The sequence below is a fragment of the Pongo pygmaeus genome, chromosome 15, assembly GCF_028885625.2.
Source record: "Pongo pygmaeus isolate AG05252 chromosome 15, NHGRI_mPonPyg2-v2.0_pri, whole genome shotgun sequence".
Classification (NCBI taxonomy): Eukaryota; Metazoa; Chordata; class Mammalia; order Primates; family Hominidae; genus Pongo; species Pongo pygmaeus.
The window spans coordinates 60,441,995-60,501,935 of NC_072388.2; the positions used below are offsets into that span (position 1 = coordinate 60,441,995).

The 59,941-nt window shown below is 37.6% G+C and overlaps 1 protein-coding gene across 2 annotated transcripts; it reads left to right on the forward strand.

Moving 5' to 3' along the window:
• Nucleotides 1-4,016: 4,016 nt before the first annotated feature.
• Nucleotides 4,017-55,753, forward strand: HIF1A (hypoxia inducible factor 1 subunit alpha). 2 transcript variants are annotated; one of them, XM_054449896.2, is made up of 15 exons: nt 4,017-4,641; nt 29,124-29,314; nt 30,245-30,390; nt 30,475-30,559; nt 35,469-35,581; nt 36,230-36,432; nt 39,935-40,041; nt 41,649-41,796; nt 44,406-44,626; nt 45,597-45,883; nt 48,019-48,141; nt 48,269-48,702; nt 52,231-52,339; nt 53,197-53,323; nt 54,429-55,753. In XM_054449896.2, exons 1-15 carry the CDS (start codon nt 4,607-4,609, stop codon nt 54,578-54,580), a joined length of 2,481 nt encoding a protein of 826 aa, XP_054305871.1. In that variant the 5' UTR covers nt 4,017-4,606; the 3' UTR covers nt 54,581-55,753. The 2 variants fall into 2 exon arrangements, with proteins under 2 accessions (XP_054305871.1, XP_054305870.1); XM_054449895.2 differs by having other exon boundaries at nt 4,156-4,641; nt 29,121-29,314.
• The last annotated feature ends 4,188 nt before the right edge of the window (nt 55,754-59,941 follow it).

Genomic DNA, 59,941 nt, shown 5'->3' on the forward strand with positions numbered 1-59,941 from the left:
GTTGAGTATTTCCCTTCTCCCATGTGGAAGGCTAGAGCTGACCAGAGTTGGTAATTTCCCTTCCTCCAGATTGGTTAGCCTTTGGTAGATTCATTTGGTTAGGCTCTGATAGAGAGTTTCCCTTGAGGCCAGGACTTGTTAAGAAGAACAGAGAGCCCTGAGAGTATTTCACGATGGTTACTTACCCCTTCTCCCTGGCAAAAGCAAAGCAGATTTTTCTCAGATCTTTACAGTGAGAATCTGACAGGATTCATAGAGGTAAAACTGAGGTAAGTATTGAGGCCCCTCTCAGACTGAGTTCCCTTGGAGTTTTTAACTCTCAAGCTAGTCTGCACTGAGCCTCCAGCAATTCCCCAATTACAGGTAAGTGTTCCTAATGATGTTGGCTCCAGCTGTGAAACTAGCTTCAGCTTATGGCTTCTGTGCCTGGGCTCTGCTCCTGGTAAACTGTGATTCTCTGAAAAGCTGTGATTCTCTGTATCTATCTGTCTGTCTCTCTAGTTTTTAGGGCAGTAGTTTTTCCTGTGACCTCAATTCTCTGGTGGATCTAAGAAGAGTTACTGATTTCAGTTTGCTTAGCTTTTTTTTCTTGTTGTGAGGATGAGAGTGACAACTTCCAGGCTCTTTACATGTTGAACAGAAAACTGAAAGCCCCTTGGTGTTCCTTTGTAAATTCAGCTTAAAAATATTTATCATAATTGAAAAGTGCTAATATCAAATTTTCAGTCTGTTTATATTCCCCCTAAACTCAGATAAATATACATTTTATTTTGTGTGTCTGTGTGTGTGGGTTTTGTTGTTGTTGTTTGTTTTTTGTGTTTTTTTTTAAGATACAGGGTCTTGCTCTGTCAAGGCTGGAGTGCAGTGGCACAATCATACCCCTCTGCAGCCTCAAACTCCTGGGAGAAAGTGATCCTCCCGCTTTAGCCTTCAGAGTAGCTACGACTACAGGCACTAACCACCAAGCCCAGCTAATTTTTAAAATTTTTTGTAGAGATGGGAGTTTCACTTTGTTGCCCAGGCTGGTCTCAAACTCTTGGCCTCAAGTGATCCTCCTGCCTCAGCCTCCCAAAATGTTGGAATTACAGATACTTTGTGTCTTGATTCTTGAAAGGAAAAAACAAAGATTTTTAATGCCTGTTATCTTGTAAGCACTTTCCTTCCAAACAATACCCTTTTGCTGCCATTGTTCTTGTTATGAATAGCTTAAAGAAAAAGAAACAACTAAGGGTAATAAATAGGCCAGGAATCACTTACTGAATACTAGGTCTTCTTGTATAGTTTGATACCCTATAAATTGTGTGCATCTGATGCATTTCACCTTCAAAAGGCTCAATGCTCTGTATTATTTAGTAGTAATCAAAATTTCAAGTTTTACCTAGCCTCCTGATTCACTGCCCAATTTCCTAATAAATATGGGCTAAGGGTCAATGGGGTCATTTGCAAGTAATCTTGTAGTCTACTCAGAAAGTTCTGCAAAGTTAGAAAGTGATTAAATGACTGTTTGTTAAGATATACTTACATAGTAATAACCTAAATGCATTTGTTAAGTGGTTGTAGAGAGGGGGATTTAAAATTTTATCCTATGTGAAATTTTCCTTTTTGGTGTCTGTTATTTAATAGGATTGTTTGAATTAGGGGATACTATTTGGTGCCTTTGTAACTATATGAAAATTAGTTGGCAGAATATTACTGCTTTCCATGTTCATATTTATATTTGTATATACACATATATACATACACATATACTACTTTCCTTTCCATTTTCATATTTATATTTGTGTATACACATATACATAAAAATATATTTTATACATTTTTGAAAAGGAAAATTAACTTTAGGGCAAATTTAATGAATATTCAAAAATTTTTTTGCTGATCAAATTATCATTCTGCTTTAAACTTTTGAAATGATCCAAAAAAATTTTAAATGACTTAGATTTACTGTTACAAAATGCTTGTCTTTTGATGTCACAAACATTATATACTATAATCACTGCCCAGAGAGAATTGCTATAAGTATAATGAAAAGGGAAATGATTGAAGATCTCTGCAGCTACCCTCATAAATGAGGATGGGAACACGATGGGCAGTTCCAAAGTTGAAAATAGAGAATATATGTGGATTTATATTAACATAATTGGTATTCTTGGATAGTAAAAAATGGCTAAACTGTAGGAGAAGCCCGAGTAATTACTGTTAACAGAGGAATAAATTTGAGGGCAATAATAATGATGATAGGCCAGGCACTGTGGCTCATGCCTGTAATCCCAGCACTTTGGGAACCCGAGGCGAGCGGACCACCTGAGGTCAGGAGTTTGAGAGCAGCCTGGCCAACATGGTGAAACCTCGTCTCTACTAAAAATAGAAAATTTATCCGAGTGTGGTGGTGGGTGCCTGTAATCCCAGCTACTTGGGAGGCTGAGGCAGGAGTTGCAGTGAGCCGAAATCGCACCACTGCGCTCCAGCCTGTGGGCCAGAGCGAGACTCCATCTCAAAATAATAATAATGATAATAATAATAATGCCACCAACAATACTAAGAGCTAACATTTACTGAGTGCTTACTATGCACCAGATATTGTTCTAAGTATACATGTATTATCTCATTTAACCATCCATAATACTGTGGTATAGACACTTTTATATCCATTTTATAAATAAGTAAACTGAGTTATGGAGAGATTAAACGACTTGCCATTAAGTTTCAAAGCCTGTGTACCAGCTCACGCTTGATTCTGGAGCCAGTGTTCTTAATACAGTATCTCCAGAATGTTAAACTAACAGGTTTTTAATTTACAGAATTATTCTTTCCACAATTAAAAAAGAAATTATGAGTATTTTTAGTTCTTTCTTCTCTTCAGGCATTTCCCATGGTTCTTTTCAAGACATAATACGTATCATTTAGTGTTGTAGATCTGAAAAAAACAAAAGTAGCGTGAAGATCAAAAATTTTTTAAAGAGATGGAGTCTTGCTATGTTCCCTAGGCTGGAACACCCAGGCTCAAGGGATCCTCCAGCCTCACCCCTCTGAGTAGCTGGAACCACCGCATCCGCTAAGGTCAATGTTTAATTGTATCTTTGTAGGTCTACTGACCAGTTAAAAAGAGGTGCTGTATACACTGGTTGTTGTCTTGTCAGAGTTTGATGCTTCTATATAGACCATTGTTATTACATGCTAATACAACTGAAAGCCACTACAGATATTTATATTTACAACCCAAAGCTAGGTTTTAACAAGAAACTCATAAGGCAAAGGTGAGAAGTAAAATAATTTAGCGCCAAGTGGAGATATATGTGCAATGCTCCTTTGTTGGGCTCAAAATATATTTTTCTTTTAGAAGACTGACAGGCTTGAAGTTTATCCCTCCAAAGACAAAAGTGATTACGTTTTATTTAGTAGCCTGCAAAGTTGCCAAAGGCCATTTTTTCTACTCTTTCCCTGAAATTGGTTTATATGCTTATTAAAGTCATTTATACCTATTTGTAAATGCTTAACATAGTTTCAGATTTTAAGATTTCCCTGCAACTTTATTTCCCTTGAAGTTTACAGCAACAGGAGTTAATTTTTATTTTTAATTGCATTTATTCAGTAATTAAACTCCGCCACAGAAAAACTTAGTAGACAAGGTGAGTTCCCCTGTGTTCCGTGGCAAAGAGTGCGGTGGGTGACATTGACCCATGGTTAGGTAACCTGGCAAGGAAAAGCCCCGTTGTAACACATCTAAGCAACGAGACCAAAGGAAGGGCTTGCTGCCACGAGGCGAAGTCTGCTTTTTTGAACAGAGAGCTCAGCAGAGTCGGGGCGGCAATCATGCCCAGCACTGCGGCCGAGGAGAAAGAGAGCGGGAGCATTACATTACTGCACCAAGAGTAGGAAAATATGATGCATGTTTGGGACCAGGCAACCGAAATCCCTTCGCAGCAGCGCCTCCCAAAGCCGGGCACCGCCTTCCTTAGGAGAAGGCGCAGAGTCCCCAGACTCGTGCTGAGCCGCAACCCCAGCGCCTTTCTCTTTCCTCCGCCGCTAAACACAGACGAGCACGTGAGCGCCGCAGCGCGTCCCAGCTGTGCCTCAGCTGACCGCCTTCTGATTGGCTGAGAGCGACGTGGGCTGGGGTGGGGACTTGCCGCCTGCGTCGCTCGCCATTGGCTCTCGAGGAAGCCGCCTCCACCTCAGGTGAGGCGGGCCTGCGGGAGCGCGCGCCGGCCTGGGCAGGCGAGCGGGCGCGCTCCCGCCCCCTCTCCCCTCCCCGCGCGCCCGAGCGCGCCTCCGCCCTTGCCCGCCCCCTGACGCTGCCTCAGCTCCTCAGTGCACAGTGCTGCCTCGTCTGAGGGGACAAGAGGATCACCCTCGTCGTCGCTTCGGCCAGTGCGTCGGGCTGGGCCCTGACAAGCCACCTGAGGAGAGGCTCGGAGCCGGGTCCGGACCCCGGCGATTGTCGCCCGCTTCTCCTGCTTCTGGTCTCACGAGGGGTTTCCCGCCTCGCACACCCACCTCTGGACTTGCCTTTCCTTCTCTCTCCGCGTGTGGAGGGAGCCAGCGCTTAGGCCGGAGCGAGCCTGGGAGCCGCCCGCCGTGAAGGCATCGCGGGGACCGATTCACCATGGAGGGCGCCGGCGGCGCGAACGACAAGAAAAAGTAAGCCCATTCCCTCGGCCCGCCGCCTTCTCCCCCCGCGACCCCGCCCGCCTGCCCGCCCTTGGCTCCCGGGCAGGCCTCGGCGTTAATGGGATTGGGGGGGGCAGCCTTTTTGTTTCTGCTGCTGCTCCCCTCCCCTCTCTTCCCCCAACCTCGCCGGCCGGGCTCCCCCGCTGTCCACGTCGCCATCTTGTCGTGGGGGGTGGGAGACGCCTCGAAAGTGCTTTCAGGGGCCGGGGTCTGAGCCCTGCTTGCCCTCCCCGCCGGCCGTGGGGGCCTCGCGCCGCCCACCTACCCGCCTCAAAAACCCAGCCTGCTCTGTGGCCCCATCCGGAGGGGACTTTACCCAGCCTGAAAACCCCGGGAAGAGAAATGAGCTGCAGCTCGGTAGCCACGGTTTGCACTCGGAGCTTCCGCTCCTTCCCGCCCCCATCCTCTCCGGTTCCATTGAAAACTCGGCCCTGGGGCGGACCTTGCACGCTGGTCCTGGCTTTCCAGTGGACTTGGGGCCCTGAGTTCCCGACCGAGGGACTCGCGTGGTCGGATGCGATCTTGTCCTGTAGTTGCCCAGCCGTCGCGGGTGTCTTTGCCTTTGTGCATTAGGGATTTGCCGCGATGGCCTTAAGATGCGAACTTTTTAGTTTGCACGTGCAGGTTTTGTTTCCTTTTAATCGCCTTGAAAAACTTGCCTAGAATGAGAGTCAGAGTAATGGGAATTTAGGGAAATGGCAACATTTTAAAGAGAACTTCAGATTTGGATACTTGGGTTCATATCACCTGTCACGAGAACGCAGATATTATAAATGAATATATGCCTCATTCATTCTTCAAATAATGAAAATGTAGGGGCTGGTTAAATGTAGGCAGACAGTTTTAATGATACTGAAAAAAGTATATGATGAGTGAATGAAATGCGGCACTAAAATGTTGCAAAAATTTTCGAACTCTGTCTCATTTTCCTGAAATTGAAGTATATTAAAGGAAAACCGTCAACATATATCCAAAGTAAGTAATCACTCGGTTAGAACTTAATGCAAGTTTTATAAATCACCTTGAAGTTTGAGTCTAAGGGGTACATTAGAGATTAAGAATCGTGAGTTGGACCAGTGGTATTAAGAGCGGACTCCCCCATCCCCCAACACACACAATTTTGCCCACTTTGGCATTTTAACTTTTAAGGAAATCATTTAAGGAATTGAAGATTTAGAGTAAGAGTTTTGGTTAGTAGACTGGCTTTGCTGTTAAATCCTTCCACTCTTCTGGCAGAGAGATTAATTTCCCTAATCAGTATCAGCAGAAGATAAACTTGTTTATATTCTTGCTGTTTTGTAGATCCCTTCTCCTGGCTCTTCTTCAATAGAATATTAAATTCTTAGTTTGTATACAGCAGAGAAGGCACTTATAAAATTCAAAAAGTGAGCAAACAGGTCTAGATTAATTCCAAGAGTTACCAGGAATTAATTGCAGTTTATTTTGCGGAGGTGATTACAGTGCTTTTGATAAAATGATAAAGCTGCTATATTGTAAACCTAAGGCAGATTACCTCTGTGTAGTGCCAGTTTTCTATCCTTATTATATATTGAATCATACTTAATACAATGCATTAAATTATGCACCAATCACTTTTTTTATATACAGTATAGAACTCATTTATTTGCCATTCATCCGTTCAGAATATCAGAAGCAGTTTTGAAATGAATGAATTAATAAATTAGCTACTGTTCATCAGCCCCAATTCTAAATAAGCTCTTAGATTTTCCTCAGCCCATCTGTTACTTTCAAAATTTTCTCATTTGAAAACTTGGCAACCTTGGATTGGATGGATTCATATTTCTTAGTATAGAAGTTCTTGATATAACTGAAAAATTAAGTTAAACACTTAATAAGTGGTGGTTACTCAGCACTTTTAGATGCTGTTTATAATAGATGACCTTTTCCAACTAATTTACAGTTTTTTGAAAGATAACAGAGGTTGAGGGATGGAGATTTTCTTCATGCAATTTTTTTTTCATTTTAAATGAGCTCCCAATGTCGGAGTTTGGGAAACAAATTTGTCTTTTTAAAAGAAGGTCTAGGAAACTCAAAACCTGAAGAATTGGAAGAAATCAGAATAGAAAATGGTTATGATATTGTAGATTTAACACAGGACATTTCATGTTGGTTCCTAGTTATAGGGGCTGAACTTATTTAATACCCCGTGCATTTTGATTTTTAGATTTTTAAGGGAATGTCAAGAGAGTAATGATTCTGTTTCAGGCTTCAGGCCAGACTCCTTCAGCGTTTCCAAAACAAATAATTACTGAATCATTAAAGTAAAATTTCTGAGAATAGATATTCCTTAATTTCCTTCATTAACTTTGGCCATTAAAAGTCAAGAAGCTCTCTCATTTATTAGCAAACTTTTCTCCTTATAATTCTATTTTGATTGTCCTTTTGTTGAGGAAGCAGCATATGGTGGTTAAGAGCATAGGATCTAGAGGCAGATACCCCTGAGTTAAGGGTCCCAGCCCTTCACTTGTGAGCTTGAGCAAGTTAATGAATGCCTCTGAGCCTCTTTCCTCCTTTTGAAGTGATGATAAGAATAGCAGCCATCTGAGCAGTTATTGTAAAGGTTAAATGAGATAATGCTTGTGAAGCACTTAGCCCATTGCAGGAGTCTTGGTGACACTGTGTACTTGAAAATAGATGTTACCTGTTAAAATTCTTGTTTAAACTTCCACAACTCTTAAAGCTCTTTTTTTGCTAGTCCTTCCAGCTATTTCCTTTAGTTTCTTTTCTGTGTCTTCATGCATCTTTTCTGTCTCCTGAAAGTGAAAAGACTAACATTGGATCCAGAGCTTGAAAAGCGTTTTTTTCCTGTTAAAATGGGCAAAAGAGTACATCCTTGGGTTATATTGGCACCTAGTATCAGTTATTTTTCTTGAGTGTCTGATCTACTCTCTACTCTAGTAGAGGCCTCCTCCTTCACAGTTGCTCACCCCTGTGTTTTCTCCCCAAATAGAATACTGAGTTTACTCTGGACTCTAGAGTCAAACATACACAGTATTCTAGTCTTACTGTTCATTTAAGCAAGATACGTGCAAGACACTGCCTTCTTAGTACTGGCAGTAAGTTAAAACATTTTTTGTCTTGATGCCAAAGTTTAGACAATTTTATAAAAATTAACCTTTGTGAAAGATAATGAGTTGATAAAATATTCTCAGTAAAGCAGCTACATGGTAGAAAAACTGTCCTTTGCTTATGAGTTTCTCCAGAGTTAAGACCATTGGGTTCCATCTGAAGGCAAGACTTCAAGCTTGTCTTACTGGTCTGTTTTGTGGCTCAATTTGTATGAAGTCTATGCACTCCTCCACACGTGTGTATTTACTGAACTATCAAGTTATTTTAGACTGAGAAAGTATTGGAGTTCATTCCTACGGTCCACTGCAGAGCACCTTGTGCAGTTTGGAGAATGTCAACTTTTCTACCTGTTAACTTCCATTGTCTTTACTTTTAACGCCATTGTCTGTGACTCTAATGGTGTCTGGGCTCAGGGTTTAGATTTTGTGGTTACATTCTATTCTTGTATGTGGAGAGTGGCGTATAGAAAGCTGAGGGGGATTATTTAGTCTCTTGACTGATTTTTTTTTTCTGAAGAACTCAAAATAGTTTATTATGTTTGGTGGTGAAATAAAAATTGATGTGCATGGATGTTAAAGATTTGGGTTAAATTGTGTGTTCATAGGTGCCTTCTCAATATATAATTTTTTTTAATTTAGATACTTAAAATAATGTATCCCTTTATCTAAGATTAACATAAGTCTGTTTCTTAACCAGGAGAAAAATAATCTAAATTTAAATGTGATGTTGGATGAGTTTCCGATCAAGAAATTCATTTTTTAAACTTTGTGACTAGTTATCCAGTGGGTGGATTTTATCCAGTGTGTGTATGTGTTTTCTGCTTAACTCTGGAAGGTTAGAAAGAGAATTTGAAACTAAGACAAGCCAAGCTTCTTGTTGCTCAGTATTTTTGGTAAAAATATGGTCAGAATGTTTAAATTAACTATAGGCTTTGGAATTTTAAAAATAATTATATCTCTTGGTCTCTTGACACATCAAGAATTAGCTGTTTTGTATATGCGTTGAGTATTAATGTTCATGTTTTCTGCAGTAGAAATTTATAAACCCTTATCTGTTTGCCAGACATGATCCCTTTAGAGAAATCTAGTATCTAAAACCCGAATTTTTAAAACAAAATTAAAAATTTTTGTTTCGTAAAAACAAAAATTGTGATTACCTCATGGCTTTTTCTTATAGCTTTTGATTGTTTTTAAAAATCGTAGTTCAAAAACATTAACATAAAATTTACCATCTTAGCCATTTCTAAGTACCGTTCAGTAGTGTTAAGTATATTCACATTGTGCAACTAACTTCCACAACTTTTTCATCTTGCAAAGCTGAAATCATACCCATTAAACAACTCCCAATTTCCCCCTCTCCTCAGCCTCTGGCAACCACCATTTTACTTTCTGTTTCTGCAAATTTAACTACTCCAGATGCCTCATATAAATAGAATTATAGGGTTTTAATATTTTTGTGATGGGCTTATTTCACTTAGTGTAATGACCTCAAGGTTCATCCATGTTGTAGCATGTGTCAGAATTTCCTTCCTTTTTGAGTCTGAGCAATATTCCATTATATGTACCATATTTTGTTTCGCCATTCATCCAGCAATGGACACTTGGGTTGCTTCCACATCTTGGTTATTGTGCTGCTGTGAACATGAGTCTGCAAATCTCTCTTTGAAGCTTTCACTTTTTTTGGATACATATCCAGAAGAGGGATGCTGGATCATATGGTAACCCTTTTTAATTTTCAAGGAACCACCATATTGTTTTCTATAGCAGTTGCACCAGTTTACATTCCCACCAACGGTGCACAAGGGTTCCTATTTCTCCACATCCTTCTAAACACTTGTTTTCTTTCTTTCCTTCCCTCTCTTCTCTTCTCTTTCTCTCTCTCAGCCATCTAATGTGGCGAAGCGGTAGCCATCTAATATGTTGAAGCGATTGTTTTTAAGGGCTTGTTTGTGGATAATTAACCAGCTGAAAACTAACTACAGTTTGCCAGTGGAAGCTTTAACAGAAAGGAGATTAAGTACCTCTAAAATGAGAATTCAATTTTTCTAGTGACTTAGATTTGTTATGCCAGTACTTTTTCACAGAAACACTTTTTGGGTAAAATAGTGTACACCTGTTCTATTGTTGATAAAGCCCAATTTAATTAGGAAATTTGTTCTGTAAGATTTAAAACAATAATTGAAATAATGTATTTTTATTAAAAACTGTTCCCAAGATGTTAGCTTTTAGCTGTTCTGGTGATCTCAACTGTTATTTATGAGTGTTTCTTTATCTTAAAATTTCACCTTAACCGGTTACAGTTTTAACCATAAAGATTATTTCAACATATGATTTTGAAAACGTATTATCTTGTAAATGGGAAAATGTAGTGATGGAACATAGCTTACTGTATGTAGTTCTTCACTTGTTTGAAAAGTCACGATATATTTAGGCAAATTAATTTAAAAGTGTCTAGTATTTAATATTGCAATTTTCACTCATTAAGGACAGGTCGCCTGTGTTTCCCCCTTTTTTTTTTTCCAAGTAGTTTGGGAGGATTTGTTTTTCCAGCTGAAAAATACTATGGTTAAAAATAAATATAAGGTTTAAAGGCGAAAATTGAAGTTTTTGAGGGTTGGGATATGTTTCTGTTCTTAAGAGTCTTGTAAATTCAGATGCTAAGCAAATTTCTTTAAAATGATTTCTACCCTCCCCCTTTCCATTATAAAACTGGATATGTTTCAGTGGACCAAATCCCAAGTAGACTGAATTTGAAATTTGTGGGCTGGGCGCAGTGGCTACTTTGGGATGCCGAGGCGGGTGGATCACCTGAGGTCAGGAGTTCGAGACCAGCCTGGCCAACATGGTGAAACCCCATCTCTACTAAAAATACCAAAAATTAGCCAGGCGTGGTGGCGGGTACCTGTAATCCCAGCTACTTAGGAGGCTGAGGCAGGAGAATTGCTTGAACCCGGGAGGCGGAGGTTGCAGTGAGCCAAGATCGCCCCATTGCACTCCAGCCTGGGTGACAGAGCAAGACTCTATTTCAAAAAAATTAAAAAAGAAATCTGTGGTGTGAATACTGGTATGTGGTGTACGCAGTGAGCTCTTAATAAGTATTTGAATTAACAAATGAGACAATGATTGAATAATTGGATAAACAAAGAGAATGCAGGTTTTTAAAAGGTTTCTTTAGAAATACTGTCGGCCCGGCACAGTGGCTCCTGCCTGTAATCCCAGCACTTTGGGAGGCTGGGGCAGGTGAATCACCTGAGGTCGGGAGTTCAAGACAAGCCCAACCAACTTGGAGAAACCCCATCTCTACTAAAAATACAAAAAAAAAAAAATAGCAGGATGTGGTGGCACATGCCTGTAATCCCAGCTACTCGGGAGGCTGAGGCAGGAGAATCGCTTGAACCTGGCAGGCAGAGGTTGCAGTGAGCCAAGATCGCGCCACTGCACTCCAGCCTGATGACAGTGTGAGATGCTGTCTCAAAAAAAAAAAAAAATTAAAAAGAATGTTTTAATTCTTTAGTTCCCTGTCTCTCTGAGATTCACTGATTGGTAAGAAGAAAGTTGAAGAGTCTCCTTTGACTTTTTTTGATACAGATGTTTAAATTCTATTACTTTATAGTAAGATTGGGGCTTGATTATTTTCTTTGCTTTATAATAGAAGAGCATTGATTATTCTCTTTGCTTTATAATAGAATACCATTTAAATAGGAGTTCCCTGAGTGTGTTTACAATCATTTGATTTGGCTAAACTATTTTAATGTTTAATGAAATTTAAAAATTTTGGAGGAAAAAATTTAAAAACTACACAGGTGCACAAAGAAATAAAAATCACCTGCTTTTTCACTATGTAGAGACCATTGTCTACTATTTCTCAACTCTGTGTTACATCTGTATGTTAATAACTGTAGGATTAGGGAATGAGTACTGTTTTTAACCTGCTTTTAAAAAATTTACATCTACATTTTTTCCCATCTAAATAGTGAGGAAGAGTATCAGAATTTTGTCGGATTGTGGTGATGGTTAATTTAGATAATATTAATGTTGGGTACTTAATATATGGCTCTTAATACTCTCTAGATTTCAGATATAGTCTATTTTACCATTATTGCCTTTTTATCAAACCTATTCCCAAAAAAGTGAGAAAAGTGCTGAGGTTACAGGCGTGAGCCACCATGCCCGGCCCCATGGTTCTTTCTTAATAATAAATTCAGAGAAGTAGAATTACAGGGTCAAAAAGTATCTATTTTAAAGCTTTCAATGTAATTGCCTGTGTATCTTCTAGAAAGTTTGACCTAGTTATATTTTAGAGTGTCATTTTCTTGAACTTTATCATCATTAAAGTTTTAAATTTGAAACACTGGCAATTTGATAAGTATATTAGGATTCTTCTTATTGCAAGTAGCAAAATACAACTCAATCTAGTTTAAGAGGGGAAAATGTAGTCATTGGCTAACACAATCTAGTTTTGGTTTAAGAGACAAAACTAGAGTCTCAAATGATCTCAGAGTGTAATAATCCCTGACTTTTGTCTTGATATTACTTGGCTTGTATACCTTTGCTCTATTTGCATGCTGGCCTTATTCTGCCACTGACAGGCTGTCTGTATGGTGTGGAAGAGGACGGCTAGCATCCCCATACCTGCATCCATACAGTTTGTAATATAAAACCAAAAAATGTAAAAAAAACTCCCCCTCTCTTCTAGTGTCTATATATCAGTTTCCTAGAAGAATGCCGTTTTGCCCTACTTGGCCATGTGAATGGAGTTCCCTGATTACATGAGTCAAATATGTCTTATTGTAGCATATTTGATGGTCTTCTTGTAGAATATTATCTTACTATACACAGAACTCTTGACCAGTGCTACCATTGTAATTAATGGGCCATGAGTTTTTGTTGCAGGTCATTTGAATTCATATTCTATAGTTTTCTACCAAGTGTAGTCATTCTGCAAGCTGTTCTTGTCATGACTTTTGGGAAGTTGAGTATTTCTTCTATGGGTTAGGGTTTTCATCTCAAGAAAAAGATGATCCTTTTCTCTACTAAATATGTGTTAAGATCACACATTTTTCTAGATCTCTTAGCTCTACTGTGTGATCTTACACAAATTGCTTCATTGGGATGATAAGAATAATTGCCTTAAAGGATTGTTATGAGAATGAAATGATACATCAACTCATATGAAACACTCAGAACAGCTCTTGGCACAAAGTTAGGGCTTAATTAAGTAGAAACTATCCCTATATTCATAATATTGTAATATTTGTTAAGTTGTTTTCAACATTGTTTAGAATAGCTCAAGCCTTCTTTGTGATAATCTGACAAAGCCTATTCACCACCAGTGAGTAAATAATAGTGGCAGGATAGTTACTGATGCTTTTCCTTTACTTTGTTTTTTTTCCATGAACATCTGGCCTTTGCAGACTAAATACTGGTTTATGTATAGACATGTTATTCTAAAATAATTTTCCATAGTGGTAATACTAAAGGAAGAAAAATGTTCTCAAAGCTATTTATTTGGGACGTTAAAGGAGGGGGAAATTAAGAAAGCCTACATTTCTATGTCCTTTGTGTCCAGAATCTCATTAAATGTCTTTTAACTTGTTAGCAGGGGAAAGTTGGATATTGCCTGCCTTTGTAGCTAACATAGTTAAAATATTTAAATGGTTATAGTGTCAAACCAGTAGTCAAAGCCTTCACTGTGAATGGATGAAGGGATGTTTTCTTGAATAATTTAAGTTGACTTATTTCAGTGGTTCAAAAAATTTCTTCAACGCTTAACCATGACTCAGGCACCTAACTATTATACTATGTCCTATTGTGCATTCATGTATTCAACAGGTAATTGTACAGCTAATTTATTGAGTACAGCATTGAATCGTTGATGGCTTAGGCCACAGTTGAACATTCCATTTTTTATGTTCATTCATTCATTCATAGCATATTCCATTTTTAAATTTTTAGTTCATTGCACTTTAAAGTTTGAGGTTCTTGCGAAGTACAGACTTTTGAGTTTAAGTTTTGTTATTTAATGTCAACCACCACAGGAGCATTGGCCAGTCTGCTTTTAGAATTTTCATAGACATACACAAAACATTCTCACAAGACAATCTACTCATTTTCTTTTTTATTCCTGTGTTTCTTAACACAGGATTAATGTTCAGATCTCTTTTGGAGCAAAATAATCCTCTGAATTTTTGAGATGTACCCAGTGACCTCAGTCGAGTATGTATACTGCATTAAAAAATGTAACCTTGTTCCTTTTAGTGGTCATTTGGTAACAGTTTGATCATAAACAAATGCAGCCTCAAACACAGAAGGCTTGAAGCAAGTATACAGAACTATGGAGAGATCATTTAGATGATGTAGAAATATGCCTTTTCTTTTTTTTACAATGCCACCAAAATGAAAACACGGTTTTAAAAATTCTCTAGAGTGTAACTTCAACATTGCTTTAACTCTATTAAACAAAGCACTGCCATGTTGTAATTCCTATTTATTACTCTCTGGAGTTGTATAAGTTACCAAATCCGCCTTTTGTGTGATATCCTTTTCAAATATCTGAGGGTAGCTATCATGTTTCTTCCTTCTATTCTTAAAAAATAGTCCCAAATTTCTTGAATCTTTTAATTTAAAAATTATATATTGAGCATCTGATTTGTGGAAAGGCATAGGCCATATTAAAAATGGGGCTTCATATTAAAATGGGGAAAAGGGTGGAGATTCTCAGGTGGAGTCTGAGATCTGTCACACACTAATAGTGTTACCTAACCCTTTTTAAAGACAAAGAAACAGGATCAGAAGGTCACTTGGAAAAATTTATTTGGTAATATTGGATAGGATGGATTAGTATAGTTGGAAAACAGAGACTTGCTTTAGGAGAGCTGCTCCTTTGTCATTTCCAGAATCTTCATCATGGTCAAGGTTTAGAGCTAAATATTTAATAGAAGAAGTCTTTAGGGTATGCTTTCTATTGTATACCCTTATTTCAATACATGTGTTTTTTCCTGTTATGTAAGTACTTTATTATTATTATTTATGCATCTTCTATTATATTTAAGCAAATAATTATTTCAAGGACACATTCTTCTACATACACACAAAGTTTAGGGTCACTGACCTTCTAGGTTCTAGTCTTAGATCTGTTACCATCTAAGAGCATATAAATAAGGGAAACAGAAAGAAAAGGATTTACAAGCTGAGAAGGAAGCAGTGCAAAGAGAGAAGAGTGATAGAGTAGGTAATTTGGGGAAAGTCAGTGATAACACAGCTCTTAACCATGAACAGTGATTCTTAACTCTTGAATGTTTGTGGCATTCATGAAGGTATTAAAAGCTGACTTTTAAAAAATTGTTTCAGAGAACTGGAAAAAAATTCAGTTGCCACATTCTTCATTAGGTCATCTTTGAACTCTACTCATGCACTTACGTGTTTAAGGCAGTTTTACTAAACGCACACTTGTTCTTGCTGGCTTATTGAGTTTTACTGCTAGCTTCTTATTCTTAGCAATTGTACCTCATATTACATAGTATTGTGAAACCCACTATATTCAGTGTTTTGCCTGACAAACATGGTATGTTATAGGATGTGTATTCAGTTATAGCTAAAAATAAATTCTTCTCGTTTTTCAAAATTTGCTGGCCTCCCTGTTAAGCTTTTGCTTTAAGACCTGCTAATGTTTCTCAAACTTCTGTGGTTTAATCACCTGAGTGTCTAGTTGCTCTATGGATTCCCAGGGACCCATTCCCCAGAGATTCTGATTTGGTAACTTTGGGATGGAACTCAGGGATCTGTAAATTTTACAAGCACTCAGAGATGAAACATAGACTTTAAACAGCTAAGAGTGCTCATCAGGATTATGTTGATATTATTTTTTAAACAGACGTGCCAAGCCTTTAATTTGAATTTCCAGGGTTGGGATTTGGCCTTCTATATTTGGGGGAAAAAAAGTTCTATTGATGACTGTGGATATATACCACAGGTCAACAATTGAATAGTCTAGTCAGTGTAGTGAGTGTATTTGATAATTACTAATTTCTAAGTATGTGGTAGTATTAATGTCTTAGGAGGTGAATATATTTCCTGTATTTGTAAAGCATTTGGATAGGTTTTTTAAAGAGAAAAGTATGTAACAAACTAGTTTTGAGTGTTGCTCTTTTATTTCTTTGGGCATTTTTGAAGAACATGTAACTATCTTCTTAGAGCAGAGGGGCTCAGAGTGGTCCCCAGATTATCATCATTGGTAACACCTACTTGGTGCATTACTAACTTGTTAGAAATGCACATTCTCAGGCGCCATTCAGACTTCGTAAATCAGAAACTCTGGAAGTAAGGCTCAGCATTCTGAGTTTTTTTTTTCTTTATTATACTTTAAGTTTTAGGGTACATGTGCACAACGTGCAGGTTAGTTACATATGTATACTTGTGCCATGTTGGTGTGCTGCACCCAGTAACTCGTCATTTAACATTAGGTATATCTCCTAATGCTATCCCTCCCCCCACCCCCCACCCCACAACAGGCCCCAGTGTGTGATGTTCCCCTTCCTGTGTCCATGTGTTCTCATTGTTCAATTCCTACCTATGAGTGAGAACACGCGGTGTTTGGTTTTTTGTCCTTGCAATAGTTTGCTGAGAATGATGGTTTCCAGCTTCATCCATGTCCCTACAAAGGACATGAACTCATCATTTTTTATGGCTGCATAGTATTCCATGGTGTATATGTGCCATTTGGGTTGGTTCCAAGTCTTTGCTATTGTGAATAGTGCCACAGTAAACATATGTGTGCATGTGTCTTTATGGCAGCATGATTTATAATCCTTTGGGTATATACCCCGTAATGGGATCGCTGGGTCAAATGGTATTTCTAGTTCTAGATCCCTGAGGAATCGCCACACTGACTTCCACAATGGTTGAACTACTTTACAGTCCCACTAACAGTGTAAAAGTGTTCCTATTTCTCCACATCCTCTCCAGCACCTGTTGTTTCCTGACTTTTTAATGATTGCCATTCTAACTGGTGTGAGATGGTATCTCATTGTGGTTTTGATTTGCATTTCTCTGATGGCCAGTGATGATGAGCATTTTTTCATGTGTCTTTTGGCTGCATAAATGTCTTCTTTTGAGAACTGTCTGTTCATATCCTTTGCCCACTTGTTGATGGGGTTGTTTTTCTCTTGTAAATTTGTTTGAGTTCATTATAGATTCTGGATACTAGCCCTTTGTCAGATGAGTAGATTGCAAAAATTTTCTCCCATTCTGTAGGTTGTCTGTTCACTCCGATGGTAGTTTCTTTTGCTGTGCAGAAGCTCTTTAGTTTAATTAGATCCTATTTGTCAATTTTGGCTTTTGTTACCATTGCTTTTGGTGTTTTAGACATGAAGTCCTTGCCCATGCCTATGTCCTGAATGGTATTGCCTAGGTTTTCTTCTAGGGTTTTTATGGTTTTAGGTCTAACATTTAAGTCTTGAATCCATCTTGAATTAATTTTAGCATAAGGTGTAAGGAAGGGATCCAGTTTCAGCTTTCTACATATGGCTAGCCAGTTTTCCCAGCACCATTTATTAAATAGGGCATCCTTTCCCCATTTCTTGTTTTTCTCAGGTTTGTCAAAGATCAGATGTTTGTAGATATGCGGCATTATTTCTGAGGGCTCCGTTCTGTTCCATTGGTCTCTATCTCTGTTTTGGTACCAGTACCATGCTGTTTTGGTTACTGTAGACTTGTAGTATAGTTTGAAGTCAGGTAGCGTGATGCCTCCAGCTTTGTTCTTTTGGCTTAGGATTGACTTGGCAAGCATTCTGTGTTTTGAGAATTCTTCCAGGGGACTGTGATGAAAACTGACATTTGAGAACCTTCATCTTAGAGTAAAAACTTTACATACACATTTTTGTTGTTTTATTTATCTAGCACAATACTTTTTTTGTTTTGAAATGGAGTTTCGCTCTTGTTGCCCAGGCTGGAATGCAATGGTGTAATCTCAGCTCACCACAACCTCCGTCTACCGGGTTCAGTTGATTCTCCTGCCTCAGCCTCCTGAGTAGCTGGGGTTACAGGCATGTGGCACCATGCCTGGCTAATTTTGTATTTTTAGTAGAGACGGGGTTTCTCCATGTTGGTCAGGCTGGTCTCGAACTCCCGACCTCAGGTGATCTGCCTGCCTCAGCCTCCCAAAGTGCTGGGATTACAGGCGTGAGCCACTGCACCCGGCACAATACCTTATATATAATCAGGGCTCAAAGATTTGTTGAGAGGCTAAACACCAATTCTGGACCAGGAAAGATTTTATTTATATCACTAGTCAGGAATAATCTAAAAACAAAAAGCACATTCTTCTTACAAATAATATTTCAATACACATTAATGTAAACACATGGAAAAGTATTAGCTACTTAATAAATTAACATGTAAATGAAAAATTTACACATTATGGCTATTTTAGATGTGATATAGATTTCATTTTCAGAATGAACCCTCCAATTTAAAAGTGATTCTTTTCCCCCTGTTTATTTTACTGCATTAGAAAATCACATTTAAAGTAAGCATTTTGGTGAGGTTTGGAAGGTGAATAAATCCATCTTTTCTTTAATTATGGATATTTAAGAGAGATGTTGTCGTGCCATTCAGATAATAATGATCTAAACCAAGAAATTTAGTTGCTTTCAAAAATAAAATAAGTATATGCATTCTGAACATTTTTCTTTAGAAACAAACCATTTCATCTGTTTTTTTGAATTTCAAATTAATTATACAGAATTTTGAAAATTTGAAAATTAGGTTAACATGAGAAACTGAAGATACTGAATTATATTGCCTGTTCAGTCTATACTTTTCTTTAGGATATACAGTAGGAAAGAAATATGATAGTTCAAGTTAGATTACTACTTCTTTCAGAGTTTTTTGACAAATGCAGGTATAGTGATAGTGTCAGTTCATGGTGAACTTTTGTTAAAATAAATTACAAAAAATTTGTGATCCTGATATCTTGAAACTAGTTAATACTTGTAAACTTTGCTAACACTGTATATCACTGTATTCTGGTTTTATCTGTGCATCTATGAGTTATATGTGTGTATAGCTACATATGTTTATATTTATACACATACATTACACACAGGAGTGGAATCATACTCAATTTTTTTTGTATAGCCTGCTCTGTTCATATAATACTATATTGTAGCATCTAGTATAAGCAAAGATTACTTTTTGTAGACTTTGCTTTTATCCTGAAATTTTGTGGTAGCTGGTTTAATGGAAAGACAATTTCTGTGACGTGTTTTGTCAGTTAGGGATTGACCCTGGTAAAATATTGCTGGATAACAACAAGCAATGTAAAAATACATTTGTTCCATAAGATAACCTCTGTGAAGGTAGGGACTTGGTCTGTTTTGTTTATTGCACCATGTCCTGTTCTGGGAACAGTGTTAGACTCATAGAAGGTGATCAAGAAATATTTGTTGAATACATCAATAACATTCTCTAACATGTGGGTATCCTAAAGGTTTATTTTTAAAGTTTATTGATTAGAATTCAGAAGATATTTTCCCAGATAAAATAATAGATTGCTAGCTGTCTTGAAAATGTAATTTATATTTAATTTGAAATGTCAAGTTTTTGCAATTTTTTCCATTAAGTAGAGATAGGGTTTTTAAAAATTACATGTGATGTTTTAAGTATTCTGGTTTTGCAACAATTACTAGATAGAAAATGTAACCAACAGATCCTATTAATAATACTCCCAATAATACATATAAAATACTTGTCTAAAAGTAACCCTCCTTAAAAAAACAAAGCTGGCCAGGCGCGGTGGCTCACGCCTGTAATCCCAGCACTTTGGGAGGCCAAGGCAGGCGGATCACGAGGTCAGGAATTCAAGACCAGCCTGGCCAACATAGTGAAACCCCATCTCTAGTAAAAATACAGAAAATTAGCCGGGTGTGGTGGCAGGCGCCTGTAATCCCAGCTACTCAGGAAAATCGCTTGAACCTGGTAGGTGGAGGTTGCTGTGAGCGGAGATCGCGCCACTGCACTTCAGCCTTGGGCAACAGTGCGAGACTCTGTCTCAGAAAAAAAAAAAGGCAATAGGATTAGGTAGCAACTTAAGGAAAACTTCATGCCAGCACTTTCTTGAAAAAGACTGTGGAAACCAAAGTTAGTAAATTCCTGTTTCTGCCTGGGTTCAGAAAACATAAAGATGATAAAGATGTTTAAGTATTCCTGTTTTTTTTTTTTTGAGACAGTGTCTTGCTCTGTCTGGAGTGCAGTGGCACAATCACAGCTCACTGCAGCCTTGAACTCCTGGGCTCAAATAATCCTCCTGCCTCAAATAATCCTCTTGCCTCAGCCTCCTGAGTAGCTGGAACTACAGGAGTGCACCATTACACCTGGCTAATAATTTAATTGGTTAAGAACATTAACTATAACTCACACATTTTCCTGACCACATTAGCTTAGGACAAAACAGTAAAAGACATGAGTGTAGATGAAAGCGATAAGGGAACTAATCTTAAACACTGAACCTCTTTTCAGCAAATTGGCTTTCTAGTTTCTCAGCTGTCTCTTTACACCTCTAAATCTCTTTCCTGGCAAGATCACTTATTTGCCTTGGTTTATGGTGATACTCTTCATTGTTATACTGGTGGGTGATTGTTTTAATTGATAGCTGTTTTTTTCTACTTCAGGAAGATGACACTGCTGGCTCTGATGTTTACCTTGTGGCTAATGCTTATGTTTGTCTGTGTTCACATTTATTCCACGATTCATTTGTTAACATTTACTAAGCTGCTTTTCTGTGCCAGGAACTTGGCTAGATAAATAAATGGTTGTTTTTGTACACAGAATTAGCTGTCATAATCAGTTACTGTAGCATTTATTCTTGCAAAAATATATATTTATACTTCAACTAGTGATCGAATCTCAACTTACTAATTCATACATTCAGCCAGCACATAATTGAATACTTCTTATGTGTCAGAAACTGTTCTAGGTGCTTGGGATGTTCATTGAACAAAATAGACAAAAGTCTCCGCCTCTATGGAACTTACTTTCCAGTGAAGGTGTGGATTGGTGGGATAGAAAATAAAATAATCAAGCAAGATATGTACTTAGGCTTTCATAAAAATAGGGTAGGGCAAGAGGACCAAGATGGAGGCAGAGATCAGGAATCTCAATGAGGGTGAGACTGCGACAAAGACTTGAAAAAGGTGGAGAAGCAAGCCTTGTGGGTATTTAGGGTAGCAGTAGTCCAGGCAAGGAGAACAACTAGTGTAAATGCCCTAGGAGGCAATGTGTTTGAAGTGTTTTAAGAACAGTAAGGAGGCTAGTATGGTTAGAACGGAATGAGCAAAGGGGGCAAAGTGGTAGAAGATGAGATCCAAGAGGTAATGAGGCCATTGTGGAGGCCCATATGGACTATTGGAAGGGCTTTGGCTTTTACTCCAAATGAGGCAAAAACCATTTTAAGCAGAGAGGAGTGATATGACTTGATTTCTTGTTAAAAGGATTATTCTAGTTGCTGTTACAGAAAAAGATTACAGGGGTGCAAAGACACAGGGAGACAAAAGAATATAAGACTTTCAGTGTAACTTATATCTAGTATGCTTGCTTATACTTGAAAGTGCATATCCAGATAATTGTAGTAAATTCAAATATTATGTTTATTTAATAGTACTAACATTGATATGCTGGTGAATTATGATTAGGAGCACTAATAAAGCACAAATCAGGGATTCCCAAAAATAATGTTGAAAGGGCAGTCAACTTTTCCTGTGCCAGAAATCATAGCAGATTTGGGCCAAATATGTCAAAGTCAAACTTACGCACATCACTACTGAGAAGACAAAGATGAATGTGTGACAGTTTCCTGCCCCCAAGAATCTTTAAGCATTGTAAAGGAAGATTAATATAGCCAAATAACTAGAGTGATCAGTTCTACCAGAGAGGACCAGTTTTGGAAGCCAGAGGAAAAAAAAAAAAAACAAAACAGAAACAAAATGATGTTTGAATTAAATCTTTAAAAGTTCTCTTATAAATTTACCAAGCCATATATTGGGAATGGTATCCCAGGCAGAAGGAGCAGAGTAAGCAAGCCAGAAAGGAAATACTGTGGTGCTTTTGAGTAACTGCAGTGTGGCTGAAGAATGTGGAAAATAATGAGGATAAAGAGGTGGACAGGGAACTAGGTAAGGGAGGGCTTCCTTTTAAATAATTAGACCTTGTCCTGTGTACATTTAATGGGATTTTAATCAGGCCATAATGCCAAATTTCTTTACTTCGGAGGGATCTTTATGGTGATGGTTTCAGAAAGAAATTAAAGCAGAGTAACAGTGGTTAGCAATAATGATCAGCTAGTGGTTCCCAAACTTACGTAACATATGCATCTTGGGAGTTTTTAAAAACTCAGATTTTGGGATCCTGACTTAGATCTACTGAATCAGAATTTACAGATTCAAATTCCCAGTGAGGCCTAGGAATTTGAAACGTTGAATGTCCTTCACGATGCAGCTAGACAAGCATTTGGGAATAAAGCATTAGGTGACTATTTCAGTAGACTAAGGAGTGGGAGGCCATTTAAGCTCAAAGACTATTCTACTTCTCACTATATTTCTAGTACTTAGCACAGTGCATGGTACTTGATAGATGCATCCTTTCTCCCATACCTCACCCTACACATCTCTTCATGTGTATCCTTAGTAATATCCTCTATAATAAACTGGTAAAAATGTTTCCCTGAGTTCTGTGAGCTGCTCCAGCAAAGATGGGTTTGTGAGAATCCCAACTTTTGAAGCCTGTCAGTCAGAAGTTCCTGAGGCCAGACTTGCAACTGGTGTTGAGCCCTCAACCTGACACTGTCTCCAGGTAGATAGTGTTAGAATTGAATTGAAGGACAGCCAGTTGGTGTCCCCTGCAGAACTGATTGCTCACCTGGTGGTGGAGAGAACCCCTCCTCTCCTGATAGGGTTGCAGAAGTTGTCTTCTGTGTTGTTGATTGCTGTGGTGTGGGAGCAGAGGGGGAAAAAAAGCTGTTGGAGAGTTTTTTCCAAAACAATAGGGAGATTATTTAGATTTATAAAAATAGAATCAAAGTAGATTAACTGAGCACATTGTGAAATATAGAGTAGAGCTGTGTGTAAGGAGTATATCTTAGTGTCAAGCTGACACCAAATTGAATGTTTGCTGGAACGTTCAAAAATCTAAGCTTCCCAAGTCTGTGAAAACACTCAGGTTAGTAAACAGTCTTATGCAAACAGCAACACAATGCTCAAAGCCATTTAAGGAAAAAGAACAGTAACTGAATTCTCTTATGGAAATGTGAGATGTTGTTTTACTAAGTACTGATTGTGTTATACTTTTTGTTTATTCGTTTGGTGGTATTTCAGTTCCTAAAATTCCTTCAAATATGCTGCAAAATACAAACCAAGAACTTGGTGGATTTTCCATTTGTTTTCTTGTGGGAAATGATGGAATTAAAAACCTTGAGGATTAGACCTTGAGAGTTACCTTCCAGTGTTTATGCCACCATCATACAAAATTCTGGAGGACAAAACCCTTCCCACTTAAAAACCAGTTAGTTTCAGAAAATCACCTCATTTTAGGAGACTGCATCATTATAGTATGTGTGTTAGCTTTAGGTATAGATCTAAAATGTTTTTAATATTTAAAAAACTTCAGCCTTTCTTCATTAATTTGGCCTAATACAAGTTAGAAGAACTTTAAAAATGAGTACAAACAACAAGGAAGGGCCAGGCGCAGTGGCTCCGCGCCTATAATCCCAGCACTCTGGGAGGCCGAGGTGGGCAGATCACCTGAGGTCAGGAGTTCCAGACCAGCCTGGCCAACATGGAGAAACCCCATCTCCACTAAAAATACAAAAATTAGCCGGGCGTGGTGGCACACGCCTGTAATCCCAGCTACTCAGGAAGCTGAGGCAAGAGAATTGCTTGAACCCAGGAGGCAGAGGTTGCAGTGAGCCGAGATCGCGCCATTGCACTCCAGTCTGGGCAACAAGGGTGAAATGCCGTCTCAGGAAAAAAAAAACAAAGTTTCTGTACTGCTAGACAAATGTTGAGCAAGTAAAACACCAACAGTGTTGAACTTAGATACTGAAATAGCTGCTCTGTACAAATAAATTCTACTGGGAGTATAGATTGAATTACCATCTTTTGACTCTTTTGCCATAATGATTGGCATTACCGGAAGGGATTACCTTGCTTTGAAGAACTGCTGGACAGTAGAGTAGAGAGCATCTATCACCATTGTAGGTGCCTTTCAGTTAGGATTTTGGATTTATAAGCAAACTCCAAGAAACAGCCTGGTTCTGAGTCTCTCTGAATAGCTTAGGTCAAGTCCTAAATTCTGAAGCCAACCCTTATAATTCCTTCTTTATGTCTTTGGCATGTGAAGTAGGCAAATTTCGAACTTTATAATAATAGCCTAGACTTACAAATACTTGACTTGGTAATCAGGATGAGTTTTTGAGAGACAGCATAGTCTAGTGTTAATCGCATGGAGACCAGACTGCTTGAGTGAAATACAGGTTCTACCATTTATTAATGGAGTAATGTTGGGTAAGCTATTTAGCCAGGGTCCTTATCTGTAACATGGTGATAATAATAAAGATTAAATAATAGGTGAAAAATGTTTAGAATACCACTGTGTTATTAGTAAGCACCATGCATAGGTGTTTGGATTTTAAAATACTGGCAAAGGCCAGGTTGGGTGGCTCACACCTATAATCCTTGCACTTGGGAGGCCAAGGCAGAAGGATCGCTTTAGCCCAGGAGTTCAGGACCAGTCCAGGCAACATAGATTCTGTCTCTGCAAAAAATTTAACAGAATTAGTTGGGCATGGTAGCGTGTGCCTGTAGCTACTTGGGAGGCTGAGGTAGAGAGGGGGAGGATCGCTTGAGCCCACGATTTCGAGGCTGCAGTGAGCTTATGATCATGCCACTGTACTCCAGCCTGGGTGACAGAGCAAGACTCTGTCTCTAAAATAAAATGAAAATAAAACTGCAGACAAAAATGCCAACTGAAGAGTGAACATGAACTTTTCTTTGCATTTTTCTTGGGCCTGAGACTTTAAGAAGTGCAGGGCAGTTAAAACGATGAGATATAATTCTCACCTATCAGCTCCGCAGAAATTAATAAGATTAAAAAGATGCATAATATATAATATTGCAGAGTGCATGGGGGAATTGATATACACATTCATGAACTGGCAGAGACAAAAATGGGCACAGAACCATTTGGAAAGCTATTATGTATTTTTAAAAATTTCAGTAACACATTTTTTATATCATGAAATTTCACTTCAGAATGTCAGTCCTGTAGAAATACTGACACAAGTGCAAAAAACAGCAAAAACCAACTTGTACCTGCAAGGCCAGAGAGAGTTATTTCACCAAATAATATAATTGAGGTACATTAACTTTATTAGAAATAAATCTGATAATCTGCTCACATTTTAAATAGTTACGGTTTAACTTCAGTTCTTGAAGTCACATATTTTTACAATTAGGAATGCTAACAGGCTTTTTGTGCAATACGAAAAGATGACTTTAAATGCCTACAATTATTTTGTGTCCTTTTATTTTTTTAATTTTTACTGACCTACTACAAAGCACCAAATATTTTATGTTCTTAATCTGAAGAACAATAGACATTCTCTATAAAACAACTCTTGCTTATTCATGAACTTTGTACACAAGAAGCTTAATAAGACAGGGGCTCAAAATTATTTTTCTAAATATATTTCAAGATACAAAATAATTTCAAGATATAATTGTTACTTTTGTGTCTCATACTGTATGTTAAATAATAAAATAGTAAGCATGTAAAAACTACAGTACCACAAAGATTGAGCTGAGCTATTTTGCCAGTAGTATACTCCAACTTTAGTTCTAGAACAGTCATAGAAATGGGTAAACTATTTTAACTGTACTCTTAACTGAAATATAGTACCTTATGCAGTAGCAGAACATATCAGCAGAAGAACTTCACTTAACCTGTACTTAAAAACAAAACAGATGCAATTTATAAAATTTAGAGAAATATAGTGACCTTATTTGCATGCGGAAAATGTACTTACTTCTTTCTGATCTACACATCTTCTGTTGTGCAATGTAAGCAGTAAAACAAATAGTACAGGATTCATCTCTGTGGGACCTAGACCCCCTGGTCTAACATAAATAATTCTTGGTCAGTACTGTAATTCTGTGGTATAAAACTGATAAAATTAGCCTTCCTGTGACTAGACAAGAAGCCGGGTAGTTTAGATGCTGAAACTCATAAGAACTTCAGAAGCTTTAGCTTTAAGCTTTAAGCTTACTTAGAAATGTTATAAGACCTCCAATAGTCACATATGAAGAATATCATAAAAATTTCTCCATTAAATCTTTATTATAGATCCCTTGATGGGTTTATGTCTAGACTCATTGTGTGATAAAGGACATAATAATTTTTATCACCTTCTTCATCTAATATAGGTTTGTCAACTCTATATTAGTTGTTTTCTTGAAGGCTGGTTTTCTTCCAAAATTCAGTCTTATTTTCAGTCTACACTAGCTTTTAAATATACTGTCCTATAGATGCTTTATCTAACCTCACATTTCTAATGGATTTGTCTTAGATACTTATTGCCACTCCTTAGATAGTCATTGCTATCTTTGAAGTTCTGGACAATACATGTATTACAGAGGAACTGGAGACATTCCATCACCATAGTTAGCTTGATTGAATACCCTTTAAAAGCATATACTCGCGCCTGTAGTCCCAGCACTTTGGGAGGCCGAGGCGGGTGGATCACTTGAGGTCTGGAGTTCGAGACAAGCCTGGCCAACATGGTGAAACCTGTCTGTACTAAAAATACAAAAATTAGCCTGGCATGGTACCACATGCCTGTAATCCCAGCTACTCAGGAGGCTGAGGCAGGAGAATTGCTTGAACCTGGGAAGTGGAGGTTGCAGTGAACCAAGATCTTGCCATTGCACTCCAGCCTGGGTGACAAGAGCAGAACTCCATTTAAAAAAAAAAAAAAAAAAAAGCATATATAGCACATATTATAAGGTTTTCAATTTTTTCACCAAGTGTTTCATTTGGGTAGTCATTTATTGGTAGTTTACATCAGTTGAGTGGTTCAGAAAAAATATAGTAAGTTGCTTATAAAATTCTGAACACTTTGGCCAGGCACAATGGCTCAAGCCTGTAATTTGAGCCTTTTGTGAGGCTGAGGCAGGAGAATTGCTTGAGCTTAGGAGTTCAAGACCAGCCTAGGTAACAAAGAACGCCTGGACTGATTGTGGCATTTGAACTAATATTCAGGTTTAACAAGAGATAATTGACCATCACTCTATTTTGGAGGATTTATTTGAACCAAATAGAAATCTATTTCCCACAGCTATCACTGCCTGTCACCTACAACTTAAGGGGGTTGGGGAGGAAGTGAGGGATTTTCTGTTAGGGCCAGTAGGGACCTGCTAGATATGGTGTATGGAACTCCAGTGTATGCTGGAGTTATTATCATCATACTTGTTTTTTTATTTTACTCTTCTGCTTACACAGATCAAGTCATACATTTTATTTTTAAGTTTAAATTGAAAACATTTACAGAGAACAATGCAGTGAAATGAAAAATAAAATTACAGACTGCTGGCATTTGCATTTTCATGTAGCCTCAGTGACTAATTTTTTTTATTGTACAGCACTGAGAAAATCCTAGTTCATGTAACTAGTTATAGTTCATATAGATTCATATAACTAGTTTTAAGTGATAATAGTTTCTTCCTTTTTTTCTCCACCATCTATCTAACCAGATGAAGATAATAGTTTTTAATAGCTCACCTTGAATTTCAAGGTACTCAAGTTAAATTGATCTAGATGCTTGAGTTGAAATTTTTCTATCAAAGTTCAATAACATGCTTACATTCCTTATTAAAGTATAAAAGTCCTATAAGCACACAAACTTGAGTAAGTGCTAAAACTAGTATCACTATTGTCACAATACAACATTTTATATTGTAACAAGAGCATTTGCTGAGAACTGTGCTTGTTACTCCAGAAATGTTGCTTCTATGGTTGTACCTTTCAACTTTGCAGATCATTTGGAAGGAGGAGAGATTTGAGGTGGAGACAATTCGGTACTTCATTCACAGGATGTAAGCAGGATTAAGTAAAATAATGCTGGCTAAAAGTCCTTATTTAGCATACTGCCCAATGCTCACTAAATCATAATAGCTGTTTTTAACATTTGGTGAAGAACCTATTTAACAGGAGTGAGTTGAGGGGCATAGGAGATCATGTGAGTGTTTAAAGTAGAAGCAGCATTCCCCATTAAGAAGAGAAATACTGTGGAAGAGCAAAGACTTTAAAACACCTGGGTTCAAATCCTATTTGCTACATAATGGCTACTTTTAACCTATTGAACGCCAGTTCCCTCATTTGTAAAATAGGGACAATATTTAACCTATTTACAGGTTGTGAGAGAACTAGGCACCTAGTACAGGGTAATGTTGGCACATGGTAACCTTTAATAAACTGTTGCTATTCAACAAGCTATTAGATGTCACTAGGCAGTTAAGCAAAGGAAGACAGCTTTGCTTGGTGTGACAATGAAAATCTTTCTGACTTCCTTCTTGGAAGAGTTCCCTGAAGCTATGTCATTGTATTGACACCTTTATCTTTGCTAACCTATCCCTTTAAATTCTGGATATTGTGTGTGCCACAGCTTTTTTTCTTCCATATTCCTGCATTTATTTGGCACCTGTTGTTCCAGTAATAGATAAGGGGCTGCTAAGGGAGGAGGCAACCTGCACTGGCTTATAGCTGCTAATGTCAGTTCCTATAGCTTATCGTCAGTGTTGTTCATGTGGTAAAAGGGTGAGAAAGTATTGGAGTCTAAAAAAACTTAAGTAGAAATCAGTTTGTAGCTATTACCGTTCTACCTGCTAACAACTCCTGTTTTCAAGTTATGTACAACTTTAGGTAGTTTCTCTAGCCTTAATCGTGGTTTCTCTGTATTGAGACTACTTTTGAATTCTATGAAGTACAGCCTTAGATGTACAGGCTACTTTAAGTTTTTGCCTAAAATAAAAACATTCTCTCCAATTACACATGCTGGGGAGGAAACACCTGCTTCTGACAGGTTTAAAGCTTGGTTTTGGACTTTTTGTGAGAGTTCCTTATGTGTGCAGTAATCCAAAATTTGTATAGTTGTCCTTTATAAAAGTACATTAATCTAGTAGACAAATCTCCATGTAACTTAATTACATGGCATCTTCTAATCCTTCTGTGATAAGCAGAAATGTAAAGTTTTATTCAAGTTAAGGCAAACTAACTTGTATACACTTTCCATCTCATGTTTTTGTTGTTGTTGTTAAGTAGGATAAGTTCTGAACGTCGAAAAGAAAAGTCTCGAGATGCAGCCAGATCTCGGCGAAGTAAAGAATCTGAAGTTTTTTATGAGCTTGCTCATCAGTTGCCACTTCCACATAATGTGAGTTCGCATCTTGATAAGGCCTCTGTGATGAGGCTTACCATCAGCTATTTGCGTGTGAGGAAACTTCTGGATGCTGGTGAGTTATTTTACAAGGGTATAAATAGGCCTGAAAATTAGAAGTTAGAAGTAACTAGAAATTATTTTTAGAAGGTGGTCGCAATGTTTTGATTTTGTATACCTCTTTATATTGTGATATGTACACGTTTAAAAATTTTTCTGTAATTCTCACTATTTTTATCAAGCTTCATTTTTTTCTCATCAGTTATTCTTTGAAATAATCATTCTTTATGCATTGTAATTTGTTTTGCTTTATTCTCTTAAACATACTCTCAATTCTTTTCTAATATAACATCCTTTTTATTACCTGCTTTTAAAGCTTTAGTCAGGAATAAGATACTGGCTATTTTTCCCTCCCCTTTTTCTCCTGTTCCATTTACCTTTCTTTCTTCCTTTAAAACATGACTCAGGCCGGGCGCCGTGGCTCACGCCTGTAATCCCAGAACTTTGGGAGGCCGAGGCGGGTGGATCATGAGGTCAGGAGTTCAAGACCAGCCTGGCCAAGATGGTGAAACCCCGTATATACCAAAAATATAAAAAATTAGATGGGCACGCTGGTAGGTGCCTGTAATCTCAGCTACTAGGGAGGCTGAGGCAGGAGAATTGCTTAAACTCAGAGGGCGGAGCTTGCAGTAAGCCGAGATTGAGCCACTGCACTCCAGCCTGGGCGACAGAGTGAGACTCTGTCTCAAAAATAATAAATAAATAAATAAAAAACATTACTCTTCTTTCTTCTTCTATGGTTTGCTTTGCTGCATTACTTTAATCATGAAAAGCAGCTGGCACATCTAATTATAGTCTTTCTAGCTTCTGGCCTTCACTTTTCTATGTTGAAATGGCTGTATATATTAAAGTATCTGTGAGAAAACTTTATAAAAACATCTAAATATTATATCATTTAAGTACAACTTTTTAACTAATTATTTTCCTCTTCTTGTGCCCTTTTTAGGTGATTTGGATATTGAAGATGAAATGAAAGCACAGATGAATTGCTTTTATTTGAAAGCCTTGGATGGTTTTGTTATGGTTCTCACAGATGATGGTGACATGATTTACATTTCTGATAATGTGAACAAATACATGGGATTAACTCAGGTAAAATACACACATATTAAGAGCCCTTCTATATGTTTTTATGATTTTATGATATAGCCCTAATTTTTAAAAATGTGTTTACAGTTTGAACTAACTGGACACAGTGTGTTTGATTTTACTCATCCATGTGACCATGAGGAAATGAGAGAAATGCTTACACACAGAAATGGTAAGAAAAGTCTGTTGTTTGATTTAATGTCACAGGTGGTTTTACATAATCAGATAGTATTGCTAATTATTAAACTTTGCTATTGTACTTACCCAAGGCAAAATGTTATTTCATGTTTAATAAAATGTTAAGTCTATTCTTCGTTAAAACTATTATTTTAGTTTTTAGGAATTTCATTTTGAAAGCCCACCTAATTGCATAAATAACTGTGCGTGTGTGAGAAATAAAATGGAAAAGTAAATTAAAATCATGACCAAGAGAGTTATAAATAACCTTTTTTTTTTTTTTTTTTTTTTTTTTTTAAGATGGTGCCTCGCTCTGTTGCCCATGCTGGAGTGCAGTGGCACAATCAGCTCACTGCAGCCTTGACCGCTGGGACTCAAGCGATCCTCACACCTCAGTCTCCCAAGTTAGCTGGGACCACAGACGTGTGCTACCATGCCCAGCTAATTTTTAAAAAATTATTTGTAGAGACAAAGTCTCACTGTGCTGGCTCAGGCTGGTCTTGAACTACTGGGCTTAAGCCATCCTCTCACCTCGGCCTCCCAAAGTGTTGGGATTACAGGCATGAGCCACCACGCCCAGGCTACCTTTTTTTTCCTTTTCTTTTTAAATTGAGATGGGGGTTCTTGCTGTATTGCCCAGGCTGGTCTTAAACTCCTGGACTCAAGTGATCCTCCTGGCTCAGCCTCCCAAAGTGCTAGGATTATAGGCATGAGCCACCACACCTGGTGGAGTTAAAAATTAAAATACACCATTAAGGCAAGGAGAAATTATAATACAAATGACAGGTAATAGGACTTTAGACAATCATTAAAGTTGAGGTGCCAGTTTAAGTCTAAGGCCCAATAAAAAAAGTTCACCAGAATTTTAAGACGAACAACTGCTTATTTGACTTCTTTGGATGTTCTCAATAATTCGAGACCATGTAGTTAGATTATAAAGTATTACGTTGTGGATGCCCACATATTAACAAAAATAGACAGTAAGACCTCTAATTCTTAGGAATGAATTGTTAAAAATAATCAAGTGTTCCGAGATTTTTGGAAAGTACCTCTTGAATTAAAAAATTAAAGTCTCTACATTTGTGTCTTGTTAAACAGTGTATACTGATCATAATTATTTAAAAAATCATGTGTTCTAAGATTTTTGGAAAAGTACCTCTTGAATTACAAAAACAAAAAAGTCTTTCCAAATTTGTGCCTTCTTAAGCAGTGTATACTGATCATAATTGAACTTTTCTTCATGATGGAAAGTTACCACAAAGAAAATTTCTTATGTTCTGCTGTTCTTTGTTGCTCTCCAATTTAAGTGCATACGTTTGTTCGCTTCTATATTATACAACCTCAAATTTACTTTTTGTATAATTTTTGAGGTTTTCTTTTTCATCTCATTTATTATAATAATAGCTAACCTCCATTGAGAGAATGCTGTGTGCCAGGACACTGTTCTTCCTATTTTATGTGCTTTTAACTCCTTTATTCCTCACAACAACCCTGTGAAGTTAACTGTTAGACAATTTCTATTTTACTAGGAAACTGAGGCACAGAGTTACTAAGTAACTTTCCCAACATTATTTGGTTAGTAAATGGCAGAGCTTGGGCTGAACTTTAGTAGACTGGCTTCAGAGTCCACGCTCATTAGTCCTTTGGAGCGCTTTTCATATTCTTGAATTCTCACATTCTGTCTTGTTTCACGCTGTCAGCAGGACCTGACTCCTGTTTTTAAATTTCATGTTGTGTTTTTACTGTTAATTTGGAAAACAAATGCATACTTTTTAGAATTCTGTATAAAGGAGGAGTAAATACGCTGTGAGCAAGGACCTAAGTGGGTTGTCAATGAGTTTAATATATGAGTTCTAATGTGCAGAGTTGAGGTTTATATTGACTGCTCAGTGCTTCCCTGGGGCTAGACTATAAATGGATGGATATTAGGAAGTCTTGTTCTGATTTGGTAATGATGTTAATGCATTATTCTAAATCAGATAGTCTTAATATAGTTTAAATGTATGTTTCGAACCAAATGTTCTTTTTTAAAGCACACAAACATTTTGAAATCATTCCTAATGTGGTTAATGAATTATTGATGTTCCATTGGGAAACTAAAATGCAGATTTTTCTCTTTTAGAAATCAGGGACTATTGCAAAGCATCACATTTTAGTGATACACTGAGAGCCAGTGATGTGTTTATACAAATAGTCCTATTTTCCATATAAATTCTAGAAAAATGCTTTCGAATTTATAAATTATACAAAATATGACTTATTTTTAGAGAGTTTAAAATTTAGGTTTTTTTAATGGTTTGTTTTTTTGTTTGTTTTTTGTTTGGTTTTTTTTCCTCATTAGGAAAACACTAGTACTTTTCAGTTACCTTGATTTTTAAATTAATCTGCAGGTCCCCATTCAAAGGCCTTGGGTTCCTTTCAAAGGTCAGTATAATTCAAGCTTAGATTATGAAGGACTGAACATATCCAAAGGATTTTGCATGTGGATCTTTACTGCCACTACCACAACCATCACCACCTACACACACACGACACACACACATTCTCTCTCTCTCTCTCTCTCCCTCTCTCCCTCCCTCCCTCCCTCCCTCCCGCACTCCCCCCCTTCCCCCTCCTTTGCTCTCGTGGCGTCTTTTAAAAATATACTCTTGAATCCTTACAGGGAGGGCAAATTCACTTCTTATCTAAGTAAACCCAAATGGCATGCATCAGCACCAGGACTGCCCATCTTTCCTAGTTCCATTATTCATAGAGTATAGGCTGGAATTCATCTTGTTCCTCAAGAGTCCAGCATTTCTAGCTAACCATGCCTACATTTAAACTTACTCTCATTTCTTTTCTACTTAACAGTGTTCTTTCAATATACTAGCATTACAGTTTCCAGATTTGATTTCTCTCCTGTCTTATTTCCATCAGTTTTCAAGTCTATTAAGATTCTGCCTCTTCATTTGTCTTTTGTCACCATTCTTTTCCCTCATACTACTGCTACTAGCTCAGCCCTCTCATTACAGTCACCTAATTCTAACATATATATTGCTGCTAATTTAATTTTCCTTAAGTTACTGATTGTGCTTTTTTAAAGCCCCTTGTTGAATATTTAGGCAGGACTCCATGTGGACATCCACAGCCCTCCATAGTACAGCCCTAACCTTCCCTTCTAGCTTTGCCTTACTACTCTTCTACGTGTACTTTACATTGTGGACAAACTACTATATGCTGTTTTTCAAACATGTTCTATTTTTCCTACCTCTGTGCTTTTCATTCTCTTCCTTCTCCTTGGAATACCCTTCTAACCCATCTCTACTTACTGACATTCTAATGTCTCTTTTTCTAAGCCAGACTTCTTGATTTCCCTTGACTAGAAATTATCTTCTAAGCTCTCCCTATCCTTCTTTAAAGCATTTTTGTAAGTCTCAAGTACCAACTCTACATTGTGTTTTTGTTGACCTTACTATATCTACTACATTTTTAACTTCTTCAGGAAAGGTGGCGTGTCTTACTCATCTTTGTATTGCCTGCAATATCTAGTCCAGGTTCTGAATAATAAATATTTTTATATGTGTTCTGAAGCACACTGACCAATGAAGATAAGAAATCAAGAGGCTAGTTCCTTATTTTTTTTAATTTTTTTTTTGAGACAGTGTCTCACTTTGTCACCCAGGCTGGAGTGCAGTGGCAGAATCTCAGTTCACTGCAACCTCTGCCTCCTGGGTTCAAGTGATTCTCACGTCTCAACCTCCCAAGTAGCTGGGATTATAGGCATGTGCCACCACACCTAGCTAATATTTATATTTTTAGTAGAGATGGGGTTTTGCCATCATGGCCAGCATGGTCTCAAACTTCTGTCCTCAAGTGATCTTCCTGCCTCAGCCTCCCCAAGTGCTGGGATTACAGGCATGAGGCATGAGCCACTGCGCCCAGCAAGATGTTCTTTCCTTAGTCACCTAAATATAATCTCATTTTTAGTTACAGAAGGTTTGAAATAGGAGTGAATAGACTTTACTTAATTCTGACTTTGTAGCTTTTTTTTTTTGAGATGGATTCTCGCTCTATAGCCCAGGATGGAATGCAGTGGCACAGTCTCAGCTCACTGCAACCTCTGCCTCCCGGGTTCGAGTGATTCCCCTGCCTCAGTCTCCCAAGTAGCTGGGATTACAGGCACCCACTATCACACCCAGCTAATTTTTGTATTTTTAGTAGAGACAGCGTTTCACCATGTTGGCCAGGCTGGTCTCGAACTCCTGACCTCAAGTGATCCTCTTGCCTCAGCCTCCCAAAGTGCTGGGATTACAGGCATGAGCCACCGTGCCCTGCCTATTTCTGTAACTTTTGATAAGTCATTTGATCTGTTGTTGTTGTTTTCTCATAGTAACAAAGTAGAAATAATTTTCTGCCTGCTTTACTAGATAAATTAAGGGGGAAAAAATAAGATATGTAAAAATGTTACTTGTTATTAAAAAGAAAGTTGCTATTTTAAAAAGGTTCTATAAAGACATAGAGTGCTTATTAGAAATTGAGCTAACACATTCAGGAAAGGATACGAAGAGTTTGCTGAAGTTCTTTCTTTAGGGATTCTTGTGTACCGATAGCACAGTTAAAGAGCAAACTCATACCATTTTTATATTTCTGTGTAGTTTGACTAAGCTTACTGGCTTGAATGATTAACTGTTATCCCAAGTACGGATTATCTTTCAGCCAACTCAGGGAATCACAGCTACTGAGTAGTGTGTGTCAGATCTCTTGGGTGTGCTGGAGTGAGTAAAAGGGGAATGAATTACTGTGTTCATGCTGAGACTTAATTGAACGGGTATTCAGTTGATCTAGGTGATGGGCACTTTGCTACTTTTATTGTAACAAATTTGTATATTTAGTTGCTTTAAAACTTTATTTCATTCTTTCATTAGGCCCTGTGAAAAAGGGTAAAGAACAGAACACACAGCGAAGCTTTTTTCTCAGAATGAAGTGTACCCTAACTAGCCGAGGAAGAACTATGAACATAAAGTCTGCAACATGGAAGGTAAGTGAAAATTATTTGTGATTGATGATACACTTTATTTATATATAGATACTGCAGTATTAAGATAACTTTAGAATTGTGAGGGAAGGTTTACAGTTCCATGGTGTTTGGTTATGTAACATTTATATCTTCAACTGATTTGCATGTGATCCCCAAAATCCAGAACCGTGTAGTAATTTGCCAATTTGAGGCACAAACTTAAATTATGTGAATTGTGGCACTGGTGTACCAGGCTTACTTAATCAGTTGGCTTTGCCAGCCACACAATATTTGAATCCTGATAGGGCTTAATTTTCTATTAATCATGGTTTTGTATCTTTGTTCAATGTTGAAACATAGTCATCAGTGCAAGAAATAACTATCAAACAGCCATGATGATGAGATGAATGAAAAAGCAGCCTAGACTTTATACGAGGGGAGTTTTTTAAAGAGTAATGTATACGCCCTGGGCAGGAAGTAGGTCATGGGTGGTATCATAGGAAAAATGTTCACTGATTTTCAAAAACGTGATTAATCCACTAGTGACAGTAAATTTTATCAAAGCTTACTGGCCATGTCAGACTCAACTACTTATCTCTGCTTTTTTTTTTTTTCCTAGCATTGTAAATATTTTTTTTTTAACTGCTTTGTTTTCTTCTTCATACACAGGTATTGCACTGCACAGGCCATATTCACGTATATGATACCAACAGTAACCAACCTCAGTGTGGGTATAAGAAACCACCTATGACCTGCTTGGTGCTGATTTGTGAACCCATTCCTCACCCATCAAATATTGAAATTCCTTTAGATAGCAAGACTTTCCTCAGTCGACACAGCCTGGATATGAAATTTTCTTATTGTGATGAAAGGTAAATTAGATCTAAAATGTGAATTTGAAATTTTTAATTAGTCTACAGCATTATTGAATATTCACCATAGCAAAGATTCAGCATTGGCCATGCATGGTGGCTCACACCTGTAATCCCAGCACTTTGGAAGGCTGAGGCGGAGAGGGTGGATCATCTGAGGTCAGGAGATCGAGACCAGCCTGGCCAATGTGGTGAAACCCCGTCTCTACTAAAAAATACAAAAATGAGCGGGGCGTGGTGGCAGGCACTACTCAGGAGGCTGAGGTGGGAGAATCGCTTGAACCTGGGAGGTGGATGTTGTGGTGAGCTGAGATCACACCAACACCTGAGGTCAGGAGTTTGAAACCAGCCTGGCCAACATGGTAAAACCCCATCTCTACTAAAAATACAAAAATCAGCTGGGTATGGGGGCACGTATCCGTGATCCCAGCTACTTGGGAGGCTGAGGTAGGAGAACTGCTTGAATCCAGGAGGCGGAGGTAGCAGTGAACCAAGATTGCACCACTGCACTCCGGCCTGGGAGATGGAGTGAGACTCCATCTTAAAAAAAGAAAAAAAAAAACATACCTCGGAAGGATGTTGTAAGGATTAAAGGAGTCTGTTGAGTGCCTAGTGCACATAGTGAATGCTTCACTACTGGTGTCAACTTTAAGAAAATGAATATAGAAAAGCTAAGAATTATTTTAAGGTGTTTACTACTAGTATTCATGTAAATGTATGATGGAACAGAGATTTCCATCCTATTTTGAGGAATCATTTTTTATTTTTTTGAAAACTTAAGGTAACAAAGTAGAGAGGAGGCCAGGGAGAAAGGAAGGTAGTGGAGCAAAAATGAGAAAGGGAGTGACATTCCCCTCTAGTTATAGCAGAAAATTAGCAAAATGATCATGACGGGAGGTAACAGTAAAGACAGCCAGCTCATATATCAACCAAGACAGTTTTGAGTTTGACCAGCAGACTGTTATTTTCTGGTTTAGAGCTCTTTCCAGGAACTTCTCGCATCTATAACCCCTGAGAACCAAGCTATGGAAAAAATTTTGCTCAATTTTAAGAAAATCTAACATATCAAGCTCCTAAACTCCAAAATATTCCACAAATAGCTGCTATTTACTATACTGAGTAATAATCATTTAAAATTATTCAACACTTTATTTGAGCATCTACTATGTTCATGGCACTAAAGTAGAAATGAAGATGAACAGTTCCTGCCTCAAAATAAATGAGTAGTATACTGCTTTAGATCATGGGTTTCCTAGTCCATAAAAAACACTTTTTGGTCATATTTTCTGGACACCCCGACCCTTTTGGTACAGAATATAACCTATGTAATTCTCTAAAGTTAAATTAACTTCACTTTTCTTGCTCCAATATGTGTAAAACTGACCTTCTTAGAGGAAAGCATATACAGTTTATATTTTTGACTTCTTGGTATCTTCTAGTGATAGACATACTTCAGATTGAGAAGCACTGATTGACATTAGATTAAATCAGAGCTTCCTATGACAATATAAACAATACCTTCATTAATCTGATCCCCCTACCTACTTCCTCAGCATCATCTCATATCTGTCTCCACTAATCATATTATAGAATCTTTGTTACCTGCACCATGTTAAGCATTTTTTAAAATCTTTTGCTTATACCATACCTTTTTCCTGAAAGCGGTTTTGCCTTTCCTTTGTCTCTAGTCATAAGTCTCCTATAAGAGGCTGTTCCTCATTCTACCATTCCTTTGCATGATAGGATTCCATGGAATAGATTCTCATCACTGCATTTGTCACATTATTTCCAAAGTAGTACAGTACATCTACTGGAAGATTAGCCACGTGTTGAGTTTTGTCTTTGCATTTTCATGCCTAGAATAATGCCAGGCACACATAGGCATATTAAGATTTGAATAGTGAAAAAGTTTTTAATTCCATGGGGATTTTATTTAAACAGAAAAATATAAGACCAATTAAAATTATTTTTAAAGCATAATTTCAAGAAATATGACTGATTTTGTTTAAAAACATGTTTTCCTTTATACTGCTGCCACCTGGTGTTGCTGTGTTTAGAGATGTCCCTTTGTAAAGAATTGAGGGTTTGAGTTGAGTTTGGTTTGGTTTTTGGCAAATCAGCTTTTCATTTATGTATTTATTTTGTAATAAACTATGGAAGATCTTGCCTTTAAGTGTGAGAACACAGGCAATGTTACTTTTATACCTTTATAGGATATCTTGCCTATGTCCTTCCTGTAGTTAGGTGGGGGTTTTTTTTTGACACACAGCATGTTATATAAGGTTTGCTTGCACCTCGGTAGGAAAGTCCTCTGAAATCTAAAGGCTGAGAATCTAAAAGCTTAACTCATGTTTTGCTCCTAGAAAGACTTGAGAAGAGAGTATTTCTGTTCAGCATGGTACTAAGAAGATAGCTTTCTCTTTCTCATGTCATTGTTGCCATTTCATACTGCTTACAGAGAATAAGATCTAGTCTCTGTCTTAAATAAAGGTCTACTCTCTGCCAGAGAGCTAGATAGGGTAATTGGATTGTTTTCCAATCTATTTTCATTTGAAATATTGTTTTATCTGAAATTACTCCCATAATTTCATGTAATGCCAAAAACTAAACTAAGTACAAGAGCATCTTCTAAAACCAACATAATTCCTTTAGTTCCCATTTAGTGTAGATGCTCTTTGGTTGATGATATTAGAATTGTGTAATGGCTATTGATCTCTTAAAGTGAGGTGTTGCCTAGGGGCTTAAAAGTTACTACATAAAGAATTTGGCTTTATGAAAAAATGTTACAGATTTTATCTATATTTTAAAATAAGTGTCAGTGACTACCTTTATAACTTTTACCATGTAGTTTAGTAGTATTTCTTATCTGTTTATTAATACCCTGCCTTGTTACCAAAAGTATGTATAATGAGATGTAATAAGAATAGGTAACAAGTAGGCTGGGCACGTTGGCTCATGCCTGTAATCCCAGTACTTTGCGAGGCCGAGGCGGGTGGATCACCTGAGGTCAGGAGTTCAAGACCAGCCTGACCAACAAGGAGAAACCCCATCCCTACTAAAAATACAAAATTAGCTGGGCATGGTGGCACATGCCTGTAATCCCAGCTACTTGGGAGGCTGAGGCAGGGGAATCGCTTGAACCCAGGAGGTGGAGGTTGCGGTGAGCCGAGATCACACCTCATTGTGCTCTCCAGCCTGAGCAACACAAGGGAAACTCTGTCTCAAAAAAAAAGAATAGGTAACAAGTTTGGGTGAACACGATAAAAGAGTTAAATAACAGGACGAACCTAGAGGACTTAAAGAAATGTGTGGTGTTGGATTTAATAACTGTAGTTGCCAAAGGTGAGGTTTAAATTTATTCTAAGCAAAGGAGGATGCTCTTTATTTTTGAAAATTCACTTGTCCATAAGATTAATGCCTATCAGTTAACTCGGGAGGAGGAAAATTTTTCTTTATCAGTGTCTCCCTTTTTTTTCTTAAATCTTGTATTTTTTACTAACAGAATTACCGAATTGATGGGATATGAGCCAGAAGAACTTTTAGGCCGCTCAATTTATGAATATTATCATGCTTTGGACTCTGATCATCTGACCAAAACTCATCATGACAGTAAGTACAATGGAAGAACTCAGAGATATTCTAATTACTTAACTGTTACAACCTCTGTACAGTTTGGCTACCCATCTAATTCTCTGGTTAAAAGTTCTAGACTAAATATGTTGACAGGCCTATTCAGTAGAGATCTTGACCATTTTGTGTTTTGTATGTGTTGCAACAAATATCAGTAAAAATAGAATCATTTAATCATAGACAAAACTTCCTGGCATTTTAAACACAAAGACTTTTGAAAATCCAAATATTATAGAGTATTGAATAGCATAATTTTCAGAATTCACATAAATACTCAGAACAGTGGTTGGTATGTAAAAGGCACTCAGAAAATATTTGTACAATCAATGAATGTGAAGGTGGTGAACATCACATTTGGTAATAAGTACCATTTTAAAAAATGCTTATAAGTGCATAGTTAGGTGTTTATATTTATGGGTTACATGAGATATTTTGATATAGGCATGCAATGCGTAAGGATAAATGGAGTACCTGTCACCTCAAGCATTATCTTGTGTGACAAACAATCCAGTTATACTCTTGGTTATTTTTATTTTATTTTATTTTATTTATTTTTTTCTTTTGAGACAGGATCTCACTCTCGCCCAGGCTGGAGTGCAGTGGAGCAATCTCAGCTCACTGCAACCCCCGCCTTCTGGGTTCAAGAGATTCTCATGCCTCATCCTCCCAAGTAGCTGGGATTATAGGCGTGTACCACCATGCCTGGCTAACTTGTATTTTTAGTATAGACGGGGTTTCGCCATGTTGGCCAGGGTGGTCTCGAACTGTATCCAACTGCCTTGGCACCCAGCCTCTTTTAGTTTCTTTAAAATGTACAATTAAATTATTTTTTACTATAGTCACCCAAAACAAGTACCTTTGACATAAGATTTGATTCTGAATTTTACTCAAATGAATGTTAAGATCCCCAAGATAAGTTAAACTTTGGACTATCTCATCTGTTTAATCTGTACCTATGCATGACTTCCCACTGTGCTTGAGGATACCTGAATATCACTGAGTTTGTGTGATTGATCAGCCTTGAACTCAAGAGTAAATCCAAGTCTGCAGTCAGGACACCCCAATCCTCAAAATAATACCATCATTAGGATTTATTTAGTACTTTCTCCCAAATCAATATTTAATTTAAATTGCCTAAATTGCCAAAAGACTTACAGTGTGGTATCAATTTATATTTAAATATGCTACATACAGCTTTTTAAAGCATCTTTGGTTCTCTGGAAACCGTAGTCAGAATTTAAGGTAGTTATTGCGGCACCATTTTCTTGAAAAAGGCTATTGATTATTCTCTAATGACACCAACCTAAGTCATTAAAGGAATTTTAGTTACTGCAGATTGTATATTCATGAACTCTTCACTTAGCTCATTGGCAGCAAAGGAGTTTTATTTAGGGGCTTTGAAAAAGGAAATGGGTATATTTTCAGCTATTCTGGGACACACTGTCAGAATGTAAGCAGTTACAACTGATTCCACTAAATAAACATTTGTTTTCCAAAACAATGAACATTCAGCATCTGTTCATTTAATTGAAAATTCAAAGTTAAAATATTTTCTCTGCATGATTCTTTTTCTTTTCTCCCCCTAGTGTTTACTAAAGGACAAGTTACCACAGGACAGTACAGGATGCTTGCCAAAAGAGGTGGATATGTCTGGGTTGAAACTCAAGCAACTGTCATATATAACACCAAGAATTCTCAACCACAGTGCATTGTATGTGTGAATTATGTTGTGAGGTAAGTAGGTTTGAGAAATAAACATTTTTGGGGAACAAATAGTAATTCTTTTTGGATACTCTGTTCATTTATAGGAAGATAAGATAATAAATATTAACTAAATTTTAATTCTTTTACATCGCCATCAAATTATTATTTTCTATACTCTGACCTAGGTTTCCAGTCCAGCTATTCCACAGTGATGCCACTAAATACTGTCAGTAGTTGTCTATCCCCATACCTTCACTCCTATTTTTAAAATGACCATGAAAAAAATACCAGATCCATTGATTGGTTTGGTCTAGTTATACAGATATCGGCATATACTATCTCAAGACGGCTGTGTTCTTTTTGTAGGAAGAATACTGGCCTAGGTTTGTATCATAGCTCTACCACTCATTAGCTCCCTGACCTTGGGGAAGTGTCTTCATTTTTCTGAATTTCATCTATGTAGATAATCCTTCAGAAGGTTATAATGAAAATTAAATGAAATTCTATGAGATTAGGGATGGGGGAGGGATAGCATTAGGAGATATACCTAATGTAAATGATGAGTTAATGGATGTAGCACACCAACATGGCACATGTATACATATGTAACAAATCTGCACGTTGTGCACATGTACCCTAGAACTTAAAGTATAATTTAAAAAAAAAAGAAATTCTATGAGATTAATAAGTTATATGATGTAATACATGGCTCTTGTATATTCATGAACTCTTCACTTAGCTCTTTGGCTTGTGAATATTATGTACATCAAAATTTAATTTTTCATTTGATCTATTTTACTAGACTCCTGCCCCATCTAGTCTACCTGTCCACATTATTACCACATTCTAGTCCATCTTGCCCATTACTACCAGGCTAAGCTTTCTAGTGTGGATATGTCATCATCTTATTTTCCTTAGAATTTTAGCGATCTTTTTATCATTTCCAAAATAAACACTTGCCTAGGTGTACAGCCTCCTTGTTTACCATCATACTCACGCATTAGAGATTTAGCCTTCCCTTTAAAATCTAGGGTCACCCCTCTTAGGAAGACTTTGGCCAGTTTTTATTTTTGCCACTTCTGACACCATCCTTTAATGTTTTAATATTAGTGCCACAGAGTTCTTTTGTGACTTTACCATTATGTAAGAATTCTCCACTTGGAATGTCTTTCTCTTCCTCACACCCCAATCTGCCTAGCAAATGCCACTTGATCCCAAGTATCAGCTTGTTAGCTTCTCAGTGAAGCAAGCCTTCTCTATTTTAGCAGTTATCACAGTGTATTTTAATTGTTTACATATCTACTTTCACAATGGGTTATAAATTTCTTAAGGTCAAGGGTTGGCTATTTTAATCTTTGCATTCTCAGTTCATTTCAGATAGTGAACATTTAATATGTTAATTAAAGGAGTAATTTACATTTAAGCCAAACATGAAGATAAACTATTGCTCATCATCCCTCTTCAGCCGTATCCTGTAGGTGGTATCACCTTATGTTCTTACCACCAAAGAAAATATGGCCCCTCTCTTAGAAAGATCTTGATCATTTATCTGTGTATCTTTAGGACTATCCTTAGATCATGCCTCATATATTGATGCCAAAGAGTTCTTTTGTGCCAATTTCATAATGTGTGTCAGCACAACAATTCTGAAGATTTGTTGGTGTCCTTCATGTACTTGACTACAAATTGCCTTGTCATCACCACTCTTCTCAAAGGATATCTGAAATTCTTTTTTTCTTTTTTTTTTTTTTTTGAGACGGAGTCTCACTCTGTCACCCAGGCTGGAGTGCAGTGGCGTGATCTTGGCTCACTCCACCTCCCGAGCTCAAGTGATTCTTGTGCCTCAGCCTCCCAAGTAGCTGGGACTACAGGTGTGCACCACCACACCGGGCTAATTTTTTGTATTTTTAGTAGAGACAGGGTTTTGCCATGTTGGCCAGGCTCTTGAACTCCCAGGCTCAAGCGATCCACCCGCCTCAGCCTCCCAAAGTGCTGGGATTACAGGCATGAGCCACCGCACCCAGCCTGGATATCTGAAATTCTTAACTGAAATTAGTCAAATTATCTTGTACTGGGGATTTTTTTTTTTAACTTCAACTTTTATTTTTGATTCAGGGGATACATGCATAGGTTTGTTACATGGGTATATCATGTGATGCTGAGGTTTGGGGTACAATTGATCCTGTCACCCAGGTAGTGAGCATAATACCCAACAGTTGTTCAACCCTTGCCCCTCTCCCCTAGTAGTCCTCAGTGTCTATTGATGCCATCTTTATGTCCACAAGTAACCCAGTGTTTAGCTCCCACTTACAAGTGAGAACATGCAGCATTTGGTTTTCTGTTCCTGGGTTATCTCACTTAGGATAATGGTCTCTAGATGCATCCATGTTGCTGCAAAGGACATGATTTCATTCCTTTTTATGGCTGCATACTGTGAATTTTATTGGGTCTTTATTTTGTATTAGCATTTTAAAACCCTAAATGTGACATAGTGCGCATGAGTGATCATGCATCTCAGGAAATCTTAAAATGTTCCTGTCCATAAAGCAGAATTTTTTAAGAGACCATTTCACAGTCCCCCTTCCCCTCACTGTATCAAGTGCTCATTTGTGAATTACCAATTTCTCTTGTTTTGACAGTGGTATTATTCAGCACGACTTGATTTTCTCCCTTCAACAAACAGAATGTGTCCTTAAACCGGTTGAATCTTCAGATATGAAAATGACTCAGCTATTCACCAAAGTTGAATCAGAAGACACAAGTAGCCTCTTTGACAAACTTAAGAAGGAACCTGATGCTTTAACTTTGCTGGCCCCAGCCGCTGGAGACACAATCATATCTTTAGATTTTGGCAGCAATGGTGAGTAGTTATTTTGTTAATCCCCTAAATTGTGTCAGTTGCTACAAGCCCCATTTCAACTAAACATTACTTTATGGTTTTTGTTGGTAATCATTGGACATTATAAGCTAATAATATTTTTATAGTTTTCTTAAATGTATTTGCTTAAATATTTTTGCCCCCGTAATTTCTTACCATTCTTGCTTTTTTATACTGTTGGAAATTGTGCTTCAAAGTGTCCTTAAGGTATTTCTTCTTCCCACATAAATTTTTCCTGGCTACTCTATTTCTGTATCCTGCTGTCAGATTTTCTCCGCAGTTTAGCAGAGTTATATGGAAGTAGGCATTGTTGCATTAAAGGATAAAAAAGTAGTCATACTATAACATCAAGCATTGAAGATGAAAACTGCAATTTTAAAGTAGAGAACATTTTAATGTATAAAAAGGTTGGTATTGCCTTTTGTCTTTTATGCCATAGAGATTAAGAGGAGGTATCAATAGTGGATTGTAAAGATAACTCAGACTTATGGTTATACTATACTATTGTATGTAAACTTTCTGATGAAGGAAAATTTGGTGACATTTTGTTGTTTGAATTAGACAAACCTTTTGTGAAAAAGAACATAAATTTTTTATAGTGAAAATCCTTGTGGCCGGGCGCAGTGGCTCACGCCTGTAATCCCAGCACTTTGGGAGGCCGAGGCGGGTGGATCACTTGAGGTTAGGAGTTCGAGACCAGCCTGGCCACCATGGTGAAACCCTGTCTCTACCAAAAATACAAAAATTAGCTGGGCGTGGTGGTGTGCGCCTGTAATCCCAGCTACTTGGGAGGCTGAGGCAGGAGAATTGCTTGAACCTGGGAGGCAGAGGTTGCAGTGAGCCGAGATTGCGCCATTGCACTCCAGCCTGGGCAACAGAGCAAGACTATGTCTTGGGTTAAAAAAAAAAAATCCTTCTATACTTTAGATTGACTCATATTTTTTCCCCACAGACACAGAAACTGATGACCAGCAACTTGAGGAAGTACCATTATATAATGATGTAATGCTCCCCTCACCCAACGAAAAATTACAGAATATAAATTTGGCAATGTCTCCATTACCCACCGCTGAAACACCAAAGCCACTTCGAAGTAGTGCTGACCCTGCACTCAATCAAGAAGTTGCATTAAAATTAGAACCAAATCCAGAGTCACTGGAACTTTCTTTTACCATGCCCCAGATTCAGGATCAGCCACCTAGTCCTTCTGATGGAAGCACTAGACAAAGTTCACCTGAGGTAGGTGTCATGATATAATCAGAAAGGGACAACTTTCAGATTTTAACATTCAAGAATGTATTTATAAGTTTGATTCAAACACTCATTTGAACCACAAATTACATTTGTGTGTGTGTTTGAATTTTAGCACTTTAAAATTATTGCAAGAGCTATTGCCTAACCTAGACCTGAGCACATGTTTTAGGCTCAAAGATAGGAACATGGGAAGAAACTAGCTTAATATAACCAAAAGTTGAAACGTACATTGTTTCTCTATTATTTATATCAGTAGGACAAAAACATCTTGAATTTGGACATTTAAAGAGAATAGTACTAAGTGTGCTCAAGGTAGCTACAGCCTATACCTGTTACCCCTTTTAGTTTGTTTTATTGTGTTTTGTTTTGTTTTGAGAAAGTCTCACTATCACCCAGGCTGGAGTGCAGTGGTGCAATCACAGCCTCAACCTCCCAGGCTCAAATGATTCTCCCACCTCAGCCTCCCAAGTAGCTGGGACTACAGGCCTGCACCACCATGCCTGGCTAATTTTTTAACCTTTTTTTTTTTTTTTTGTGGAGTCGGGGTTCTCACTATGTTGCTCAGGCTGGTTTTAAACTCCTGGGCTCAAGCGATCCTCCTGCCTTGGCCTCCCAAAGTACTAGGATTACAGGCGTGAGCTACCATGCCTGGCCCATTACCCCTTTGAGTTGGAGAACTGTCTGGTAGCAATAGACTTACCAGGGTTTAAATGGGAAAGGACCTTATAAATTCTTTGCCCAATTTAGTCTAATTTCCATCAGTATTTTGAAATTTTGGGTAAGTATAATATGAAAATAACAAGTGTTACATAAAATAAATACTTAGTAACTGGTCTTTTTTATTCTGGATCTGTCTTGATATTAATTGTCCTATAAACACAAAAAATAATCTTTAAAGGCTAGGCTGGCCAAGACTTAGAGATATCACACAGGGCTCTATTTCTAAATCTAGAATGATTCCATTTTAGGGCTTCCTGCATCTAAAAATATGCTCAGGAGTAGGGCAACTTAGATCTGAACATTATAACTTGATAAATGAGGCATAAATAAGCTTTAATAAGTGGTAAATAATTCTACATTAGGTATTTGTTGAATAAAACTGACAAGCTAAGAGTAGGAGATTTGATATCTCATAGCCTTGTGTTGAATGAATATATATCCTATGCTGTGGTTGCTTAATTTACCCAGCACAGAAAAAAAATGTTTGATTCATCTCGGTTTTTATCTAACAAAAGTAAATCTAACAAAAACGTTAGAAGGAGGAAAGCAAAATTTCTTGTTTAGAATACACAGCTATAGTTTTTGGTTAAAATTCTTGCCCAGAATTCTTAAAATAGTAATAATGTACATTCGTTCAGGTATATGCAGGTAAAATAACTTAAGTTTCTACTCCCACCCCCGACAGTAACTGTGAGATTTTTAGGTAGCTCAGTCACCACAGGAGTGTGCCTTCTCAGTTCAAAGGTAAATTCCAGTGAATGTAGCATCTAGTTAATTGGTCAATTAGGTACCATTGTGGAATGTGAATTACCAAATAGGTTTTATTCTTTAGAATAAGGTGTTTCTTTTCATCTCAATTTTGTAAATGATGTTATATTACATAGTCAGAAATATGTATATTGGCAAAATTAGTTACCAGTATAAGCTTCAAAATGTCAGTATTTTCACTAAATTTTTTTTGTTTTGTTTTGTTTTGTTTTTGAGATGGAGTCTCACTCTGTCGCCAGGCTGGAGTACAGTGGCACAATCTTGGCTCACTGCAACCTCTGCCTCCCAGGTTCAAGTGATTCTCCTGCCTCAGCCTCCTGAGTAGCTGGGATTACAGGCGTATGCCACCATGCCTAGCTAATTTTTGTATTTTTAGTAGAGACAAGGTTTCACCATGTTGGCCAGGATGGTCTTGATCTCTTGACCTCATGATCCCCCCACCTTGGCTTCCCAAAGTGCTGGGATTACAGGCGTGAGCCACTGAGCCCGACCTAGTTAAATAAAATTTGATAAACACGATGGACTTGGTTGTGTGTTTTCTGGTTTTTCTGAGATCTAGTTTGAAAATTCTGACAACTAGCAAAGTATATGGAGGCTTCTTCAGGAAATAATAAACATATTTCTTTTTACAGCCTAATAGTCCCAGTGAATATTGTTTTTATGTGGATAGTGATATGGTCAATGAATTCAAGTTGGAATTGGTAGAAAAACTTTTTGCTGAAGACACAGAAGCAAAGAACCCATTTTCTACTCAGGTATATTAACTTATTTGTTTTATATTAAATTTCATTAATTTTTAGTCTGAAGTGACTTTGAGTTTCACTTGTTTTTTATTTATAAGGTGTGGGCATTGTAAAAACTCATGTATTTGCTGTTTTAAAGGACACAGATTTAGACTTGGAGATGTTAGCTCCCTATATCCCAATGGATGATGACTTCCAGTTACGTTCCTTCGATCAGTTGTCACCATTAGAAAGCAGTTCCGCAAGCCCTGAAAGCGCAAGTCCTCAAAGCACAGTTACAGTATTCCAGCAGACTCAAATACAAGAACCTACTGCTAATGCCACCACTACCACTGCCACCACTGATGAATTAAAAACAGTGACAAAAGACCGTATGGAAGACATTAAAATACTGATTGCATCTCCATCTCCTACCCACATACATAAAGAAACTACTAGTGCCACATCATCACCATATAGAGATACTCAAAGTCGGACAGCCTCACCAAACAGAGCAGGAAAAGGAGTCATAGAACAGACAGAAAAATCTCATCCAAGAAGCCCTAACGTGTTATCTGTCGCTTTGAGTCAAAGGTATTTATGTGTAACATTCAAGTTATAGTTCTTTTATTATTTTTGAGATAAATGTATGTGATAGTACATGATTTTTAAACTTATAGCAAACTTTCTGATATATATGCCCTAAGGCAAATTCTTGAGAACTCAAAAAACTTTCTAAATTAACCTCATATATTTTTTCTTTTTCTTTCTTTGTTTTTTTTGAGACAGAGTCTCGCTCTGTCCCCCAGGCTGGAGTGCAATGGCATGGCACAATCTCAGTTCATGGCAACCTCCACCTCCTGGGTGCATGAGATTCTCCTGCCTCAGCCTCCCGAGTAGCTGGGATTACAGGCATGCACCACCACGCCCGGCTAATTTTTTGGTATTTTTCATAGAGACAGGGTTTCTCCACGTTGGTCAGGCTGGTCTCAAACTCCCGACTTCAGGTGATCCACCTGCCTCGGCCTCCGAAAGAGCTGGGATTACAGGTGTGAGCCACCACGCCCGCTCCTATTTTTTCTAAAATAATTATAAATTCTAAAATTACCTATCTAAATGTAGGAGGTTCTTCCAACACCTTTAAAATAAAATCCAGCTCAGTACTGTAAATGTGTTTACAGAACTTGTTTAAAGTTCTTACAGTTGTTTAAATCAGACTAGTTAACTACCCTCGCTACTTAGATGCTTCCATTTCTTAGAGCTCTTTTTTAAGCTTATCTGAAGAAAAGTCCTTCCAATTTAAGGGTTATTTCCAATTGCACATTCCAAATTGAGCCTTCCATCTTCAGCATTCAATATAGATATTTACAGGCCCCTCTTTTAAAATTTTTTTATAGTTAACTTGTATTAAAGTTGCTTTTATTTTTCATTACGTATTTGTAGAACATTAGCTATATATATATATTGCAGGCCACATAGGTTTTCAAACTGTACACCAGGAATCTAAGCATGAATTATTACTTCTATGGAGCTAGTTCAAACAAACATGGACATGACCCAATTTTTAAGTTATACTTTCTGTATATAATTTGTAAGGGGATTTCACATAGTTTAAGTTTGAGGCTATAGCTAGAAGAAATTAAGTTTTATCTAATAAGTATGTGGAAGAGGGAAATGATTCCTTCTCTACTATGTCTAGACTAAGCCAGATATCAGTAGCAATAGGAAAGAACCACTGTCGTAGCCAGAACACATAGCTTTTTTCCCTGCCTAGCATTCCCACCTTGACCTAGAGTGCTGGGAGAGGTCTTTTCCCTAAGCTTGGAAAAGACATTGGGGCTTTAGATGAACTCAGAAGTACTTTATGTTACTTTATTTACTGTGTCACTAACTCACTTTTGACTCTCAGCTCCATGAGGGCAATCATAGTGTCTTGGGCATTTTAGTGATACTAATACTTAGCTCATGATCTAATGTGTAGTACTTCCTCAATAAATGGTTGTTGAAGCAGGGTGCAGTGGCTCATGCCCGTAATCTCAGCACTTTGGGAGGCTGAAGCGGGTGGATCACCTGAGGCCAAGAGTTCCAGACCAGCCTGGCCAACATGGTGAAACCCTGTCTACTAAAAATGCAAAAATTAGCTGGGCATGGTGGCACGTGCCTGTAATCCCAGCTACTTGGGAGGTTGAGGCAGGAGAATTGCTTGAACCCTGGAGGTGGAGGCTGCAGTGAGCCGAGATTGTGCCATTACACACTCCAGCCTGGGCGAGAAGAGTGAAACTCGGTTTCAAAAAAAAAAAAAAAAAAAAAAAAAGGTTGTTGGACTGACAGATGCATGAATACAGTAATAAAAATGACAATCACTTGTAAGTTACAGTTTACTGTCAGCTACAGAGGATGGGATATCCAGTTTTCTGAACAACTGTTCTCTTGTACTTCTCAAAGCCAAAGTGTAACAACACATCAGGTCACTTTAGCAATTTTTTTTTTTTTTTTTTTGAGACGGAGTTTTGCTCTTGTTGCCCAGGCTGGAGTGCAATGGCGCCATCTCGGATCTCGGCTCACCGCAACTGCCGCCTCACTGGTTCAAGCAAATCTCATGCCTCAGCCTCCCGAGTAGCTGGGATTACAGGCATGCACCACCATGCCCAGCTAATTTTGTATTTTTAGTAGAGACAGTGTTTCTCCAGGTTGATCAGGCTGGTCTCAAACTCCCGACCTCAGGTGATCCGCCTGCCTCAGCCTCCCAAAGTGCTGGGATGACAGTTGTGAGCCACTGTGCCCAGCTAGCAACTGTTTTTAAACATAAGTTCCAATGTAGTGTACACTGAAAATTTTTATGAAAGGAATTTCAAAAATTAAGATAAACCATTAAAAACGTAACTACCAAGTACTACTACTACTACAATGATATTTACATAATAGACTGAGTTACATTTCATAAAGACAATATATCTATATAAGAATTTTTAAACTTCCCTGTCTATATAATAGAAGTTTTATAGAAATTTTTTAAAAACCAAAGAAAACTGCAAAATAAGATCACTTACCTATTTGGCATTCTCAACTATCTGGAACAGCAAGGAGCCATTATGATTATGCATTTGGTTTGTGGGGTGTCTTGAAAAGTCAAAATAATATAACAAAGCTGATGTACTTTACTCATTAAAACAGTTCTTCACAATTTAATATTAATTTTAGATATACATAGTTCATGTTTGATAACCAGATCAATACTGAGTGAAAAATAGCATAGTGGGAAGAGCAGGGGAGGGGAGGTAGGGATCTGGAGACCTAGAGTGTACTTCCATATCGCAACTAGTGAGCAGTAGGACTTTGAGAAAGTTACCCAATAGGCCTCGGGGTTCTAATTTATAAAATGGGTATGATATGCCTGCCTTACCTATCTTGGGAACTTAAGTAAGGTTCAAATGAACTAATGAACTTGAAATGTTTTATAAACTGAAAATGCTATACGAATGTGAGATTGATCTTGTATTTGAATAGTCCCAACAATATCACTGCATTGTTATATTAGGTGGAATAAAAGGACAATATTTAACTGTTTTGACTCTACAATAGTGTCAATTTAATTGTGTTCAGCTCTATTTTATAAAATAGGGATACGCATACTGTAGAAAATTTTCTGTTAAATTAAGCTTTGAAGGCCAGGTGCTCACGCCTGTAATCCCAGCACTTTGGGAGGCCAAGGTGGGCAGATCACTTGCGCTCAGGAGTTTGAGACCAGCCTGAGGAACATGGTGAAATCCCGTCTCTACAAATATATATATATATATAAATTAGCCATAATCCCAGCTACTTGAGAGGCTGAGGTGTGGGAGGATCACTTGATTCCAGAGGCAGGGCTTGGTTGCAGTAAGCAGAGATCGTGTCTTTGCACTCCAGCCTGGCTGACAGAGTGAGACCCTGTTTCACCAAAAAAAAAAAAAAATTAAGCTTTTACTTTTAAGGTGATAAACTTTAGTGATCAGGAAAGTTATCTTATGTATATTGTATTCCTTAATATTGGAGAACTAAGGAATTATGTATTTTCTTTAAAAGAGCTCACTGGATATTTAAAAAAAACAGCTATATTTTCATTTAGAATTTTTTTCTTTTCAGAACTACAGTTCCTGAGGAAGAACTAAATCCAAAGATACTAGCTTTGCAGAATGCTCAGAGAAAGCGAAAAATGGAACATGATGGTTCACTTTTTCAAGCAGTAGGAATTGTAAGTATGAGAGTAGTAGGTTTTGCTTTTCTAGCTAATGTGCTATTTCGTGTGTGTGTGTGTGTGTTTCCACGTTTCTTCCAAATAGTAAAGTTATATTTTCAGAAGTTATACGTTGGGTTTTTTTACTCTGTATACACTGGTTTTTAAAAATACAAATGTTTAATAAATACATTCTTGGTATAAAAATTCCAAACAATTCCAGTGTATTTTGAGTTAAAAAGTGAAGTTCTCCCCTTACTCTGCCCTGAATATCACCACCAATCTCATTCTCTTCCCTTTAAGTTACTTTGCGTTATTAAAAGAACTGCTATTGGCCAGGCACAGTGCCTCACGCCTGTAATCCCAGCACTTTGGGAGGCCAAGGTGAGGATCACTTGAGGTCAGGAGTTCGAGACCAGCCTGGCCAACTTGGTGAAACCCTGTCTCTACTAAAAATACAAAAATTAGCCAGGCGTGGTGGTGCACGACTATAATCCCAGCCACTCTGGAGGCTGAGGCAGGAGAATAGCTTGAACCCGGGAGGTGGAGGTTGCGATGAGCTGAGATCAGACCACTGCACTCCAGCCTGGGTGAAGAGTGAGAATCCATCTCAAATTTTAAAAAGAACTGCTATGTTTTGGGGTAAGTCAATGGTGGTATAATACATTCTGATATTTTCAAACTAAATTAACTGGAAAGTATTTATAGACAGAATGGTCATAATGGATGACAAATAAGAAAGAATTCAAAATAATTTAGGGTAGTATTTAAGAAACTGCCTATAATGTTATTAAATTTACACTGATTTAAAGGTTTTTGGTTGTTTAAAAAAAAAATTCAACAAACTAAACTTGAAATAACTTTACTGTTTATAGGGAACATTATTACAGCAGCCAGAGGATCATGCAGCTACTACATCACTTTCTTGGAAACGTGTAAAAGGATGCAAATCTAGTGAACAGAATGGAATGGAGCAAAAGACAATTATTTTAATACCTTCTGGTTAGTTTATTCTTTTTGACCTTGAACATCACAAAGACAAAATACATGAAACATTTTTATTTAGGAGCTTTAATCTAAGTGAGAATGACTTTGGTTCCTTAGCAAGATTAAAAAGTAAAGTTGTGGCTGGGCGCGCTGGCTCACACCTGTAATCCCAGCACTTTGGGAGGCCCGAGGCAGCTGGATCATCTGAGGTCAGGAGTTGGAGACCAGCCTGGCCACCATGGTGAAACCCCGTCTCTACTAAAAATACAAAAATCAGCTGGGCGTGGTGGCAGGCGCCTGTAATCCCAGCTACTTGGGAGGCTGAGGCATGAGAATTGCTTGAACCCGGGAGGCAGAGGTTGCAGTGAGCCAAGATGGCACCACTGCACTCCAGCCTGGGCGACAAGGGTGAGACTCTGCCCCAAAAAAAAAAAAAAAAAGTAAAGTTGTATTTCAGGTAATGGTCTTAATACAGAGATTAACATTTCAAGGTGGAGCTTTTCATTTTTAGTAATTTTCTTTGATTTATCTATGTCCATGTGCTGTCAATATTGATAGAAGCTGAAATTTGTGAATTTTTATGACTACTTCTTTTCTTTTTTTTTTTTGAGACAGGGTCTCGCTCTGTTGCCCAGGCCTGGAGTGCAGTGGCATGATCATAGCTCACTGCAGTCTCAAACTCCTGTGCTCAAGCTCAAGCAGTCATCCTACCTCAGCCTCCTGAGTAGCTCGCACTACAAACATGCCTCACCACACCCGGCTGCTTTTTGTAGAGATGGGGTCTCACTATGTTGCCCAGGCTGCTTTCAAACTCCTGGCCTCAAGTGATCCTCCTGCCTGTGCTAGGATTACAGGCATCAGCCTCGATGCCCACCATATTTATGCCTTTTTCCAAATTGTTATTTCTTTGTGCCTTTATTGTATCCTGTAAACATTTCTGATACAGCAACAGTATCACTGGATTATACTTACTTTTTACATAGTTGTGGTTTTGCCAGGTAAACTAAAAACCCTTCCAGAAGTTTGCTTTATTTTCTGTGATACCTAACACATTGTGAGTGTTTAATAAATATTCATTGACTAGATGAATGTATACTTAGGTATCTCTTTTGTTTTTCAGATTTAGCATGTAGACTGCTGGGGCAATCAATGGATGAAAGTGGATTACCACAGCTGACCAGTTATGATTGTGAAGTTAATGCTCCTATACAAGGCAGCAGAAACCTACTGCAGGGTGAAGAATTACTCAGAGCTTTGGATCAAGTTAACTGAGCTTTTTCATAATTTCATTCCTTTTTTTGGACACTGGTGGCTCATTACCTAAAGCAGTCTATTTATATTTTCTACATCTAATTTTAGAAGCCTGGCTACAATACTGCACAAACTTGGTTAGTTCAATTTTGATCCCCTTTCTACTTAATTTACATTAATGCTCTTTTTTAGTATGTTCTTTAATGCTGGATCACAGACAGCTCATTTTCTCAGTTTTTTAGTATTTAAACCATTGCATTGCAGTAGTATCATTTTAAAAAATGCACCTTTTTATTTATTTATTTTTGGCTAGGGAGTTTATCCCTTTTTCGAATTATTTTTAAGAAGATGCCAATATAATTTTTGTAAGAAGGCAGTAACCTTTCATCATGATCATAAGCAGTTGAAAAATTTTTACACCTTTTTTTTCACATTTTACATAAATAATGATGCTTTGCCAGCAGTACGTGGTAGCCACAATTGCACAATATATTTTCTTAAAAAATACCAGCAGTTACTCATGGAATATATTCTGCGTTTATAAAACTAGTTTTTAAGAAGAAATTTTTTTTGGCCTATGAAATTGTTAAACCTGGAACATGACATTGTTAATCATATAATAATGATTCTTAAATGCTGTATGGTTTATTATTTAAATGGGTAAAGCTATTTACATAATATAGAAAGATATGCATATATCTAGAAGGTATGTGGCATTTATTTGGATAAAATTCTCAATTCAGAGAAATCATCTGATGTTTCTATAGTCACTTTGCCAGCTCAAAAGAAAACAATACCCTATGTAGTTGTGGAAGTTTATGCTAATATTGTGTAACTGATATTAAACCTAAATGTTCTGCCTACCCTGTTGGTATAAAGATATTTTGAGCAGACTGTAAACAAGAAAAAAAAAATCATGCATTCTTAGCAAAATTGCCTAGTATGTTAATTTGCTCAAAATACAATGTTTGATTTTATGCACTTTGTCGCTATTAACATCCTTTTTTTCATGTAGATTTCAATAATTGAGTAATTTTAGAAGCATTATTTTAGGAATATATAGTTGTCACAGTAAATATCTTGTTTTTTCTATGTACATTGTACAAATTTTTCATTCCTTTTGCTCTTTGTGGTTGGATCTAACACTAACTGTATTGTTTTGTTACATCAAATAAACATCTTCTGTGGACCAGGCCCCTTTGATCAGCTTTTATGTTCAAATATTAATAATATTTGCTTCAACACCTCCAACTCATAAAATTGTTTACCAACAATTTAAGCACTTACAAAAATTACGTGGTACTGGTTATTTCTACATTTATCTTATTGCCATCACCTTAATGTATGTTGAGTCCCTAAATGTCATGTTAAATAATAACCATAATATCCCATTGAAAAGAGTATGTTGTTAGAAAAGAAACATGATTTTTAAGTTTCTGAGCCTATTAAAATGCTCAAACACAAAATGTTAGTATTTTTAAAATATGCATGGGATGAGTGAAGCAGTTCTCAGCATTATAGTCACATAATGTTACAAAGGCTAGAGTTTCTCTGAAGATTTCTAATCTATTCCCATTAACAGATTAATAAATTTAGACTTCAAATGAATAATTTGCCCAAGCTTTAAAAGTAATAGATGGCAGACCAAAAATGTAAGCTTAAGTTTCCTGACTCTAAAGTCAAACTTAGAACGAATTTGGTTTGCTTTTGTTTTAATGATACTGCATTTTAAAACAAAGTAGCTTTATTCTTTTTCTCCTGTATTTTTCTTTTACAAAATAGCTGTATTTCTTTTATACTGAAAATCTCATTTTTAAAAATCAGACAGTGTAGAAAGATATTTTTTAAAACCGAAAAATCACTATGAATCCCTGCACCTACAGGTACAGAAAATTATTTTTATAAACAAATTATGTAGGAAGTGCCAGAGCCTTAGGTCCTGTACCCTGAGGTATATATACTGAACAAAAGGAACTGAGCCACAGATCTCTTAGGGAGCTGTTTTTATCTTACAATGGAGGACAGTGATTACAATTACATGAAAATTTTGGAACAAAAGTTAACAATACTAAGATTCAGTGCAAAATTTGGGAGGGGGGCACAGGTATACTTAAGCACAAACACTGTGACCCAAAGTGCTTCAACATTTAGTTACAGATAGTAGTATACTAGAAGTGGTATTTTAGAATAAAGTGGTTGCTTAGTATTCACAGGTCACAAAACAAAACATTATTCTTATGTAGCAAATTAGCTTCAGTTGAAAACTATTTGTAAATCAGCAGATTATGTAATGACCAGGAGTTCAGGAAAATGACTTCTGAAAGCATTGAGAAGGGAAAGCCACGTTAAAGGACAGTACAGCTGGAAGGAAGCAAGTATTTACCCACTGCTCAAGTCACCGAGAAAACAAGCTACTTGGAGTGCTTTAAGCTACGGAATAGTAGAACCAGCCCTTCCCAATTTTATGCACCGTCACAAATTTCTTCATAATGGTTTTGTCCAAGGCTTATAACCCAACCCTGGCAACTATAATTCTAGAATAGTTGTTCTCTCCTTAATATTCCTCTCCCCTCCTTATTTTATGAAACAACTGTATTTATTTTATACTTATAACCCAGAAAAATGAGAATGTATGTTCTGAGTATAAAAGAAATGTAGCTATTCCATAAAAATACAGGAGAAAAAATAAAGCTATTTTAATTTTTTTAATGCAGTATCATTAAAAACAAACCAAGTTTGTTCTAAGTTTGACTTTAGAATCAGGAGACTTAAGCTTACATTTTTGATCTGCCATCTATTACTTTTAGAGCTTGGGTAAATCTTCATTTGAGATCTAAATGCTATATATGGTTCATTCATAGCAGTACCAGATAAGGGAGGAGTATATCTATACAATATATAGTCTTGAAGAAGGGATCTAAGGCTCAGAGCTTTTGAGGTGGCCATCAGTGACTCCAAAGTCAATGGAGCTAACCACCCTGCAGTGCTAGCCAATCCAGTTGAACATACCCTTTTCTCCATTGTTAACTGTTTAAATAGCAAACAGAAGGCGGCAATGGAGGTGTGGAAAATGAGGGTCCAATGTCACTTGAAAGTAATGAGATCACATAACACATTGAGGGAATGTCCTAAGAGGAGTGGCAGGGCATAAACAGAAATGAATAAAAGTGTTTTCAAGTGCTATTTAGTGGGTTCTGAATTTGAACTAGAGATCGAGATCTCCAGTTATGGAGACATTAACTCACATTAACGAGGTAGTGAATGGGAAAGCACAAACTATAAAAGACTGTATCAATGTATGGTATTTTTTCCCAGAGCTGTTTTGACTTAATGGCATAATATGTTAAAGTTTTTATAACCTCACGATTATCATTCCAAATCTTATTTTCCTCCTAGAAACCTCTGTACAGAAAAGATGAACTTAAAATTACTCGCTTTGTAGAAACTTAATCTAAAAGTTCAAAATTTTTACGTAGCAATACCTAAAACAAGTTGCAGAGTAAAGAATCCTTTTTTCTTTTTTTCAACATTAAGATTTGGTTAAATAAAACCTTTGCAAACGTGTTGCTAGCCGGAACCAACAAAAATGTAAAGAAAAACTTTTACTTTTTTTTTTTTTAAGTTTTCCACTAACCACTTTGCTCATATTTCGTTCCTTTAAATAGAGGTGAACCTGTTGTCCCAGATCATTTTACAGAGAAATAGTGAAATTAGTGGAATTCGATACTAAATAGTCTCCCTGTAGGATAAAAGTTATACTTTACCATAAACCTTCCTATGAACGCCTTCTGGAGTTTTGATGTGTTCACACCTTTCAGAGGTTTGGACATAATTTTTATTCTTACCTGTAGTGGATAGTTTTTCCAAGACGCTGCCCAGACACCCGATCTCCGTGTACTATTGAATTTCGTTTATTCCCTTGTCTTGGCTCCATTCTGGGACGGAGAGGAAAGACAGGTGCCTGAGAGCGGCAGCGGTCAGAGCCCCGCGGGGAGAATACCAAGCATGCAGAAGGGACCCAGCACCCTTCTGTACCTGGTGCGGCTGGCGCTACATGATGAGGATGCGAAACCCAAGCCAACCCGAGAAACTTCCCGAGCCCCGCCCGGCGCGCGGCAGGCCACGCCTCAGTACGTGCTCGGGCGCAGCACCGCAGTCCCGGACCCCGCCCGCGGCCCCGGCCGTGGGCTCCAGGGCTCCAGCCGCGCAAGGCGGCTTGCGTGTGCGCGGTGGGGTGGCTGCTGCCCGCTCCGCGTACGTGTGGGAGCGCATGCGGGAGGCCCTGGCCGCTCCTGGCCTGCGGACGGGCGGCGCCAGGCGCGGGGGGTGAGCCCTGGGCTTTGTCTTCTGGGGCTTGTCAAAATCGGAAGCCTAGTGCTTCCCCAGACTTTGTTTTTTAGATGAGGGGGCGTGGGCGAATGGGACTTGATGTATTGCAGAAGAGCTGTCTCCCGAAATTCCCAAGCAAATGCTTTGGGGTATGAAGCTTTTTCTTTGTAGAATAGAAAAAGTTGAGTACTAACAGATTGGATAGTGGTTAGTTATATAATACTTTTTTTAAAAAAATTAGACATCTAATCTAATCAAAAATAGAGGAGTCCTATGTTTATTTAAATATATTCCTCTTAAGGCACTCAAAGAGTTCGTTTATTTTAAATAAAGCACGTTGAGATATGCCTAGTTAAGGATCTCGAAACTTTAGCTATCCCACTTGGTGCCGTTTTTATTTTGGTGGTTTTGTGGGGGGTGGTTTTTTGGCCTTTTTATTTTTTTGATTTTATTGTATGCCAACTATTGAGAATCCTTTGGGAGAAGATAATCTAGTTGGACAGAAGGGAGATGAGTGTACAGAGTACGGAAAAAGCTTGGAGCCTTAATCTCTGTAATAATTGGTATGTTCAGATTGCACAATATATTGTAAAGTACAAAGCCAGGTATTGTTTAGAATAAGTAACTTCGCCTCTGCATATCCACAGCTCACTACATTTTACATTTTATTTTCATTTGTTTCCTTCAGGAAAATTCAATGTTTGTGGTTTCCTCAAATAGAATTTCATAGAAAGCAAAGGTACACTTTTCAAAAGTAGTTGAGGTGTTTGAGATACTTTTTTACTAATAAAAACTGATCTGTAGCCTCACTCATAGGTGTGTGTGTTTGTGTCTAATTAGGGAGGTGCCCTTTAATGAGAGTGCCATAATTCTTTTGGTCCTACGGATGCATAATCATTATAGATGGACAATTTTCCATAGAAGAGAGCAAGCTGGTGGGGCTGTAATATTTATCACAAAGGGTCATGCTTTTTACAAAGTAGAGAAACACGGTGTAAAGCCAGACAAGTAGATTAGGATTCTGTGATGTAAAATCTAATTTTAAAGATCTTT

Bases quoted from the DNA above. Each gene is read 5' to 3' on its own strand.
- HIF1A (XM_054449895.2), top strand. From the start codon at position 4,607: ATGGAGGGCGCCGGCGGCGCGAACGACAAGAAAAA. The intron at 35,582-36,229 runs GTAAGTGAAAAT...CTTCATACACAG, and splicing joins TAAAGTCTGCAACATGGAAG to GTATTGCACTGCACAGGCCA. The intron at 45,884-48,018 runs GTAGGTGTCATG...TTCTTTTTACAG, and splicing joins CTAGACAAAGTTCACCTGAG to CCTAATAGTCCCAGTGAATA.